General features: G+C 38.0%; 2 protein-coding genes across 4 annotated transcripts; one reads left to right on the forward strand and one right to left on the reverse strand.

Annotated features, from left to right (window-relative positions):
• Positions 1 to 1,508: 1,508 nt before the first annotated feature.
• On the reverse strand, positions 1,509 to 26,773 carry ENKUR (enkurin, TRPC channel interacting protein). Of its 2 annotated transcripts, XM_030322393.1 has the most exons (6): positions 26,486 to 26,543; positions 20,609 to 20,898; positions 18,758 to 18,903; positions 14,239 to 14,462; positions 11,193 to 11,339; positions 1,509 to 2,514 (listed from the first exon to the last, which is right to left on the reverse strand). In XM_030322393.1, exons 3-6 carry the CDS (start codon positions 18,843 to 18,845, stop codon positions 2,341 to 2,343), a joined length of 633 nt encoding a protein of 210 aa, XP_030178253.1. In that variant the 5' UTR covers positions 18,846 to 18,903; positions 20,609 to 20,898; positions 26,486 to 26,543; the 3' UTR covers positions 1,509 to 2,340. The 2 variants fall into 2 exon arrangements, with proteins under 2 accessions (XP_030178253.1, XP_030178252.1); XM_030322392.1 differs by lacking the exon at positions 20,609 to 20,898 and having other exon boundaries at positions 26,486 to 26,773.
• Positions 26,774 to 27,311: 538 nt separating this feature from the next.
• Positions 27,312 to 37,172, forward strand: THNSL1 (threonine synthase like 1). Of its 2 annotated transcripts, XM_030321585.1 has the most exons (3): positions 27,312 to 27,460; positions 33,411 to 33,584; positions 34,823 to 37,172. In XM_030321585.1, exon 3 carries the CDS (start codon positions 34,871 to 34,873, stop codon positions 37,100 to 37,102), a length of 2,232 nt encoding a protein of 743 aa, XP_030177445.1. In that variant the 5' UTR covers positions 27,312 to 27,460; positions 33,411 to 33,584; positions 34,823 to 34,870; the 3' UTR covers positions 37,103 to 37,172. The 2 variants fall into 2 exon arrangements, with proteins under 2 accessions (XP_030177445.1, XP_030177446.1); XM_030321586.1 differs by lacking the exon at positions 33,411 to 33,584.
• The last annotated feature ends 34,917 nt before the right edge of the window (positions 37,173 to 72,089 follow it).

The following is a 72,089-nucleotide window of genomic DNA, read 5'->3' on the forward strand; positions in this document are numbered from 1 at the left end:
TTTCAAGGAACCAATTGGAAGAAATCACAGGCAAGGGGCCAGACCATATCAGATGTTTGTTCTATTCAGAGCTCTTTTGAATAGGAATAGAAACCAAGTCAAACTAGCTGCAGGCATGAAGTTTGACCTTTTAGGCTCGAGTGCCTTCTCCCAAATGCCTGTGGTCTTGTGTCTCTTAATTCACGTTCTCAAGAAAGAGAATCTGATCAGTCACTGACCAAACGTCTGAGTCAGGTGTCTGTCCCTCCCCTGCCTGGGTAGGATGACCCAGGTGTGTGTGTGTGTGTGTGTGTGTGTGTGTGTGTGTGTGTGTTTGGATGTGGATATGGGAAGCTTGCACTGGAGCTTTTCAAGTTTGGGATCCCATGGTAGGGTGGTTTAGGATAATGTCTCAGGAACAACAGATAGGAAGTTTCCCCTAGGAAGCCTGTGAGTGAGAAAGGCAATAAAGTCAATCTAGCACAACATTGTGGGCCTGGGGAAAAGTATGTATTCTTTAGTAGAAATTTACAGAAATCGAGAGAAAAATCATCCATTAGAACCACAGGGATATCACTTAAGGCAACTCTCATTCATGGCCCCAAAACATAACCATGATAAAGCTGAAATAATTCGGGTTTCTTTGCATTGCTACTGACTTTGAATTATTTAAAATTTAGTGTGTATAGGAATCATCTCACAAATAAAATTCTACATCTTATCCTTAAGTGTCACGGAGAAGGATGGCTGTACTGAGCAGAGCCACTAGACGAAAGGAGACTTGAGTCCCTAACTGACTGCATGAAAACAGAGGACATACCCTCCTCATTAACATAGGACAATAATGTAAATGAGAAATTTTTATCAGGCAAATAAGATTTGGAGGTAGTTGGTGCAATTAGTGTAACTGACTTAGAAAATGCAAACAGAAATGGTGTGTATCTTTTCTAGGCTTGGCCTGTCCATGAGTCTCCCAACTCTGGATAGAACAGAGCCTACCCACTCCCTAGGTCTGGGTTCTTGAGCAACTGTGTGCAAAAGAGTTTCTGCTCATTTATTCACAGCACAGTACTGTTATGTGAGCAAGAAATGAGTTTCTATTATGTTATTATTATACATTTGGGGGTTTATTGTTATAGCTATTAGCTTACCCTAAGAGGCAACCACCCATTCTGGATAATTGCTATCTTTAATTTTAGATCTGCTTGAAGGTGATAAAGAAATAAAGAAATGATGTTCATAAAAAGATATGAAAAAAGCCTAAAGTGAGTTTTCAAAAACATTTGTGTATAACCATTTTATTTAAAGTAAGCTTTTGTACCATGCTCTCAAATTCTGTTTGGGAAAAGTCTGAAAAGGTTGCCATATTTTTTTCTATTTTCCATAAGATTAAAATCAGTGTTAGTAGCAGATGTTGTTATTCTCTGATATTTTCTAGTTCATATGTATTACTGAATTTCTCTAAAGTTTCATAAAAAAAATATTTTCCTTTTAGACTTTCCTTATAGCCATAGAGTTGAAGACAGCTCTACTCACATAAATTTATTGCTTAATAAATTAATCTTACAAATAGAAACATTAGAATTCAAAAAATAGATACCTAGGACCAAAAAGAAAAAGCAACATCCCATTTCAGTGCAACACATATAATGAATTATGGAGTAAAGCACTTACAGTGAATAGCAAAGTTTTTAAAAGTTGGTATGCTTGGAAGAAAGTTATTCTCTTTGATTATCCTCAGTGATGCATTTTGTAAATTGTGTTCTTGATTTTATGCTGCCTTCTTCATTTTTCTTCCTTGAAATATAAGCCCTTCGGCATATATAGCATTATAGACATTGAAAATATTTGCAGTTGGGAATGGTTGGAAATGACATAGGCTATCCTAGAATATACACTGCTAAACGTGGGCGGTTCTGGAAAAATATGCCAAGAACACTGGAGAAGCAAGAAAGCATATGCCACTATTTCCAATTCAAAATACTTAAGTTTTTAATGTTGTGTTCTTTGTATCGTGCAGTGTAGAAAAAATCGGAAGTTCCTAGTGCTGGCTTTATTCTTTGGGGCCCGGAAATTAATATTTATGTGAAACAAGTACATAATAATAATGGATTATACTACAAGTTGGAACACGCAACATCAAACTTCATGCTTAGAAAACGTAACGCTGGTAAAAACAGAATTTTCCCTCATGTAAGCAGAATAATTCAATTATCCTTTAAACATTGCCTAAGCATTTCGGTAAAAACTATTTTTATTCTCTTTCAGAGTATTTTCCTTTTTGAAAAGCAAAGTTTCATGTTTATGTTTTCCAGCGGGCTTTTTCCTATGTGAAAATGACTCTATTTTAGAAATCCGTTATTACTTATTGGCAATGTAAATAATTCTGTGCTTTTCAATGACACCGATGTCATGTTCCAGCTGCTTCATTTCTTCTTCCAGCTTCTGCTTGCGAATCTTCTTCGGTATGGAATCGATGAACACAGAGAGGGACTGGAACTCCTTATGTACCTCTTCCCAGTTCTTCTTCAGCCCCTGCAAATGTGATGAACACCGTAAATATTAAAGTAGCTGCAAAAGTAATGTCAATGGTAAAAAAAAAAAAAAGTATACTAGTGAAGAAAAATGCAAATTGATAAAGAAAACAGAGGAAGATAACGTTACAGGATAAGTATTTATCAAGTACTTGGCTAAGTAACAAAACATATTATACAGAGGCCAAGTCCTGTCCTCGATTGTGTGTTCAATTCCCAGAGGGAGTATTTATTTGCTCTGTTTTTAATGTTACTGTACTTGTTTTTACCATCAACTATGAATGTGCAGAGTTACAAGTAGTATGAAACTAAACTCATAGCAAATGTTTTGGTAAAAACAATTTAAAAGTGATATCCACCCCCACCCCCACACCTCCTCACCAGGCAAAACATATTTTTGAATAGGAAATTGTTTATTGTAAAAATTTTAGGTTTTTTTTCTTTAACTTTTTTTAAGCCATTATCTTCATTCATGAAAAGGCTTGATTTGGGCTTGCATGGCATGTTTGCTTATATGTGATTAAATGGAATTGCATAAATGCCAAAACTCAATTTAACAAGAGATGATCTTTTATGTATTTTTTCCATGTATTATAAAGAACTCTTCATATAGTCAAAGGATCTATACTTCCCATTAATGTATACTAGAAATGACTGAGATGTCATTAAATGTAACACACAAGCTAATTCAATAATGTAGTTAATGAGTTAATGCTTTATATTCTCAGTAATCTATGAATTCAAAATTAGGGATCTTTTAGGAGCAATAAAGGTAATTTCATCTCTGCATAGTCCCTTATGACAGTGCACTAGAGATCTCATTGACAAAATGGGCCAAAACCTCTAATCGAATTCGTGCTCTGAAATTTGAAAAATTAACACTTTCTATTATTCACTATTGATGCACAAATCATTTTATTTACACAAAAACAGTCAAACTGAACATAGAAGTTAAAATATTGTCTTGAAAATACAGTCCTTGAAATCCATGGCTATATATTTAGGTTGTGGAAAAGATTAGAGGTGCCTTATAATCACACCTTCATAATAAGCCCTCATAGTACAAATTTAATCTTGTAAAAACTTTTGGGGGATAATAAAATTTCAATGGCTTATTTCTATGCTTAGGTTAAAATGATGATGAGAACTAGAATAGGTTGGCTGGGGGAAAGGGCAACGGATTTTGAACCCTCATTGAGTGAGTCTAGATAAAGGGTTTGAAGAAAAGATAGAGGGAAGATATCCAGGTTAAATTTTAAAAAGAGGGGGATGGGTTAGCGTATAGTCCTTAATAGTGTATGAGATGTATTCCAAAAAGATGACCTCAGAATTCTTTTTTCATAGTCTTTTATTATGAAATGAAAAATATGTTTCCACAGTGCTCCACAGGGGTGTCTACTGCAGAGAGGAAATCCATGCATTTATACACTTTCAAATATCAAAGGTTTTTCTAGCTACTTGAGTGATATTTCCACATTACTTGTGGTCACAGCAGCTACACTTTTTCTCTGTAGCCTTTATCTTTTAAAGGATAGTTTGCTTTATCTTCCAGTGTGTACAAAAATGTTTGGATCAAAGTCAACAGCCAGAGATGGGAACTAGATGTAACTCATATTTCATATTATATTGAAACAGCCTCTTTGCTGTTTTTTTTTTAATTTATTTTTTTTTGGGGGACAGAGAGAGACAGAGCATGAACGGGGGAGGGGCAGAGAGAGAGGGAGACACAGAATCAGAAACAGGCTCCAGGCTCTGAGCCATCAGCCCAGAGCCTGACGCGGGGCTCGAACTCACGGACCGCGAGATTGTGACCTGGCTGAAGTCGGACGCCCAACCGACTGTGCCACCCAGGCGCCCCACCTCTTTGCTGTTTTTAAAACTTACTTTTGTTACTGCATCTAAAACATCTTTTATTCATTGCAGTGATTTTTTTTATTAATTTTTCTTTCTTCATTTTTTTTATCATTAATTTGGGGAAAACTTCAACTAGGAAGAAGCAGTCATAAAATAAATAAGTGGCTCCGGTTCCATGTTTCTTTTGTGCCCACAACACCCCCATCCATTCTCCACCTTCTTGTCCTGCTCTGTGATGAGCGCCATGGTGTTGTGGGGTGGGAGTCAGGGTTCATTCTTGTGGGCGGGCTCCCCACAATACCTCCAGCTCTTTTGCCCTCCAGCCTCTGGAATCAGCACTGGTGGGAGGAGAGAGAGGTTGGGGCATTTCTTCTTCCTCTCCCTTGACTACCTGGACACTAGTTCTGGCTCATCTGTCTGTAATTGCAATCCTGATAGGTGGTCCCTTTTCCAGGCTCCAGATCTTATCATGCTCTGGTAACACTTTCTTGCCTCTGCTGTTAAGCCTAGGGTGGTGATGGATTCCCACTGTTCTCAGTCCTGAGGTGCTTTGGTGTTTTTTGTTTGCTCCCTTAGCCCTGCTTCACTTCTGTAAATAGTTCCTTCATAAATTCAGAATCCTGAATCCTGGCTGAAGGTCCCTTGTATTTCCTGTTGGATCTCCGACTGACAGAGCTTCCTTTTGTTACTTCCTATGTATGTGTGTATGACGTAGTGGGGAAACACCGACCTATGAAGTGGTTGATGTAGGTTTTAGTCCCTTTTTAGCTACTTGATAATTTTGTGACCAAGGGCAAATGTAAACCAAACTCTAAGTTCACTGTCAGTAAAGATTGCAGTTGTCTTGCTCACAATAGTACCCCCTGGCCTGGATACAGTGCCTGGAACGTGGTAGGTGTTCAAATGAATGAATAGATAACAAAACTCAATATATTTGCATTTTATATCCTCATCTGTAAAATGAGAAGTGTGGAATCGTTAGACTAGATGACCCCTTGCAGGTATAGTGAGACTATTATTTTATGAAGAATGAGCAGAATGTGGCTGACTCAAGAACATACAACTATATGAGTCTAGCTACCCTGTCACTGTAGAAAGTTACAAAATGTTTTCTGGTACTGAAGACTTTTAAGATTTACTCTTTTAGCAACTTTCAAACGTGTTACACAATATTACTGACTATAGTCATCATGCTGTACATTACATCCTCATACTTATTTATTTGATAACTGGAAATTTGTATCTCTTGATTCCCTTCACCCATTTCACTCACCCCCAACCGCATTACCTTCTGGCAACCACCACTCTTATGAGTTTTGTTTTGTTTTGTTTTTTAGATTCCACATGTAAGTGAAATCATATAGTATGTCTTTTTCTGTGTGATTTATTTCACTTAGCATAACACACACACACATATGGACAATTAGATTGCTTTTATATCTTGGCTATTGTAAATAATACTGCAGTGAATATAGGGGGGTATATATCTTTTCAACTTAGTGTGTTCAGTTTCTTTGGATAAATACCCAGAAGTGGAATCACTGAATCATTTGATAGTCTTATTTTTAAATTTTGAATAACCTCCCTAATGTTTTCTATAGTAACTGCACCAATTTACATTCCCTCCAACATGGCATGAGGTTTCCCTTTTCTCTACATCATCATGAACACTTTTCATTGTCTTTTTGGTAATAGTCATTCTGACAGATGTGAGGCAATATTTAATTGTGGTTTTTACTTTGCATTTCCCTGATGATTATTGATGTCGGGCATCTTTTCATGTACCAGTTGGCCATTTGCATGTCTTCTTTGGGAAAGTATCCATTCAGATCCTCTTCCCATTTTTTAATTGGATTGTTTGGGTTTTAGTTGTTGTTGTTACTGTTGTTGTTGAGTTCTATGAGTTCTTTATATATTCTGGATATTGACCCCTTACCAGATATACGATTTGCAAATATCTTCTCCCATTCAGGAGGTTGCCTTTTCATTTTGTTGATGATTTCCCTCCCTGTGCAGAAGCTTTCTAGTTTGATATAGTCCCGGCTGCTCATTTCTGCTTTTGTTGCCCTTGCCTTTAGAGTCAGATCCAAAAAATCATTGCCAAGACTGATATCAAGGAAATTACTACCTATATTTTCTCCTAGGAGTTTTATGGCTTCAGGTCTTATGTTCAAATCTTTGATCTTTGTTGAGTTAATTTTGCCATATGGTGAAAGATAATGGTCCAGTTTCATTCTTTTGCATGTGGCTGTCCAGTTTTCCCAACACTCTTTTAAAAGAGATTGTCCTTTTTTCATTGTATATCCTTGCCCCCTTTGTCATAAATTAATTGACCATATATGCATGGACTTATTTCTGGGCTCTCTATTCTGTTCCATTGATCTATGTGTCTGTTTTCATGCCCATACCATACTGTTTTTTACTATATCCTAATAATATGGTTTGAAATCAGGGAGTGTGATTCTTCCAACTTTGTTCTTTGAAATTTTGATAGGGATTGCATTGAATCTCTAGATTGCTTTGAGTAATATAGACATTTTAACAATATTAATTCTTTCAATCCATGAGCGTGAAATACCTTTCAATTTATTTTGTCTTCTTCAATTTCTTTCATCAGTGTCTTACAAGTTCTCAGTGCAAAGATCTTTCATTTCCTTGGTTAAATTTATTCCTAGGTATTGTATTCTTTTTATTGTGATTGTAAATGGAATTATTTTCTTAATTTCTGTTTCTGAAAGTTTGTTGTTAGTATTTAAAAACAAAACAGATCTTGATTTTGTGCTATGCAACTTTACTAAATTCATTTATTAGCTCTAACAGATTTTTGGCGGAAAAATCATGTCATCCATAATTAGTGGGTTTTACTTCTTTTCCAGTTTGGATGGCTTTTATTTCTTTTCCCTGCCTAATCGCTCTGTCTAGGACTTCCAATGCTCTGTTGAATGAAAGTGGTGAGAGCATCCTTGTCTTTTCACTGTTCAGCATGTGGTCTGGTCACACATGGCCTTTATTATGCTGAAGTACATTCCATCTATACCTACTTCATTGAGAATTTTTATAATTAAATTGATGGTGAATTTTGTCAAATACTTTTTTTTTTTAACGTTTATTTTTATTTTTGGGACAGAGAGAGACAGAGCATGAACGGGGGAGGGGCAGAGAGAGAGGGAGACACAGAATCAGAAACAGGCTCCAGGCTCTGAGCCATCAGCCCAGAGCCTGACGCGGGGCTCGAACTCCCGGACCGCGAGATCGTGACCTGGCTGAAGTCGGATGCTTAACCGACTGCGCCACCCAGGCGCCCCTGTGTCAAATACTTTTTATGCATCTTTGAAATAATCATATGGTTTTTATCCTTCATTTTATTAATATGGTCTATCATGTTGATTGATTTGCAGGTATTGAACCAACTTTTCATCCCTGAAATAAATCTCACTTGATCATGGCAAATGATACTTTTGATGTATTATTGAAATTGATTTGCTAATATTTTGTTGAGGTTTCTTGCATCTATGTTCAACAGGGATATTGGTCTATGGTTTGTGACTGTGTGTGGTGTTCTTGTCTGGTTTTGGTATCAGGGTAATGCTGGCCTTATAAAATGAATTTGGGAGCATTCCTTCATCTTTGACGTTTTGGAAGAGTTTGAGGAGGATAGATGTTAAATCTTTGAATGTTTGGTAGAATTCACCAGTGAAGCCATCTGGCCCTGGACTTTTATTTGTTGGGAGTTTTCTGATAACTGATTAAATCTACTTACTAGCACTTGGTCTATGCAGATTGTCTACTTCTTCATGATTCAGTCTTTGAAGACTGTATGTTTTTAGGAATTTATCCATTTCTTCTAGGTTGTCCAAAATGTTGGCATAGAACTGTTCATAGTAGTCTTTTATGATCATTTGTATTTCTGTGGCATCAGTTGTAACTTTTTCTCTTTCATTTCTGATTTTATTTATTTAAGTCCTCTTTTTTTTCTTTTTTAAAAAATTTTTTTTAACGTTTATTTATTTTTGAGACAGAAGGTGACAGAGCATGAACGGGGGAGGGGCAGAGAGAGAGGGAGACACAGAATCGGAAGCAGGCTTCAGGCTCTGAGCCATCAGCCCAGAGCCCGACGCGGGGCTCGAATTCATAGACCGCGAGATCGTGACCTGAGCCGAAGTCGGACGCTTAACCGACTGAGCCACCCAGGCGCCCCAAGTCCTCTTTTTTTCTTAGTGAATCTAACTAAAGGTTAATTTATCTTTTTAGAGAAACTGTGCTTAATTTAATTGATCTTTTCTAGTCTTTTTAGTTTCTATTTCATTTATTTCCACTCTGATCTTTATTATTTCCTTCCTTCTAGAACTTTGGGTTTATTTTGTTCTTCTTTTTCTAGTTTGTTCTTTTCTAGCTTAGGTATAAAGTTAGATGGCTTATTTGAGATTTTAATTGTTATAAAGTTCCCTCTTAGACTGCCATCCCATATATTTTAGTTGTATTTCTATGTTCATTTGTCTGAAAGTATTTTTTATTTCTCCTTTGATTTCTTTATTGATCCATTAGTTGTTCATTAGCATATTATTCAATCTCCATATGTGTGTTATTTTTCTAGTTTTCATCTTGTAATTGATTCTACTTTTATACCATTGTGGTTAGAAAAGATGCTTGATATGATTTCCATCTTCTTAAATTTACTGAAACTTGTTTTATGGCATAAGATATGGTCTATCCTGAAAAATGTTCCATGTGCACTTGAGAAGAATGTATATTCTGGTGCTTTTGGATGGAATGTTCTGTATATATCTGTTAAGTCCATCTGGTCTAATAAGTGTTGTTTAAGGCTAAGGTTTTCCTATTGATTTTCTGTCCAGATGATCTATCTATTGGTGCCTTTTCCTATTTTCCAGCATCGGTTAGATATAAAAACCTGGCTTTCACAAAAGCATGTACTTTCTAAAGATGATAGAATCTGAACTACGGAGAGATGGGGTTGGAGAAGGAGAAAGAGAAAGAGAGAAAAAGAAAGAGAGAGAGAGAATGGACCAAAAACCAGTAGTCTTTGTGAAAATGACATGCAAAGTCCCACCTCCCTGTCTTCCAGTCTTCTTGCCTACCTTCTTCCTTTCTTCTTTCCAGCACACCTGTGTTAAACATCTGTGTTTATACTGAGTACTGAGTAAGGTACTCAACAAAGGCTGTCAACAAAGAGACACTGTCCTTGCCTTTAGACCACTTCTACTGTCTGGAATAGCCTCTTCTTGTGCAGTTGAAGGCCCAGATAAAGACATGTACCTACATACTTCAGTGGATAGATACTCTGTCATGGAACCTAATAAAACTTATGATTTCTACACACACACACACACACACACACACACACACACACATCTACATATATACATATCACCTCTTATTATATTACAACATTATCTATAGTAGAATTTTATCTCATGCCCTTTTTATCATCCATGAGGCTTAGCATGATACTATATGCAAAGCAGGAATTTAGTAAATGTTTACTATTATGACATTGATAAAATGTTAAGAATTTATAACAGCATACAAATCCATTTTCAACAGAAGTTAATGTAGGAAAATTTTTTTAATGTTTTTAAAAGGTCATTAGAAATGGATTTGTAGAAATCTTTCAAAACTAACAAAACAAAGAATAAAGTACTATTTTTATCTCTAGAAGAGATAGCATGACTTTATTTATTTACTTATTTAGTTTAAAATTTTTTTTCATGTTTATTTATTTTTGAGAGAGAGAGAGAGAGAGAGAGAGAGAGAGCATGAACAGGGGAGGAGCAGAGAGAGAGAGGGAGACACAGAATTCGAAGCAGGCTCCAGGCTCTGAGCTGTCATTACAGAGCCTGACGCAGGTCTCAAACTCACAAACCACAAGATCATGACCTGAGCCGAAGTCAGACGCTTAACTGACTGACCTACCCAGGTGCCCCAAGATAGCATGACTTTAGAAGAGAACAATTAGGTGCTTAATAAATAATCTCCTAAGATATGGAGCAACCCTGCTCACATCTCTCAATATTTTAAATGCTTCTTGCACTAAACACATAAGGTCATATATCTTTATGTCTATTGTATTCAAAATAAGGAAAATGTATTAAAAACCTCACAGCTGGTTATTTTAAAATTTGGACATTTGGCTTACAGGAAAGAAAAAAAATTTGGTCTAGGAACTGTTTCAATTATTCTAGAGCTCCATCTAGTGAAAAATATCTATTTTATGGATATTATTTTTGAAAAACTCAGGGACATGAGAATGAAAATAAAAATGCTTTTTTGCCTTACTTCTGCATGTTCATTGAAGGAGAAGGTGGGCTTCCTTACGACACTAACTATCCCAGGAAAAAACAACAGATCACAAAATTGTAAACAAAACATTATTCAATAATTCTTATATTACAACTTTTGCTCTCCCCAAAGAACCCAGTGTGCCGCACGTAGTTGTCACCATAACCAAATGAAAGTGTTCTGATTTTAGAGTCAAGGGGCAGGCTTTAAGAATCATCGAGGGGCGCCTGGGTGGCGCAGTCGGTTAAGCGTCCGACTTCAGCCAGGTCACGATCTCGCGGTCCGTGAGTTCGAGCCCCGCGTCGGGCTCTGGGCTGATGGCTTGGAGCCTGTTTCCGATTCTGTGTTTCCCTCTCTCTCTGCCCCTCCCCCGTTTATGCTCTGTCTCTCTCTGTCCCAAAAATAAATAAACGTTGAAAAAAAAAATAAAAAAAAAAAAATAAAAAAAAAAAGAATCATCGACAATGGACCTTTCTTTCAGAGATGTTCTAAAGTGTTACATATGAATATAAATTACGGGATACTTACCTGAAGAACTGCCTCCCTTTCTTCATCAGAAATCCTTTTCATAGCTGCTTTCCTAAGGTTTTCCTGGATATAGTTATCATATTCTTCTTGGGCTTTCTTTACTTCCTCATTTCGCTTACATATATACTCAGGTGTGACACCGTAATCCTTATAAGGATTTTTCAGAAAAAAAAATCAATATCCTGAATGCAACTTACATATGTATACATACCAACTAGTGATCGGGAGAAAAAGAAATGTTACAGATTTAAAGCCTTTGCTCAGAACATGGAAAATTGACAAAATTCAATTTTATTTTCTCTTTTCTCATTGGGAACTTGTTGATTCTCATCTTTGAAACCCGAGAAGCAGAGCTGCCAACTCTCAGTGGACATGGAGTGTAAGCAAACAATAAAATTTAGTTGGTTTTTAGCTGCTGAAATTGGGGATTGTCTGTCATCAAAGCATAACTTAACCCACCCTGGCTAAAAAAAAAAGGGGGTAGAAATCCTAGCTATAAATGTGTTCTGGAAAGTTGCAAAACACTATACAAATAAATTCTAAGACCATAGCATTCTGGTAAATTAGTGCAGTGGTAAACAGTCCAATTCGTTTCCGGAAACACTTAGGGCAACACCTCATTAAAGCTCGGTACAGATCCTGATGTTCATAATAATGATTCTGAGTCATCACAACATTATTTTTGGCATGTTCTGTTTAATAAAGGGAATAAAGGTAAGACATTTTGGGAAAAAGAGTTATCTCACAGATGGGTAAAAGCTTCAGTGATCTGAAATGCTCCTGTGTGCTGGGTCACTGAGGGCTAATGCATACCATTAATGTTAATAATTAATAATACCCATTCTCTATTGAACTTTTATTAGGTGCCAGATATTGTGTCAAGTGCTTGACAGGTTTTATATCATTTAACCCTCACTACAATCCTGGGATAAATCTAATGACTTCTTAAAGATCACAGAGGGAGAACTGGAAACACTGTCTTACTATTATTGCTGTATACCTCGGTTTGTTTTCACAAATGGTTTCTCATGGCATGAATGGGCATATAACATTTCATTTGGACCTAAAACATGAGATTCACTCACTTTTTAAAAACTGGCATTGCCCAGGGCGCCTGGGTGGCTCATTCGGTTAAGCGTCTGACTCTTGGTTTCCTCTCAGGTCATGATCTCCTGGTTTGTGAGTTCGGGCCCTGCATTGGGCTCTGTGCTGACAGTGTGGAGCCTGCATGGGATTCTCTCTCTCTCCTCCTCTCTTCCCCTCCCTGCCTCTCTCTCTCTCTCTCTCTCTCAAAATAAATAAATAAACTTTAAAAAATGGCATTTCCCTTCAAAAGGCTTACTATCTCACTTATCATTCACAGATTTTTAAAACTGAACTCTGATCAGTGGGAAGTAAGTTGAGAAGTCCTTCATGAGCCCTGAAGGCTTGGCCAGCAACACCATTGGTGCAGAGCATTTACATGGCTTGGTAAACAAGCACAGGTAGATTAACTTCACATTTTTCTGTCTCCATGTGGAATACTCTCAATTTTCCGTTCAGGGAAGAAGATGCATTGAACTGGACAGCTGGGGCAGAAGGCAGTCAGAAGAGGGGCACAAAGTGGTCACTGGTGGCATAACCAGCAAAGGAGAAGGGTTTTTATGTCATCGTGGAGAAATAATGGCTTGGAAATGGCTCTGAAGAGTCAGCCAGGAGACTGAAATTTCTGCTTGTCCACACCCCATGGGACAAGGAATATGAGCAGCCTCCAGGACACAGAAGGAGGAAGTACTCAAAGAAGTCTGACAGAACTTTATGAGCATGTGCTGCCAACCCCTCGATACCTGCTGAGGTCTTCCAGAAGTGTCTTAGTTTATGGAGTGGTAAGAGTTTCTCAGAGAATAGGTGGTGTGCTCTGACGACAGGCTCGAAGTTCCTGTTTCAGCTTTGAACAGGCATTGGATTTATCATGGTAGATCATTGGACTACCTCAGTGCAAGCCCTTCATACAATTTCTTTGCAATTTCATTGCAATTTCTTTTCTATTTTTCCTCTTCCTTCCTTTCTTCCTTCTGTCCTTCCTTTTTTTTTTTTTTTTTTTGCCATGACTCATTATTACATATTACTATTCTTTAGGATTGTGCACTCATATTTTCCTGTGTGTTCTAAGCAATGTTGTACTCTGTGAGTATACAAAGTGAAATAGGTTTTGTATAAGGTATTTTTGTACGCTTTTCAAATTTTAAAGGTCTTCTATATTTAAATGAACTCAGGCTCCTATAATTTTCACCAATGAAATTGTATGCCTCTACAATGAGCACCTTTTCAGATAGAGATGAAGGTCCCCAAAGGACTAGATTATTGTATAGTACTTTCAAGGTCTCCTTTACTCCAAGCACATTCAAGCTGAAATTGTACACTGATAGGAGAGATGGCTCTAAAATTATTTTCCTCTTCATTTTTCCTCATTCTGCTACCAAGATCCTGCAGCCTAATGACTAAATCTTAGGACTTTATTTTTTTTTTAAGTTTATTTACTTATTTTGAGAGAGTGAGAGAAAGAGTACAAGCAGGGGAGGGGCAGAAAGGGAAAGAAAGAATCCCAAGAGAGTTCATGAACTCAGGAGCCATGAGATCATGACCTGAGCCAAATTCGAGAGTCAGATGCTTAGCCAACTGAACCACCCAGGTGTCCCTTAGGACTTTCTGAAAAGCTATTTCTTAGTAATGATTCATAGTAATGACTATGCTTTTCATGAAATTTCTACCTCACTAAAAATTAACATCTTTCAGAGACTGTTAGAATTGGTAAATATATTAATAATTGAAATTAAGGGAACAACCTGAGTTTTCCTCTGCTAGGCAACATGGTGTTATTCTTTCCAAATTCTTCATAATTTCATCACATGTAATTTGGATCAAGCACAGACTTCAGAGGAATGATAATTGGCAATCTAGATAATTTTCCCAGTGAGAGCACTGTTAGTGATAATATAGTTGATCATTATGAACATCATTCTTAAATTATTTGAATTTTAGGTCCAGTAATGTATTATAAGTTTACCTTTTTATTGATGTATTTTGGAAATAGTCCTGAAGTTTCAAGATCATGCTTATCTCCAGATTTTTTGTCAACATAAATTGGTTTAGGCTTCTTAGTCACTCCCAGAATGACATTGGCTGCATTTGTGTTTATAAAATTTTTTTCGCTTCGTATTCCCATGACTGGATGATCAGTTCTCAGTGGCACAGGAGGCTTTCTGGGCTCATTCCGATCAAACTTTTTTTCTGTTAAATATAACATACCCTTGTTAATATTAAATTATAAACATTGCTATTCAATACTGTTTATAATATCTAGATATTTTACCATGAGGATATTAGAGTTTTATTAATAATATATTCAAATATTTTGGGTAAAAAATCAGTAATCATAAATGCAAAATATTAAGTGCAACATAATCAATTAACATGCTGAAGAACAATATACTAACCTAAGGAAAGGAGATAAGCCCCCCAAATCATATGCTAGCTAACCCATATATTTTTACTAGTTATTGTGAAAATATTTTCTAATAAAGATGTCAATAACAAATGTTCAGCTTTCTCACTGGAAAAAATTCAAAGAAACATTAAAACTCTTTTCTGAGTACTACCAATATTGCTAATAATTGCTTATTCAAAGGAAAGTTATTGCAAAATCACCAATACATCAAACTTGATGAAAATCCAAGACTGTATGGATTTTTTTTTCACCAGAACTCTTGTTACTATAAGGTATGAAGATCATGTAATAACTATGTACCCAACATGCAGCTTAACAAAAATTACCAACACAGTTGAACTTTCCTATTCGCTCCTCCCTGATTGCATCTCACTTCCTAAAATTACTACTATACAGAATTCATCTTATTTATTTCTCTCTACCACATTCTCTTCATTAGCAACAGATGAAATTGGCCATTTTTACACAGCCTCTTCAACTTGACCATTCCAACTCATCTATTTTGATACAGCCACATCAAAATGGTTTGTCAGAAAAGAATGTAAAATAATTACAATTTATTTCCAAGAACTGAAGGCAACAGACGTCTTGACAAAACCTTATTCAAATCTTAACTCCACACAATTACTAGGTACTTTGGCTTTATTCATTTCTGCACTGTTTGAACTTTTTTTTATGAGTTTATGTGACTTGTATTAGCAGGAAAAAAGATATTATTAGAAAGTCTAAGGACTGGATTAACCTCTCATGATGGGCTGAATTGTGTCCCTCCCAATATTCATATGTTGAAGCCCTAACACCAGTACCAGAGGTAAAACCCTTTGGACACAGGGTTTTAAAGAGGTACCTAAGTTAAAATGAGGTCACTCTAGAGTGGGTCCTAACCCAATGTAATGGACGTCCTTAGAAGAGGAAGAAATTTGGACACAGACACACACAGAAGGAAGACCATATGAAAAGAAATGAAAACACAGCCATCTGCAAGCCAAGAACAGAGGCCTCAGAAGAAACCAACTCGGACAACACCCTGATCTTGGACTCTGGCACTCAGAATTGTGACCAAATACATTTCTGTTCAAGCTCCTCAATCTGTGATTCTTTGTTATGGCAGCTCCAGCAAACTAATACTTCTGATATAGTTCTACACACCTAGAAATATTATAAAGGAGTTTTTGGAAAATTTGTTTATTCATGAATTCGTGCAGCATATTTTTGTTGAGCAAATACCATGTCCCCAGTTAATGACCTGGGAACTGTAGATACAGTAGTAAACAAAAGAGACAAAGTTCTTATGGAGAGAACTCTCATGTTCTGTTCTCATGGAGTTTATAGTGGGGAAAGAAAAATTAAATTTAATATGTAGAATATAATATATATATTTGCTTGAACCATATGTGAAAGTTGTTTACTGTTTCTGATCTACTAAAATAGTATCTTCCTATGTAATACATTACTGAGATGTTGTGAGCATTGTTAGAGATTTCATTTGGAGTTCCTATAAAGCCTGGAGCAGAGAATAAGGACTCATTGTTACAACCCAAAGAGTTTCTTTCTGCTAGAGACACTTAACCAAATCAGATTTGCATAATGTTTGTCTAAAAAATCAGAGGTATCTCTCCTCTAGATGTTCACACTGAAATTATTCATTGGCCAAATTTAATTATGAGTTGAAAGTGCATGCAAATGGCTCCTGTAGCTATAAGGGAATATGTAGTTTTATAAATGTATATAAGAGGTAAACTAAATTCTTAGAACGTGAGGAAACAGTTCAGAAAGACTGATAATTAATTCTTAGGTGAGGAAGTAGAGCAAATGACAACCATTGGTTGGTTATGATTGTCAAGTGGATGGAGCCTAACACTGGCCACCTTCTTTCCCTTAACCTACCTAAACATCATCTTTTCTCTCATCCCAGGAGGAGGGGTTGGCAATGGGGTGAGGCAATGGGGATGAGGATGTCTTTTCACAAATTTTTTGGCAGTTGGGATAATAAATCTGAAAAACAAATGGTTTGGCTTTTTAACCTTATGTCAAAATGCAATGTCAACACAGCCTTGTAGTCATGTCAATGTTCTATCAATTGAATTTAGAGAAATGTTCATGTATCTGTTTTCAGTGTGTCTAAAAAATTGCTGGCATCAAAACTATTGTGTTTGAAATGGCAGAATATTCAAAAAGAGACTAGCAGCAGCCTTGGCATGCATATATATATATATATATATATATATATATATATATATAACCTTTATTTAACTCATTGTATTGAACTCTTGCAACACCCCAGCTTTCTTGATTATTCATAAGCCAGATAAAATTTTGTGTTTGTGTTGTCCTGTTTTAATGGGAGAGATAGACTTCTTCCCTTTTTTCCTTATTTGATGTTTAGGATTTATATAGTTTGGCAGTGTATTGTATAATGTGCTTAACCCTACAGAGGATACATGAGAACCCAACTAATATCATTGACATAAACTAATTTCATTTTACAATTTTCCAGTGTTCACAAGTGGTTGTGAGTCACAAAATACCAAGACTCCTCTTGAGAAAGACACAAAATAGACTTTTGAAGACATGAACTTATGCGTGGATGTTTAGATGTGCTTTTTTCCCTCTTTCCTGATAATGTCCTCATCCTTTGTCATGGCACATGGGTTTTGAAGAGGATTGTGGGATAGCAAATATTGCCATAGGGAGAAATAGTTCCACTTTTGTCAAAAGATCCACCCTAGCTGGACTTCAGATGTTGAATTATTTTCTTGATGCCAGGTGACAAAAAAAGGCTAACTTTTTTTTTTTTTTTTTAATTTTTTTTTTCAACGTTTATTTATTTTTGGGACAGAGAGAGACAGAGCATGAACGGGGGAGGGGCAGAGAGAGAGGGAGACACAGAATCGGAAACAGGCTCCAGGCTCCGAGCCATCGGCCCAGAGCCCGACGCGGGGCTCGAACTCACGGACCGCGAGATCGTGACCTGGCTGAAGTCGGACGCTTAACCGACCGCGCCACCCAGGCGCCCCAAAAGGCTAACTTTTTAAAAGAGAGAGACTAATTTCTCTCTCCTCTCTATTGTCTTAAAACATCAGGAAAGATACACCCAGGATGGGAAGAAGCTTCTTCCATGCATACGTCCATTTTCCAGATAGCCTTCTTCCTAAAATCTATATGCTCGATGACCATTATTAATTACACAATTTTCAATGCCTAGTACAAAATGACAACATGGGGCACCTTGATCAAACATCAAGAATTTCAAGACAGCAAAAGCAAAGCATTAAACCAAGCTCCTCAGCATGTGGCCCTCTCCATGCGAATGCCCGAGAAGCTGGCTCTTTCTACCACTCATTCACGAAGGGTCCTCCATTACACCTGACTTATTTGCTGTCCTAATGGTCTTAGAGATCTGGGACAGTTAAAGCCCATGCCTGATAGTTGCTTCAGCTGGTATAACAGTTGTGATTCTCATCTCTTGCAGGGAAGACCAGACAGGGTTTAGATGCTAGGCCATCTTCTCATTGGGGCTTAGGACTCTTCTTATAATTGTCATTTGTTACTGAAGTCATACGGCTAGGGACTAGGGTGGTGAGGCATGTGGTGTTAGCGGTAGGGCTTCATTAAATAGTCCAAGATGTCATTCAGATGTATGCACCATGACAGGGAAAGGCTATTTGGGGTATAACTCAGCATTCTCCACCTTCTTTTTCCACTGAATTCTCTACTTCTACTTTCTCCTAGCCTCTCAGTTTCTGTTAAATATGAGGTAAACCAATCACCTATGAACATTTAATATTCATAAGCAGTAAGATAATTCTAGTTAAATTATCTGTTAGCACTTTTTTTCAAGTTTATTTATTTATTTTGAGAGAGAGAAAGGGCAAGTGGGGGAGGGGCAGAAAGGGAGGGAGGGAGGGAGAGAGAATCCCAAGCAGGCTCCATTCTGTCAGCATGGAGCCAGGTGTGGGGCTCCAGCTCACAAACCGTGAGATCATGACCTGAGCCAAAGTCAACTGCTTAACTGACTGAGCCACCTAGGCACCCCGCTGTTAGCACTGTTAATATTAAAAAGAGTGATGAAACCTACTGGGTGGTAGAGTTTTTTCCATTGAATGTTTCTTCAGGAAATTCTTTGGAGAAGGTAGTTCGACTTTTGGTGGCCCCATAGTCTTCATTGCAGCTTTACATTTTTGCGTGTTATCTTTAATAGAGGCCTTAAAAATGGATACGTACCTAAAAGTAAAAAAAAAAAATTGTAGCGTTTATATTTCTAGTAAAAATTGCTTACAGTTTAAGAAAGGATATACATTTTAATGTATATAAGTCTATATTCATTCAGAGATAGACATAAAACATAATTATCTGAGCCCTGTCTATCAGGTACCCTAGATGGAAGTTTGGCCCTGAGAGGTGCCAGTGTAAATATTATAGTATTTCTTTGTTATCATGTGAATGTGTGTAGCATCAATGGTGATGTCTCCTCTCCCATTCCTGATATTGGTGAACTGTGTCCTTTCTCTCCCCACTATAAATTCCATGAGAACAGAACATGATCATATCAGGGTGCCTGGGTGCTCAAGTGGTTAAACATCTGACTCTAGGTTTCAGCTCAGGTCATGATTTCTTGGTTCATGAGATCGAGCCCTGTATCAGATTCTGTGCTGATGGTGTGGAGCCTGCTTGGGATTCTCTCTCTCTCTCCCTTTCCCTCTCTCTTCCCCTCTCCTACTTGTGCTCTCTCTCTCTCTTTCTCACTCTCTCACAAATAAAAACATTTGAAAATAAAAATAAATAAAATTATCACATCTTCTTGAACTACTTCATCATTATAAAGTGTTCTTTATCCCCTTTAAAACTCTGTACTCAAAAATCTACTCTATGTCATATTAATAAAACTATTTCAGCACTCCTTTGATTTGTGGCAGCACAGTGTTTTCTGTTCTTTGACTTTTTACTTATTTTGTGACTTTATTTTTAAAGGAGTTTTCTTATGGAAAGCATAGAAACTTTAACCTTTCTAAAAATCTCCTTTATTTGGTGTTCAGACCATTCATATCTGATGTAATTTTAAAAATACATTTGCGGGGGACTGAGTGGCTCAGTCAGTTAATCCTCTGACTCTTGATTTTGGCTTAGGTCATAGTCTCACAGTCGTGAGATTGAGCCTGGAGTCAGGCTCTATGCTGGACGTGGAGCCTGCTTAAGATTTTCTCTCTCCAAGGGTGCCCGGGTGGCTCAGTTGGTGAAGTGTCCAACTTCAGCTCAGGTCATGATTTCACGGTCCGTGAGTTTGAGCTCCATGTCAGGCTTTGAGCTGTCAGCACAGAGCCTGGAGCCTGCTTTGGATTCTGTGTCTCCCTCTGTCTCTGCCCCTCCCCTGCTCACATTCTGTCTCTCTCTCTCTCTCTCTCTCTCTCTCTCTCAAAAATAAAAATAAGCATTAAAAAAAACGTTTTTAAAGATTTTCTCTTTCCTTTTCCCTCTGCCCCTCCCCCCTCAAAAAGAGAAAAAAAGAAAATATAAATTAAACAAAAAATTTAAAAAGTAAAAATAAAAAATGAATAAAACTCCATCTGTGTTTAAATTTTCCATCTTGCTATTTGTTTTCTACATACCACTTTGTTCATTCTTCTTCTTTTTATTTTGCCTTATTTTTATTTTTTGACTTTGTTTTGTTTTATGTAAGTTCTGAAGTTTATAATATACATGTTTAACTTATAGTCTACCTTCAAGTAACAATATACCATTTCATATAGAGTGTAAAAACCTTAACAAAAGAATACTTGCATTCACCCATCATCCCACCTTTGTCCTAGTGTTGTAATATATTTTACTTCCATGTGCTATAAAACCCATAATTCATTGTGATTTTTCCCCTTAAAAAGCCAACTATATTTTAAAGAAACTTAAAGAGAAAAAAATAATTTCTAATATTTACCCATGTATTTGCCATTTCCAGTGTTCTTTATTTCATTATGCAGATCCAAATTTCCAACTTGTATCCTTTCTTGTGCATTAAGGACTTTTTAACATCTGGATTCCATTGTTTCTGATGAGATATTTGCTATCTTCTTTGCATTTAACGTTTCTTTTATCTTTGGCTGTTTTTAAGACTTTTCCCTTTATTACTGGTTTTAAGAAATTTGATTGTAATGTCCCTTGGTATGGTCTTCTTCCCCTCCTCCTGCTCCTTCTTTTTCTTCTTTCTGCTTGGCGTTCATTGTGGTTCTTGGATTTGTGTATTTAGAAATTTCATTAAATTTGTCAAAATTTTGGACATTACTCAAATATTTTTTCTGTTTATCCATCTCTCTTCTCTTCTTATGTAATTCTAATTATACTTATGTTAGGCTGCTTGATGTTGTCTACAATTCACTGATTCACTGTTTTCCTTTTCAGTTTTTTTTCCTGTTTCATTTTGTATTGTTCTATTACTGTGTGTTCAAAGTCAACAATATTTTCTTCAGTGTTTTAGCTACTGTTAATCCCAACTAGTAGACTATTTTCATTTTAGGCATGGCATCCTTTATGTCTAGAAGGGAACTGCTGAGTTTTGTTTAAATTCCTCTTACTTGAGCTTTGGCCTGGAAACTCTCTAGGGAGAATGTTGGGGCAATTGTAGGGCTTGTTTCTCCTTTCTTAGGGGTGACTGCTCTGTGCTGTCTATTGGCCAGTGTATGAAAAACTATTGTTTTACACTCTGTTTTCAGATGTTTTAGTTGTTTAAGGTGAGACGATAAATTTCATCCTTGATTGGGAGCAGAAGTTTAGCTATGCCACTTTTAACAACTTGTATTCTCTCTCTCTTTTTTTAAGGTCTATTTATTTTTGAAAGAGAGAGAGAGTTCAAGCAGGGGAGGGATGGAGAGAGGAGCACAGAGGATCTGAAGAAGGCTCTGTGCTGACAGTAGTGAGATTGATGTGGGGATTGAACTCACGAACTGTGAGATCATGACCTCAGCTGAAGTCTGATGTTCAACCGACTGAGCCACCCAGGCACCCACTTGTATTATTTTCTTATGTATGCTGATAAGTTTGCTTGGAAAAACATTAAATTGTTTCTTGCTTTTAGAGGACTTTCCTCAATCTTGAATTCAATGGTTGGGGATTAATTATGGTCTAAAAAGAATGAGTTTATTAGATACCTTTATAAAATAATGTTCAATCTAAATTTGTGCCTTAAGTTTCCTACAGAAGTTGGAATTGGCAGATATCTCTTGATTAATAAAATAACTTCCCCTGTGGTAAGAAAAGAGTGTATATGCTCTCACTTCTTTTTAATTTGCTATCTTGTGATTCAATACATTATTTTGTGAGCTGAAAGCTTACCCATTTGTTATACAAAACAATATATTTTATACTTTATGAATAATTTTTTATTTTTCCAAATTACAAAAATAAAAAATGATGAAACTATCATAATGCTATATACTAATTATATATCAATTTTAAAAATGAATAAAAATCTAGTTTTACTCTATCTCCTCAATCCATTTTCCAAACAAATTTAGTTTTCTATGTTTCTATTTATGTATGAAACATACCTTGTTTTTTAAAACTTAATATAATGTGATTTCTTTCCATATTAGTACATGCAAAGTTTCTTTTCTTTACAAGAGATGAAGAAAAATGTTATTATTGTGGAAGTTTGCAGAGACTGGACAGCTATATTAAAATCTGAATAACAATTTCTAACACTAATCATAAAACTCTGAGACCACATATGGCAGCAATGAGAATTTTAACATAAAATTTCATTATTCTATAAACAAGGACTTTGGAATATTCCTGGCTTTCTTTGAATATAAGTTCATTTAAAAGGACTACTGCTTTCCCCAGTTGAATTATTGGATACAAATTGTCAGCAAAGTAAATAAGAACCTCAGGAGAAAATAAGTATGTTATCTAAGATTTCATAATAGTCAAGACTACTTAGCAAAGTCAGATACATAACTAGACTTTAAACCAAGAGATGTTATAAAACCTCAGAAAATATAGATATAGTAGTATGGAAAATAAAGAAAATGAAAGATAATCCAAGAAAAATGAAAAGCTGTGAAAATGAAATTCAGACTCCATGTCACAGTTGATGCCAGTGAAAACCAGAAAGCTTTAAAAAAAAACCAAACAGCCAACTAGTGAGTGCTTAGACATTAAATATTCCCACATTAAATAAGCATGCATCCAGAAACTCCATGCTGGTGAATCTGATGTAAATTTTAGAGAGCATCTAAAAACCTGTAGAGAAGCAACGATTAAATGAGCCATTTGGAGTTTCAATTCCCTGAAATGAATATCATTTTTTAAAAAAGATTACTTGACTCATAAATCAGGCAACTACCTTAGACATAATATACACCTTTATGTTAGCAGAGCCTCTTATCCTTACTGATAAGAGAGATATGAATTGATTAATGTATGCACATGGATGACTGACTGAACCCTCCTAACATTGAATGGCTGTCAGCCTAGAAAGAAGTGTCCTTTAGTCTACTAAGCAAAATATTTGCCCTATTCAATGACAGACGGAGATATACTAGACATACTTATTAGATTTACAAATAACACAAAGCTGGGAGGGATGGTTGAGACAGTGTATGAAAGATTTAAAGTGCAAAACTATCTCCGTAGATCAATGATGAGTTTAGATTTTTAAAAAATCAGTTACATTAATTATAGGATGAGAGAGACTGATCTTAGCTATAAGTCATGTGGGCATTTCAATGTGAGGCAATGGTGGGACATGAGTGTCAAAATGCTAATGAATTCATTAATGGAAGTATTGTGCTAAAGATAATGGCTCCATAAACTGTTTGGTACATATCTGGAATATTACCTTAAACAAAAGGGAAAGAGAGAATGGTTGGAGATTTTAAGTAACTGGAGCCATCAACAGAAGGGTGACAAATTTGGTGAACATCTTGGAAACCATCTCATGTGTCATGAGCAATTGAAATTTTGAAAACTGATTCATGGCTTCCCATTGACTTTAACATTGTTAGATCTTAAATCCCAGCTCATTAAGTTCAACTGCAAGAGGATGGCCTTCACCCCACTTTCACTGCACAGATCCATTTTCTAAGTTCTCATTAGTTATCTGCATCTCTCATTGGAATATGGTTTTATTGTTAATCAACATTTTAATGTTTGTATTTTAGTTTCCCAAGGAGACTGTAACCTGTGAGGCATGAGAGATCACAATGCAGTCAGTTGTTGAGAAATCCACCACTTTGTGAAAGCTGGACAGTAATCTTGCTAGTCTTGCAAAGAGCCACAGTCAGCTTTCTTGAAGCTGGGTTTATAACTCAGTAATGCAAATAGATTTCTTTCTTTCTTTTTCTTCCTTCCTTCCTTCCTTCCTTCCTTCCTTCCTTCCTTCCTTCCTTCCTTTCTTTCTTTTCTTTCTTTCTTTCTTTCTTTCTTTCTTTCTTTCTTTCTTTCTTTCTTTCTTTCTTTCTTTCTCTTTCCTTCCTGCCTCCCTGCCTCCCTGCCTTTCCTTCCTTCGAGAGAGAGAGAGAGAGAGAGACAAAAAGAGCACAAGACGGGGAGGGGCAGAGAGAAAGGGAGAGAGGGAGAATCCCAAGCAGACTCCTCATGGTCAGTGTGCAGAGCCCAGCGCAGGGCTGGAACCCACAAAACCGTGAGATAATGACCTGAGCCAAAATCAGGAGTCAGAGACTTAACTAACTGAGCCACCCAGGTGCTATATTTCCTTCTTATGATTAATTCTTACCACTGTTGGGAAAATGAATAAAGTTTTACACCATAAGATGGTCGCGAGGACTAAAACAAGCTCTGGTCTCTGGCTTAGAAACCCCTCTTCCAGGTTCTTCTTGCCCTGTTTGCCATGCACGCAACCCCCCTCCCCCCCCCCCAAATATGGAGGCAGACAACTATAAATTACGCTTCCTGCTTGCATTCAGGGCTCAGATCTTTGGAGAAATGGTCTCCCTGAGCCCACTGGTGTTAAGTATATCTCCGATCCACCAAGATCTCTGAATGCCGGTTGGTTTTTCCGCCAGTGTTCCAGCCTGGTTCCGTAACACCACTAACAGGGGTTTTGGGTCAGGGCAAGTTAGTGTCAGTGTGGTGAGGAATTTGTTAAATGTGTTATTATGCTCTGTTTTTACATATTAGTGGTTTGCCTGTATGGCATCTTTATCAAAGTAAAACCTCCCCAGGTTGTTGCAGACAGTGTAGGATGTTGTGGAAAGTCTCACCCTAACAGAGAGTTCTCTGGCACCACAATTGATGCCTTCTATTTCCTTCACCCTAAGTTCCTTTTTCTTACTTATTCCTTCAGAGTCAACCAAGGAGTTTGTGCTACCACTTCCAACATTTCCCAAGAACATTCTCCAAAGGCAATGTTATACACATAAATAGGGGCTCAGTTATTGCTCGTCAAATGAACAGACTAGACTGTTCCTATAATATTTCTTGAAAAAAATTACTTATATGCAGTAAAGATGCCTCTTTTTAATTTATCAATGAATAGAACACCTATCTAATAAAATATCTTAACTTTCAAATTCAGTACTCTCTAGAAAATACAGCCTACCACTGGGTTTCAGAGAAGAGGAACTTTATCTTGTACAACATACCGGATTTTTTGACCAAAAGTTCATTCAGCAATAGTTAATTTGAACATTCGTCATAAATTCTACAAGTCCATCACATCTTACTTTACATTCCTCTTTCCATTCTCTGCTAGATTCTGAGAAACTAGTGGAAAATAATATAGGTACTACTCCTTATTGAAACCAGATTCTTGGGCTTACAATGGAAGGGTTTGCCCACTTGTTGATGTTATATACCCCAAGGAATTACTAGTATAAATAATTGACCATTAGATCTGAAAGGAACCTTAAAGATGATCCGGATCATTTAGTTTGTCTTACAGATAAGAAAATAAATGAAAATTTATTCATGATTCCCAAACCAGTTAGTTGCAGAGTCTTTTTTTTTTTAAGCCCATCGCACTTTCAATGTGGTTTTGACGTGCATCAGGAAAAGAAGAAAGGTAAAGAACAGCAAATATTTCGAATTCTAGGAGGAATAAGATCTTCTGCACTAGTTACCTTCTTTTCTCCCCATAGATTTACATAAGTTCTAAGTTTATACACAGGAGACTAACTGAGATATTTACTTCAGGGTTACCTTGTTGAAATGTGGGGGAACTTAAGGGGTCCTAACACCCATGTAAAATTTTTAACTCAATTATATATTTTTGGGTCTCTACCCATCTATTCTTCTTTCTATCCAACTATCAGATCTGAAAAAGACTTTAGAAACGAATCTATTTTGTCTTACCAGTCAAAAGACTGAGCCTCAGAAACAAACAGGAATGTATATTTGACAACAATCTCAGAAATTACTATCCCTTTAGAGAGGGAGCAGTAGTGTAGTCAGAAATAAAACAACGAACCCCTGAAACCAAGTAGGAAGTATCCTAACACAGGACAATAAAACTGTGATTTTCTTTTTTCAGTAACAAGAAATTTCACGCTATTTTGTATGCCACATCATGTACGAACAATTAAATTACAAAACAATTACATACTATATTAACAGGTGGCTAACAATAAAATGGCCCTCTCACAGCACTGGACCGTCCTCTCCGTGAATTGTGAGATAGATGTTAAATACCCAGGTTTTGCAGCCACTTCCTTAAAAAGCTGGCATCCAAGTCTACTTCATTAAGACAAAAATATATGTAATTTCTTTTTAAAAGTCGTATGCTGCTTAGTTAATCTTGAAATGGCATCGTTATTCCTTATTCTTGCTTCAAGTGATAATCTTTTGTTTACCCACATACCTAGGAGGCTGGGGAGGCTCCTTCCGGTCACTGGGTATGAGGTTATAAATGCTCTCAGAAAAGCAAGTTGTATCCATGGCCACCAAAATGACTCCTTAAATATGGTCAACTTTTTTCTCACTATACCAGTATGTCTGTCCCTTTCTTCACTGATTCCCGTTTCCTTTCCTACTCTTGACTTCTCACGGAACTAAGGTTTCTCTCTTTCACCTAATTCCCCTTTGACCTGTTAGCAGTCCTCTCTTGGGAAGAAAATAAAATAGCCCTTCTAATTCTCTAGGGGTTGCTTAGCGTTGTTGACGGCGTGGTTGCCTGGGAAACAGTTGCTAGGCTACGTGGACGTAGAAGGCAGCCCTGTAAACTAGGTTTTCTTCCCTCTGCAGTTCTTCTGCTTGAGAAGTTCAATATGGAAACCACTGTTTATATGTGCCTTTGGGAATAATGAGTTGAATGGCGTCCCCTTACTTAAACACACTGCTCGTTTCTGTCTGCATATTTGGAGAGGAAGACACACTCCACTGCAGACCATAGGGAAGCGTAGCTCCTGCGCAGGCGTCACACAATAAGGCTCTCGTGCGCAGGTGCCAATCTCGGCGGCGGTGGGGCGAGCCGCTGAGGCCAGGCTGACGTAGGGCCTTTGCCGAGAGCTGGACGGGGTGGGGAGGAGCCTGAGGAGCAGCGAGGATTCACATAGGTGGAGCGCGGACTGCTAGTCACGTGTTCGGCGTGAGGTTGCCTGGGGCGTGGGTGGGGCGCGCCGGCGCGCAGGCCCTCCCTGACTGACGCAGGCGCAGAGACCGCAGCGCGGGGCTGGGGGCGGATCAGGCCTAGCGAGGGCCTCGCGCCTGGGCCGTGGGCGAGCCGTGGAGAGGCCCCGAGGTGTGGGAGTCCGTCCCCAGGCGGCAGTGGCGGCTCCTGGACGCTCCTTCCCATTTTCTTTCCTTTCCCCCCAGTCTTCTCAGTGTGATTTTCTTGGTGAGTGATTTGAGGAGAAAGAAAGGGAAACTGTAGAAACCGGTCCGTTCCCATCGCATGCCTTTCCCCTTTTCGTTTCTTCCCCTTTCCGCTACTCCGTTGTGATCTCAACTGTGTCTGCGCGCATTTTCCCCGCTGCTTCTGCCTGGGCTGCCCGGAGCTCGCTCGGCTGCTCTGCTCGCCACCTGCGGGAGTGCGCGCCCACGTCCCGCCTTACGCCCATCCACCTGTCGCGCTACGGTCCTCCCCGGCCTCCCTCTTTCTCCTGCGCCTCGCTGCTTCTCTGTTCCCCCAGTTTACCTCTTAGTCGGGTCCCTCCTCTTAGGTATTACTCCACCGACGTGTGGACTGGCTGTTTTTAAAAAGAGCAGCCTAAACCAGAAGGAGAAGCTTTTTTAAATGGGCCCTTGAATTTTTGCTTATTTTGTTTGTTTGATTGGTTGCTGTCCCTTTTTTGATATTGTCTTCTCAGAAAAGGTTTTATTCCGTTTTGAACCGCCTGGTCTTCTATAAGCCTATTCACGTAAGATTGCTGAAAAAATTCATATAGAAGCCTTTGCCACCCCGAGTCTCTAAAAGGCATTTTGGCAAGATTTGGGAAATAAATTATTTGGTTTGAACCAAACTTACAGAGGCCACTGCCCACAGGGAATAAAGACGGTCAGAGATAAAAGACAACACCAGTGTGGGTTGGCTCACTGCCAGGGTGCTCGGTGGAGAGAGAAAAACAGCACGATTGCTTCATTAATCTTTTAATTCCTACTTAAAAGGCTATGCAGAATATGTAGGTGCTGATCATTTGGGACTTTTAGTGAATTTCATTAGCTAAGAATACATTTAGTTTTTTTTTATCCAGTTAATCAGATTTTTATCTTTATCCCGTGTGTTTAACATTTTATTTCAGATGGGTGACACGTTGGAAATGATGCTCCTGTTCACATCAGATTTTCTACTTTTTAAAACTTTTTTTTCTGTGTCTATATACCACTTTGTCCTTTTCCTTTCCCCTTTATGTTTTTTTTTTTTTTTTTGGGGGGGGGTGTTCTTTTTGCTTAGCATGTATAAAGAGAAAAATTCTTTTTCTAAAGAATACATACTAAACTTTGAACTAAGGACTCCTAATGATAACACCATTAGCCAATGGATGGTCATTGGCCTAGAGCTTATAAATATTCTAATGAAGAAACACTTTGGGATGTTTTATATTATTCAGTTCCTAAAAGAGCCAGTAAGCGTAAAGCCTGTTACCTCCAGTTAGTACCAACCGACCTTAGCTACAGTCCTGACTCTTTGGTGTTACCAAATACAGTAATTTCACTGATGACAATGTATTTACTGTGGTTTTAAAAATACCAATTTATGATCTCACTATAGTATATTTAGTTTACAGTCTTGATGAAATTGTTAAATCATTTAGAAAGGAACTTTTTTCCCTTAGATCCTTGGTCTATAATTCTGTTTGCCTTTTGAAAACATATTTACAAAGAATATATTTCTATTTTTTATAATTCCCTCAAAATAGCAATACTGTTAAAGAAAATATCTGTGTCCAATATGCCCTCCAGGAATTAGTATTGATATATTGTCAGAGGTCATGAACCTTTTCCATAAAGGGCTATGTAATATTTTAGGCCTTTGCATGCTGAATGGTTTTGGTCAAAACTGCTCAACTCCACTGTTGTAGCTCAAAAACAGCCAAAGACAATACTAAACAGGTGAACAAATAAATAAGCAAAGTTGTGTTCCCATAAAACTTAATTTACAAAAAAGGGTGATTACCCAGGTTTTGCACAGATTTGGCCTGTGGGTTATGGTTTGCACAGACCCCTGCTATAAATGCTTGTACATACAAATTTGAGTTTTTTTGCTAAAGATTAATCTAATTTACTTAGATGAATAAAATGGGCATAGGTGGGAATATAAATAAGACAAGGAGGAGGAAAATAAATCCTGTGTAAGAGATACTCTTTGTAATATTTCTAAGTTACAGAGTTTAAAAGGATACTTAGGAAGTCTTGAATTAAATACTCAAGACCATTAAGAGGATATCCAACAGCAAAAGAGCAGCCACAGGAAAGGCTTAATCAGCTTTGATGCTAAATAGGGGCAAGGATAAGGGTTGAACTTGTAAATTCTACTTTTGATTATAAGAGCCCTGTGATTACAACAGGGCACTGGAGTGTATGTTCCTCCACCCTTTCCACCTTGCTGTTTCTAGGTAAGTTAGGAGCTGACTGACACAAAGGCTTGTTATGAGAAGATTTTTGCTCAGTGTTCCAGAGCGGAATTTTACCCCCTGTGATTAGTTTATGTCTCAGTATATTTGCATTTTTTAAATTATGTATTGGGAAACGATTTATTGCTGTAAAAATGCAGTCATTTTTAAGAATTTTAAAAAATCAGGATGTCTTCTTTTTTTTTTTTTTAAATTTTTTTTTTTTCAACGTTTATTTATTTTTGGGACAGAGAGAGACAGAGCATGAATGGGGGAGGGGCAGAGAGAGAGGGAGATACAGAATCGGAAACAGGCTCCAGGCTCTGAGCCATCAGCCCAGAGCCCGACGCGGGGCTCGAAGAGAGGGAGATACAGAATCGGAAACAGGCTCCAGGCTCTGAGCCATCAGCCCAGAGCCCGACGCGGGGCTCGAACTCACGGACCGCGAGATCGTGACTTGGCTGAAGTCGGACGCTTAACCGACTGCGCCACCCAGGCGCCCCTAGGATGTCTTACTTCTTAAGACAATGGACTGGATTAGTCATTCTTCTGAGAAATTTAGATTGCATTAACATAGGGTGACAAGCATACTCAAGACATGAATATTTTCAGAAGTTTATTGAACTATAGCCAGTTCTCATCATAAAATAATTTTTAAAGTGCTGTGTCTTATGTTTTATTTTGGAATAGTATGTTTTAAATGAGTGAGAAATGCTAAATCATCCTGACTAAATAGGATTTTGATGATATCCCAGAGGAATTGGAAACTAGGTAATTTTATAATGGAATTGAAAAATTATTCTCAACCATTCTGGAAGTAAAAATTGATAATGGGTATGATTTTAATTGATGAGCAGTCATCTAGTGTGACCTTAGGAAAACTTCACTGTACATAGGTTGCTGAAAATTAATATGGTTTTTGGTTTAAAAAATGTAAGCTTATTAGCATTTATGGGAAATAATTTGAAAGTGATTTAAAAAGTGATTTCTCTACTTTTTTTCCCTTGAATTCTTTATTCAGTTTTGATCAGCTTGCCACAGTAAAATTGTTAAATTTTGTGTCTTGAGATCAAAGAGTACGTGAATCATTATGTCCATGTGGACATTGTGTTTTTGTATTTTAAAGTTCTTGCTGTGACACTGACACATTACTGCCTTTTCATTTGTCTGTTTGAATGGCAGGTGTCTATTATGTCTAGAAAGTAGCCAATGGAATTAGTGGATCAAAAAGCCCCACTCTAAGTGATTAGTAGGAAAACCTACTTAAAAAGTATTACTGTATAATGTGCTGGTCTTCCATCCTCTGAGGAGTTAGTAGGACTAAAATATTTTCATGAGGAACGTGGCTCTGCAAAAAATACTTCAGGATATTGGGATAGTAAAACCTGAGTACTTTATAGCCAAGTGATTTGGTCTAAATACCGCTTTTGTTTTCTGACTCTTGTAGTTGACTTCCATTTAATTGGAAGTTGTTTTGTCTGTTGGCTAAAGGTAAATTGCCTTTTCAGTGTCACAACATGGCTTTGACTCATAAAGGAGGATGATATGCAGTTGATCCTCACTCTTCACAGGTTCGACATTTGTGAATTCTGCTCGCTAGAATTTATTTATAACCCCAAGGTAATTCCCTGCAGAACCTGTGCATTTGTTCATGGACACACGCACTGTGGCGAAAGATAGGAGTCTCCTGATGCGCATGCTCCAAGCTGAGGTCAAGCAAGGTGATGCTGTCTGCCTTCTGGTTTCAGCTCAAATACGGCCAACAAGTGTCCTTCTCCCATTCTATTTAGTGCCACATTTTTCACATTTCTGTGCCTCTAGTTAGTGATTTTGATGTTTACCATGGCCCCCAGAGGGCTGAAGTGTGCTTAGTGTTCCTAAGGCAATAAGGCTATGATGCACCTACAGATAAAATGTGCGTTAGATAGGCTTCATTCAGGCATAAGTTAGAGTACTATTGGCTGTTCAATGGTATTGAATCAAGCATATATATGTACAAATTACATATTAAAAATATAAAAAATATATAAAATGTCAAAAAATATATAAAATGTCTTTAAACAGAGACATAAAACAAGGTTATATATTGATCAGTTGGCAAAAAGGTGACTAGAGGCTCACAGGAACCTAACCCTGTATTTCCCCTAGGAGCAATGAGAATATTCAATATTCACTAATTTAGTACTCACGGTGACTTTATAGAATATAACTACCATGAATAACAAGAATTGACTATATTACTCTTAAGTAAACCTAATTTCCAGATGGAAGTTACATAGTGTGGGTATTATTCATCTTGTCTTTTGGTTTGCTTACAATGGATGTTGAAGCCCTAAAATTAATTTGAGGCTAAAATGTTAAAAAACAAAATTCAGTATGTTACTTAAAATAGAATTCATCTTCTTTATTTTTCTTTAACAGTAATACTATTTGTTTACATATTATAGCCCTTAACAACTCCCTTCTGCTATTTCTCAGGAAGCTTTTTATTGGTAAATAATACTGATACAGAATTAAATTGAACTGTCATAATTTTCTATTTTTAATTCACATAAAGTAAAGGAAAACTCAGGTTACAAAAGATAAGGTGAATGCTGCATAATGTTTGTGTTACAGTCTTCTACTTTTAATAGTTGATGGTGAGCATTGTAGTAACCAACACTAAGTGGAGAAGATCAGTTAAAAGATTTAATGTTCATAAAAACAAACCAGCTACTTAGGTAATATTAGAATGATTGCTAATACGGACATCAGAAAATTACACATTGGGAAGTAAAAAAAAAGAACACACACTGTGATGTTATAAGCCAAAGCCTCCTGAATAGGAGGTTAATCAGTTTATTTTATAAAGTGCCTTCAAAATACCTAGTGTTCTCTCCTCCAGGAAAAATTACTAGTGTTAAAGTACTTTACTAGAATACAGTTCAATAAAAGAGATTGCTGGAATGGCTCAAGTGTACCGTTCTCTGGTCCTTGGTTTACTACAGGAAGAGAATTAGACTGCATAGCAAAACAGTTCTTGATTCATGGATAAGTACCATTATTTTCTCTGAAGGTTTATAAACTAACCAGACCGTAAAAAAAATATACTTAGCCTTGAGTCTAGGTATTCTGATTCAAATTAAATGATTTTGGTCCACTGTTTCTGCATGACAGTAATTAATATTACCATATATGAGAATATTCTTATGTGCCAGCCACTGTGATATGTGCTTTGAATTTATTATAAGCTCAGTTAAGTAGCCAAGAGATACCTGTATGTAGCCGACACTGTATTTGCACTTTTTACCGTAGGTTATCATTACGTACAAATCATGTAGTGATTCAGATGGATAAAACAACCTACAAGAGAAATTCAAACACTCATTTTATAGCTTTAGGCCACAGATTTAAATTTTTCTGTCATCACTAAACAGTTAAAAAATGAAAATTTTAGGTGTCATTGTGAAAGGTTGTACATTTGTTATTATTTGGTAATATTACTCTTTCATATTGCTTGGTGGAAAAAATTCCTTCAGTACGGTTTAATAAAATTTCTTTTGTAAGACACAGATATTGAAAAAAAGTATCTTAATCTTTTAATAATAGATTTGGGGAAACAGGAAAGGGGTCAATTGATTATTTGTCTATACTTTAAAATTTTTAGGTAGATATTTTAATAATAGACCAGTCTATGTGTGGAATTTTATAACATTATATGCAGTGATGATTAACTTGAAAATTTTTCTATTATAGACTCCGTTTTTTTGCTAAGATTGACTTTGCCTCAGCATCAACAAACTCTTCATCTAAGATTGGTTCCTGTGTGTCATATATTTACAAGTCAGTGGAAATTACAAGTCAGCACATACAAGCTGAAAAGCCAAATAAAGAAATGTAATCCTTCTCTTGACAGTTCTAATTTAACTTGTAAGTTAAATTTGGTGTTAGTTTAAAGTGGTTTAAATGTGTAATTACAGAACACAGTATTACAGATAATCAGAGTAGTAAATGATTGAAAGTTTTCAGAACATATTTAAACATACCACCTAATATTTAATATGGCTTAGTTGTGGAACGTGTGAAAAGCCCCACTACATGTCTGTAGAACTCCTGTAGTGAATGTACATGAACATTGCAGCAGTTCCTAAATTGCATTTTGCACACGACTAAGAATTTGACTTGTATGGCTTACATTCATGTTTTAATGGTGAGTATATTTCCAAAGACAAGGATCTGACTAGCGTGGGGAATTGCAGAGCTGCTCTGCATGCCAGAATAATTATTTTCTCTCATCACTGGAAGCATTCCTGAGGCTTTTTTTTTTTTTTTTTTTTGCTATCACTAGAGTCTGGAATTTGAGTTAAGTCTCTCCACTGATCATGTTTAGAGGACAGAAACAAAAGTGACAGTTTCATGCAGATAAGGTTATAGATACGTAGCCTTTGAGTTTGCTGTTAATTATCAATTTATTCTTAACTATTTGCATAATATTATACCTTTCATTTTAGCTTTTTAAAAGTCTTCAATATGAAAAGTATGTAAGAATGATCTTTTACAATATGCATATAAAAGACACATAAGACAAAAAAATGTCATACCTTTGCCCTATCATTTGGGAAGTTATTTAAGTGTTTTGTAAGCAAATATTTTAGCCTGCTTTCCTGTTGTGAGTTTTATAAGAAACTTATAAGTCTGTCTGCATGTTCATACAACTAAAAGGAAATATGAAGAATATTACTCAGCTTTTGTGAATTGCAAGTAAATAGCATTCCAAATAATCCTTGTTTATATGGGTTATAAACCAAGAAACAATTTTCATTACAGGAAAAGAACTACTACTCTGATTTTGTGTGTGTGTGTGTGTGTGTGTGTGTGTTTGTGTGTGTGTTTTAAAGCCTCTATGATAAGGCATTTTCTGAATAAAGTGTTGCTTATAGTTACAAATTTCTAAAGTTTTGATGATTCAGTCTTGAGATCGAAAAGATTAAGAGGATATCTGTAATATTTGAGAATTTGGGTTTAAGTACTTTTTAAATGTCCCATACATTTGAAAGATTTCTAAACAGTTTATGTACAGTGGACATGGTTATTTTCAGTCCTGTTGGGACTTTAAGTCCGTTGAAATTAGTAACCAAATGTCTTTTTTGTTTTTATGTTTTGAAAAGGGCTAAAGCCAGTTTTTAGGTTGACTTGGGCAGAAAAGTGAAAAGAGAATGCTCCACTTTAACCGGTGTCCGCATCTGAAACAAATAGCCCAGAAATGTTTTCCTAGTGTACATGTTAGAACGGATAAACATGTGCAGCTGTTTCTTTCAAGAACCTTTGCACTTGCAGAATTCAGGAAGTCATGGCACTCAACCCACTCTCTTGTCGGAGACAAAAATATTATCCTGATGGGACCTCCTGGTGCTGGGAAAACAACAGTAGGCAGAATAATAGGTCAGAAACTAGGTTGTTGTGTCATAGATGTGGATGATGATATCCTTGAAAAAACCTGGAATATGAGTGTGTCTGAAAAATTACAGGATGTTGGTAATGAGCAATTTTTAGAAGAGGAAGGAAAAGCTGTGTTAAACTTCTCTGCATCTGGAAGTGTGATTTCCCTTACTGGGTCCAATCCAATGCATGATGCTAGCATGTGGCATCTGAAGAAAAATGGGATAATTGTATACCTGGACGTACCTCTAATAGATCTAGTCAGTTGTTTAAAATTCATGAAAGTAGATAGGATTGTAGGTCAGAATGCTGGCACATCTATGAAAGACTTACTTACATTTAGAAGACAGTATTATAAGAAATGGTACGATACCCGTGTTTTTTGTGAAAGTGGGGCTTCCCCAGAGGAGGTAGCTGACAAAGTGCTTAATGCAGTTAAAAGATACCAAGATGTGGACTCAGAAACGTTCATTTCAACAAGACACAATTGGCCTGAAGACTGCGAGCAGAAGGTCTCAACAAAATTCTTTAGTGAAGCAGTGATTGAGGGGTTAGCTTCTGATGGTGGACTCTTCGTTCCTGAGAAGGAGTTTCCAAAATTAAACTGTAGGGAGTGGAAAAGCCTAGTAGGAGCAACCTACATAGAAAGAGCACAAATACTATTGGAAAAGTGTATACATCCTGCTGACATACCTGCTGCCAGATTGGGAGAAATGATTGAAACTGCTTATGGGGAAAACTTTGCCTGCTCAAAAATCGCCCCTGTCAGGCACCTTTCAGGCAACCAGTTCATCCTGGAGCTGTTCCATGGACCAACAGGATCATTTAAAGATTTGTCTTTACAGCTTCTGCCTCATCTGTTTGCACACTGTATTCCACCAAGCTGCAATTATATGATACTTGTAGCTACGTCAGGAGACACGGGCAGCGCAGTCTTAAATGGTTTTAGTCGTATTAATAAGAATCACAAGCAAAGAATAGCCGTGGCCACATTTTTCCCTGAAAATGGAGTAAGTGATTTTCAAAAAGCACAAATAATTGGCAGCCAGAAAGAAAATGGGTGGGCAGTGGGTGTCAAGTCAGATTTTGATTTTTGCCAGACAGCTATAAAAAGAATTTTTAAAGATTCTGACTTTACTGGCTTTCTTATTATGGAACATGGAACTATCTTAAGTTCAGCTAATTCCATCAACTGGGGCCGACTGCTTCCCCAAGTAGTTTATCATGCTTCTGCATATCTTGATCTTGTTAGCCAAGGATTTATTTCTTTTGGAAGCCCAGTGGATGTCTGTATTCCCACAGGAAACTTTGGTAACATTTTAGCAGCAGTGTATGCCAAAATGATGGGAATCCCTATTCGAAAATTTATTTGTGCCTCTAATCAGAACCATGTTCTGACTGATTTTATAAAAACAGGACATTATGATCTGAGGGAAAGAAAAATAACTCCTACCTTTTCACCCTCAATAGATATTCTTAAAGCTTCAAACCTGGAACGACATTTACACATGATGGCTAATAAAGATGGAGGGTTAATGACAAAATTATTTAATCAACTAGAAGAGCAGCAGCACTTCCAGATAGACAAGATGCTAGTCGAGAAACTTCAGCAGGATTTTGTAGCCGACTGGTGCTCTGAGAGAGAGTGCCTTGCAGCTATTCATTCCACCTACAGTACTTCAGGGTATATTCTGGATCCACACACTGCGGTTGCAAAAGTGGTTGCGGACAGAATGCAAGACAAAACTTGCCCAGTGATTGTCGCATCTACAGCTCATTACTCAAAGTTTGCACCTGCTATCATGCAGGCTTTAAAGATTAAAGAAATCAACCATACTTCATCAAGTCAGCTTTATTTACTGAGTTCATACAACGCATTACCTCCACCTCATGAAGCTTTGTTAGAAAGAATGAAGCAGCAAGAGAAGATGGAGTACCAGGTCTGTGCAGCTGATGTGGACGTCCTAAAGAATCATGTGGAAAAACTAATACAAAATCAATTCATATAAAAATGTTTTGAGTAAAATATTTTTTTCTGGCGATAAGCATGCGATAATAAATCACAAACATTGATTTGGAGTACGATAGTATTTTCATTTTTTTTTGTAAATACATCTATACGTAGGCCTGTTACCTTTTGGAATTTCAATAACCTAATCTCGGTGACTGAACATTGTACCTGCACATGCTGCTTGGAACCTTATCATCTAGAAGTGACAAAAGGGTAGCATAGTGCATGGACGTTTGCGCCGTTGTGCAGTGCTTTGCACTCGTTAGGGATATGTCAATTTCCACTCCCTCATCCCACTTTTAAGTGGACCAAAATGTCTGCTATTCACCCTGGCAATGAAAATACTTAAACAGTCGTTTTGTAATACATCTGTAACCATTACTAGGTTTGTATTGACTAGAAAGAGAATTTATCATTCAAATTGCAAACTTGTATGGAAGAAGTAGTAAGCCCATCTCTTAAGATAGGGCCAGTGTTTTTAACTCTCCTCAAACTCCACATTTTGGACTACAGTTAATGGTATGTATCCTACATGATCCAAATTAGATAAGTGCTTTGTCCTTCACATCCCTTTGGATAGCTATAGTTAGGGTGATGCAGTTTGAAAATCAAGACACATGATTAAAATCTAGGGTGTAATTATCAACGGAACTACTTAGTGGTGGATATAGAAGTAAAATTACTTCTCTCTTTCATGAGAAAAGTTTTCCCAAAATTCAGAGTATTTGAATCGTCTTAATAGAAGTATGCTTATAGTTATAGGTGGCAGTTTTTCTGTATTATTTGGAATCCATTCCTATATAATTTGCCTATTATTTCTCTTTATAATGAACATTGTCTCTTTTGGCAACTGAAATCACACACAATCATACACACACATTTAGCTTTCTTTTCTTGGTAGTAACTATAATTTTAACCATGATTTATATTTGTGAATTTCCTGGATATTTTATTTCTGAATTAAAGATTGCCACTAAAAGGATCTATAGTGTAATGGACTACTCTCAGCCACAAGATGGCATTCCTAACATAATTTGTCTTTGCTGATAACGTTCTGCTTCATTTCCTAAGAGACCTACTCTATGAAGAAGCATCTTAAAAGTTGTAAAAAAAAAAAAATTAGCTGAACGAGCAGAAACAATTTGTTTAAAAAATATAAAAATTCAAACCAGTTTTATGTTAACATTAGATCTCTGGCTTGTTTCTACAAAGCTCTAAAACCAAAAATTGAAAATCAGAAGCAGTGACAAAATAATGGAGGACTCAAAGTTCACTCATTCATGTGTTCTTACTTTGTTTACTTATTTTTTTGCATATCTTATTTTTTTTAAGAATATCTGTTTTAAGTAGATAGCATATTTAGAAAATGCAGCTAAATGTTTGCTGTGTGTATAAGAATGCACTATTTCTAAAAGGAGGACAAAAGTTTGTTGTTGTTGTTTTTTTTTAAGACATGATTTATGTCCTTGAGAACCGCAGTTAGGGAGGCAAAAAAATCATGTACGACACAAAGGAGTTACTGCAAGATAGTTGATGAGTAAGTAAAATATTAGTGATACAGCTAAGTGTTGTAAGGATTAAAAGAGGCAAGGGTTGCCATGGAATAGTCAGAAAACGTTTGACCCAGGACGTAGAATCTGAGGTGAGTCTTGAAGGATGGGAAGATTTTCTAGGTGAAAAGGAAGGGGAAATACACTCTAGGCAGAGGGAAGGGAAACGAATTAAGGTGAAATGCGCAAGAGAACGCTGACATTTATTTATCTGTAGTCCGTTTGTTCTCACTGCCCCAACCTGTTACTCATGCCTTCACTTCTCAAAGCCAGCTCTGTCCTTTCCCTCTCAGCTGATAACCTTGCCTCATTCAAGAGGAGCAAGCTACCATATATGATGGACTTGGGTTTACAGCGACTGTATGAATCTGTGCCTGTTTCTATCCTTCCTTACTGCCCTTTGGCTGAATTAGTCGTGCTCCCCCTCAGTTCAGAGTCGAACCTCTTCAAGTGTGCCTTGCCTAATTAGTCATCCCTGCTGTTTCTCCACCCTCTCCCCTTTGATGGAAATGTTCTGTCATTCAGATGTTCTCCATATCTTAGCACAAGAGCAAAACAAAATCTCTGTAAACATTCGTATTTCTTCCTATCTACTCTTTTATTTCTTCATACTCAAGATGAATGCTCTTCAAAAAGAGTTGTCTACATGTACAGTCACCATTTTCTTGCCTCCCATTTTCTCCACTTTGTCAAGTATATGCACAGTTTAAGAATGAATAATAAAACAAATACCCATGTACTCACCACCTTGCTTTGAAAGTAGAACATTACTCACATCTCTGATAGCCACCCTGTCTTCTCTTTGATCACATGCACTTCTCTCCCCCAGAGGTAACTATATCCTAAATTTTCTATTCATCATTCCCTGGTTTGTTTTTATAGCTTTTCACTGTTTAGTTTTTCCTCTTTTTGAATTTTATGTAAATACACTCACACTGCATGTATTTTTACATGACTTTCTCTTGCTCAAAAACTTTAAAATTCATCCATGCAGATGAATGGAGCCACAGTAATTAATTTTTATTACTGTATAATAGTCCATTGTATGAATACCACCGTCTATCCATTACCAGTTAGTGGACATCTAGATTGTTTAAGTTTTATCTGTTCTTATATGCAGTAGGTACACTTTTGTAAAATTTGTGTTGAAGTTAGTGAATATGAACTTTCAAACGTTTGTGCTTCTTTCTAATAACATGTAAAAATCGATATCATATCGGGGCGCCTGGGTGGCTCAGTCGGTTAAGCGACCGACTTCAGCTCAGGTCACGATCTCGCGGTCTGTGAGTTCGAGCCCCGCGTCAGGCTCTGAGCTGATGGCTCAGAGCCTGGAGCCTGCTTCCGATTCTGTGTCTCCCTCTCTCTCTGCCCCTCCCCCATTCATGCTCTGTCTCTCTCTGTCCCCAAAATAAATAAACATTAAAAAAAAATTAAAAAAAATCGATATCATATCTTGGCATTATTAAAATAAAAATGCTTTGGGGCGCCTGGGTGGCGCAGTCGGTTAAGCGTCCGACTTCAGCCAGGTCACGATCTCGCGGTCCGTGAGTTCGAGCCCCGCGTCGGACTCTGGGCTGATGGCTCAGAGCCTGGAGCCTGTTTCCGATTCTGTGTCTCCCTCTCTCTCTGCCCCTCCCCCGTTCATGCTCTGTCTCTCTCTGTCCCAAAAATAAATAAAAAACGTTGAAAAAAATAAAATAAAATAAAAATGCTTTATGAAATGAAAATTTATTATCAAACTTCTGGCTATGATTATAATTTCTAGCTTTAACTATCTTTGAAATTATTTTATAATGCCATAACTATAATGAAAATAATATTTATGAGGAAAAAATTATTACATATTAATAGAAAATCATAAAATATGTTTCCATCAAAATAGAGTTTAGAAGGCAATAAATTATTTTGTTTGAGGTTTTTGTCAGATTGGAATAGCAAATCACTTTTAAAAAGAATCACTTATGCAAATACTGTTTCACTCCTTTAAATAATTTATAAACCTTATGTAATTCACACTACTTAATGTTAGTTTTTTTTTAAAGGCCGTTTTCATGTGAACCTCAAACCCATGAAAACATAAATAGTATAGCTTTTGCCCCTGTCCAGGAACATGAATAAAATCTACATATGAAATATTTATTTGCGTGGACCCTGAGTGTGTGCTCCAACCATTAAAATCAGTAGTTTCATCTCTTCAAACTTTAAAACAAATAGTCTCTTTCAAAATCAAAGTTAGCATAAGCTCCTCTGAGTCAAAACAGCAGAGCCAAGAAAGTTTCCAGTGTCATACAAAAGTGACCTGTCAAAGACAGGAAACCGAATCAGCATGTCTAACAATACTCTGATCCATTGGCATTTTTTTCACCAGAGCTCTACATCAAAAAGTTGAATTTGCTTCCAATAGAAGGCTGCATTAGTCAATCTAGCTATTTTTCTTTTAAAACTCCTTTTTTTCTGAGTTCTTATGACTTTCTTCTTCCAAGTGGTGATAACAATCGTCTTGAGGAGTCACTGCACTGAAGTTACATGTGCAGATGTGTCACTAATTACGTTACCATAATAGACTTTATTGAGAGTTTAGTGGCCTATAATATGCAGAGTTAAAATGGCAGGTTAAATTTCATTTATTAATAATAGGAGAGCTTATAATTTAACTTACTTAAATCCATAATGAATTGTTTTAAATAAATTTTCATATTTGGTGAATGAGTTCTAAAATTAGTCAATTTAATATCATCTCATAGCAAGTGTAATGGTATCCTTACAAGGCTTTTTGAACAAATGCTTTGTTGTTGTTTTTTCAAAATGGAAACTTTGAGATCTGTTCTCCAGAGTTCATGGGAAATGCTAAAATAAGAGAAACCTCCAGAAGCCATTTGAACAGTTTGAAGTTAATGAAGTTAATACCTTTTGACGAAAAGGCATCTTCTTGGCACTCTATGACACAAATATTAACACATGTTGATTTTTAATTGTTTAATTGTATTTCAGATTAAACTAGGCTTATTTGTACTCATAGTAATATTAAAATTTAATTATGTGCTCAACAATGGGTTTCTTTCAAAGCCATGTAAAAAATACTGTTTTGGGTACACTTGGCAACATGTGCCCCAGGGTGGTAATCCATGTGATAGTACATCTTTTTCTTTAAAATTGGAGGACTTCTGTGTTTCAAAGTGTTTTGTGTACAGCATTCATTGTCTCTTGTTCTTATTGAAAAACTAGTATTTTGGAAAACAAATTCTTGGGTAAGATTTAAAGTTTTAATTTTAGCACTTTGAAGAAAGAACTTGAATGTTCTCACCTGTTACCTAAGATATCTTCTCTTTGGCCAAATAAAATGGCGACTCATCTGGTAGGACCTGAAGTTGATATAAGGTTTTATTTTGATTTGGGTTCCAAAAACATAATTCGTCAAGGATTCCTGTTTTCCCTTCATGGGTCTCAGAATTGGATTGACATTTCTTTTACCTATTTTTAATGACTGCCAGTCTCTGGTAAAATAATATTGATTATAAACATTGATAAACTGCATAATATTTTAAAATTGGGTCTATAAATTAGGAATTGTGGAAAGAGAGGGCTAAATAAGCTGCCCTTGGGCTCAGAGGTGGAGGTGTGTTGCAGGGTGAGATTAGCTGGCAAGAGGAAGTTTCTCATCTCCATAGGTTAGGGGGTTAGTCAGTACTGATAGATGAACTCTTGGGGGAGAGGGAAATTCATCTTTAAATTTCTACTGTAGTAAACGCAATGTAGTGATTACTAAATGTTTACCAAAAGATACTGTGTCTTACTTAGATTTGGTCTTTTCTGGACAATTGATCTCCTTTTACCTCAGTTTCTCTATGTGTTATAGATGGATAATACTTATAATTTGCCCCACTCTTTGAAGAACAATGTCACTGAGATTAGTAAATAACTAAGCGCATGCTCTTTGGAGTTAAACTGCTATATAAATAATTTCTATATAAATGTTCTATAGTGACTTGAGAATTAATTCCTCAACTGGGAGTATATGCCCTTGATCAGGAATGCTCTAATGAATTACTGAAAATGGTAGTCTAATATATTCGGAACGTAGGTGGTTTATTCCCAGGGCAGTAGATTTCAAACTATAATGCACATCAGAATGAACTTGGGTATGAAAGACACTTGTTGGGGTGAGCACTGGGTGTTATACACAGGGGATGAATCACTGGAGTCTATTCCTGAAATCATTATTGCACTATATGCTAATTTGGGTGTAAATTAAAAATAAATAAGTAAATAAAAAAATTAAAAAATATGTAATAAAAAAAAAAGAATTAACTTGGGTCCTTGTTAAAAATACTGATTCCTTAGGTTCAGGCTTAGGTTCTGGCCCATCAAGTCAGGAGTAAGACCTAGAAACTCGTATTATATGTTTATTATTTATTTATTTATTTATTTATTTATTAAAAAAAATTTTTTTAACGTTTATTTATTTTTGAGAGACAGAGACAGAGCGTGAAAGGGGGAGAGGCAGAGAGAGAGGGAGACACAGAATCCGAGGCAGGCTCTGGGCTCTGAGCTGCCAGCACAGAGCCCGACGTGGGGCTCGAACCCACAAACTGTGAGATCAAACTGTGAGCTGAAGTCAGACGCTTAACTGACTGAGCCACCCAGGTGCCCCTGGAAACTCGTATTTCAAAAAATTATTTATAATTATGGGAACATGTGGATAACAAACTTACCACATTAACCTTTTTTAAGTGTACATCTCTGTTTTTAAGTGTACAGGACTGTTAGGTATATTCACTTGTTGTGCAACCAATCTCCAGAACTCTTTTCATCTTGCAAAACTGAAACTCTATACACATTAAACACCTCCCCATTTCCCTCTCCTGCCAGGCCCTGGCAACCACCATTCTACTTTCTCTTCCTATGATTTGACTACTCTAGTTATCTCATATAAATGGAATCATACAGTATTTGTCCTTTTGTGACTGCTTACCTCACTTAGGACAATGTCCTCAAGTTTCCATCCACATACCACATTTTGTCTGTCTGTTCATCCACTGACGGTCACTTACATTGCTTGTACATTTTGGCTATTGTAGCTACGGCTGCTATAAACATGGGTACAAATATCTCTCCAAAACACCACTTTCAAGTTTCTTGAATGTATTTCCAGAAATGGAGTTGCTAGATGGTGTAATTATACTTATATAATTTGGGGGGGGAAATGCCATATTGTTTTTCATAGCAGCTACACCATTTCCTATTCCCACCAATGGGAGCTTGTATTAGTTTTAAATTGTGCTTTTAAAAACAGAGTTATACATATACTTAATTTTAAAAGTCAAACAGTTTTGAAAAGCTGAGGAGATGGCAGACTATTGTCCCCAAAAAAACATCTCCACTATCCTGAGATTTGAGCTTTTTTTTTTTTTTTTAATGTTTGTTAATTTATTTTGAGAGAGAGGGAGAGTGAGCAGGGGAGGGGCAGAAAGAGAGGAAGAGAGAGAATCCAAGCAGACCACTCTGTCAGGGCAGAGCCCAACGCAGAGCTGGATCCCACAAACTGAGAGATCATGACCTGAGCCACAATCAATGTCGGACCCCCAACTGACTAAGCCACCCAGACGCCGTCCCAATCCTGTTTTATGTTAGGAAGAAAAGGAAGGAGGAGGGAGTTGAAGTCAAAAGGTGACTGATATCTGTAGACTTTGAAGAAGGTTGAGTAACTTCTTTGTCCTTAGTCAGTTGATCTTTGCATACAGGAATCTGTTCATGTCATTCCTGTAAATCTTAAACATAGCATAGTCATTTCTGTATGTACTTCTCTCCTCAGGTGAAGTAGATTTGGGGTAAAAAGCACTTTTTGCAAATCCTAGCTGTAACATGCCTACTTGCAGGGCTAAGCAGAAGTTTCTAAAGTATAGATCGCAGCAGCAAGGGAAATAGATGCAACATGGAGTCAGACATGCTAAATTCCTTCCTGGTACACATATTGGCACATTATTCCTGCTTTAAGGAAACCTGTTTCAACTATGTTTAACCCTTCCTTCTCAAATTTATTTGTCAATTGAAAGGAAAATTATAAATATTTTGCAGGACATACTTCAAAAAGTGTTAGAATAGGGAAATAAAGGCTGAGGACTTTGAAGAAGTTTCATGGATCTTAAAGTAGTGCCTCTACATCATTTTTTTTAAGTAAGGAAACAATTTAATCCAACCTATTTGAAAATAAAATGAAAACTAGACAATAATGAGTACAACATAAAATTTATAGGGATGCAGTTACAGTGGAAGTCAGACATGTAAGGCTTGCAATGCATTTAATATGTATGTACATGTATGCATATATGTGTGTATATGTATATATATGCTGGAAAAAGAACTTATAACTCCCCACAAAAGACTTGAGAATTAAGGAAACTACCAACCAACACTCATGACTGAATTACCTGCCTTCATTAATCATAAGCATAGACTGGCTATGGATATAAGAGTTAGACAAAAATTAACTAAAGCATTCTGTGAAAATCGGTCATATATAATTACAGAAAAGAATATTATATATTTTATTATTGTTTATAATTTTGCTATACATCATTTACTCGGTAAAGGTATAACAAACACCCACTTTTTTTCAGAGAGCCTTTTACTACTACTGCACTGATTATATGGCAAACATATAATATCACTTTTCTAAAATCTGAAGAAGTTTTAATTCCAAAACACATTTACCCTATGGGTTTTGGATAAGGGATTATGAACCTGCTCATTTTAGCACAGTTCTCTAATAGAGCAGAAAATATATGCAAGAAAATAGCATTTCTACTGGGCCGAGTGGTTTAAATAAATGATTTAATATCCTGATTTGACAAAATTTAAGATTATTCGTATTTGTTTTGAGTTTTACAAGGCTCAAGTCAAGTAGCAGTTTTCAAAAAACAGTTTTACTTGCCCTCGATAGTACTTTCTTCCTCTCCAATTTCCAAGCAGATTATCTCTCCAATCTGGTTGAGATTTTAAATATAATTGGTTGACATAATATTTAAACAACTGCCAAATCAATCTGGGTCATTACCAGAAAATACATCATTTCTTGTAAATTCCACATCTGTGTAGTTTCTTGTCTAATAAAGCAATGTAACTTAATCCTAAAAGATCCTAATAGCTTGTTTTTTCACAGTATTTTGTATATTTTCCAGATGAAGAGTCATCAGGTCAATAGGTACCCCTTTTTCTTTTCAATGTGGTAGTCTAGTATGAAGAAATACAGATCGTCTTGCTCCTGAGAAAAGTTGAATATAACAATATTTTACTGGCAGTGGAAAGAAGGAAAATATTAGTTTAAATCAGGTCAAGAGCATAAAATTTCTACTGGGCAAAAGTAGTACCAAAATGAAATAAAATTTTAGGGAAAAAATAACCAAAGTTAAAATATCCTTTGACATATGTAGGCCATTCTTGTCGAAGAGGAAAAAAATACATGTAGGAACTTTATAATTTTCAAAATGGTTACACACATATTATTTTATTTGATTTACCCCAAACCTCAGATAGGTTGATGTGGTCAGCAGAATGAGAGGTTCAGAAATTATGATTTGTCCACATACACACAGTCAATCAGATTTAGAGATCTTATATTCTACTAATCACACTTTTAGGAGAATAATGTATAAACTAGAATGCAAATTTATTGACTGATAATGGTAGATATGTTTTTCTAGGGACCATAGATTTGGTTTTCTCCATCCAGGACCCTCCATCCCTTATATGAAAGTAGGAAATAGGCAGTCAGTAGTTTACTTGGTAAACATGAGGTCAAACCAAAGAAAGTATAGTTTTAAGGGATATTTTCCCTCACAATCTTCTGTGTCTATCCCATGAAAAGAAAGTCTCTTTAGTGAACATAGTATTCTTACCTGCTTGACTCAAGGTCATTCTTCTCTGGACAGTCCTGCTGTCTGGACCCACTGCTAAATTCTGATCTTTGGGTGTCAGTTCACTATACTTCAAGATCGCACATTTGGGTGAACGTGTTCCTTTTACGGACTTGTTACAAAACAAAAAAGTCATAGTCTCAGCACTTGGGAAACTTATGGAGAACTTCGATCAGTCATTTAACTTATTACAAGATCATGTGATAACTATTACGAGCAGGACCAGAGAGAAACATGATGTGTTCTGAGAAAGCTAATTAGGTCTTTATTTTCCCTTGAAACTGATGTTCCTTAAGTATCTGACCCACTTTTCTTTTGGAAAGAAACCAGAGTTTTGCACAGACCACCACACCACAAGCACAGTGCAGGGAAGGTGTTTGTTGGCAGAGGATGCCCTCTCCTATATTGTTCCAAACAGCTTTGCTCTGACTCCAAACCTGCACACCCTAACCAGCAAAATAAAAACATGGGGACTAACCAAATGCTCCCTCTTTGAGAGGCAGTTTAGAAATCGTTTATTGCTATTCAAGCATATTCTTGGGTCTTCTCAGGCTTCTGATTTCCTAGAAGCCTATCAAAGTAATCCTTTTAACCACGTATAGTATTGATAAACACAAATTTTCTCTCTCAGCAGTCTTCCTGATTAAGGTTAAGTCTTCTTGAAGATTGGTGTACTGAACAATTGCCTGGCTAACGCTTCCCTAACCCACTTCAAGCCATGATCATGTTTCAGACCTGAAACTATGCGTCGGGAACCAAGAAGAGAGACAGACTTGAGAGTGAGGGACTAAAGAAGGTATTCTGGAGGAGATGACCACATATGAGTCAAAGATTAAAAGTCAAGGGGTGCCTGGGTGGCTCAGTCAGTTAAGTGTCTGACTCTTAATCTCAGCTCAGGTTGGGATCTCATGGTTTGTGGGTTCGAGCCCTGTGTTGGGCTCTGCATTGGCAGTGTGGAGCCTGCTTGGTATTCTCTCTTTCTCCTTCTCTCTTTGCCCCTCCCCTGCTTGCATTCTGTCACTCAAAATAAATAAATAAAAACAAAAAAAAATTTAATTAAAAATAAAAGTTAAGTGACATTTACATAGGTAAATTGGTGGGCAGTGGGAAACAACATGTCCTGAAGTACAGTATGTATTGTTCAGTTCGCCTGGAACAAACTGTGTAAATGTGAGGTTATAAAGATGAAGCTAGAAAAGCAGGCAGGATCCATGAGTTTATAATTTTTGAAGCTATGATGTGTCGCTGAGGGATCTTAAGCAGAATACCATAATCAACTCTTTGTTTTAGAACTATCAGGCTAGTATGATCATGCTGGAAAGATCATGCTAGCTGGGGATGGGGAGCGGGAGGGGTGGAGGGAAGGGCCTCCAGGGCCTCCAATTAGGAGTCCAGAGTATGGACTGAGGAGGTGGAAAGCGAGCAGTTTCAAGAAAAATTGGGAAGTCACTTTATAGGATTTGGTGACAGATTCAATGAGAAGGGCATAGGGAGGGATTCTGGTTTATAAACTGGATGGATGGTTTTACCATTCACAAAGATCAAGAATATAGAAGGACGTGCAGATTTGATGATGCGTGAGTAGGGAGCAGATGTGGACTGTTTCACATGCCCAACTCACTGAACATTTAATTTGCACTTTTATTTCCCACTGCATCTTCAAATAGTCTCCAAACCCTCTTCAAAGAAGAGAAGGAAAATACCTCAGTCATTAATGAAAGCATACAGGAATTTTCAAAAGTTTTACCTCCAAATAAATGCAATTTCTATGTTTCCCCTAACTTCCAAACCTTTCTTGCTCTTCTTTCCTCCTTATATTGTTTTACTAGAAATGACTTCATAAACCCTGCCCATCTATTTATCAACATTTTCAGGATTTACTTCATTTCATTGTTCCCCCAGCATCCACCATGCCTGCTCTTTTTAGCTTTGTTAGTTATATGCTGTTTCTAATTCCTAGAGTTAACTTGCTAACCTCCCAGATATCTTTCTTATAAATACTTATCATTTTTACAATTTATATATAACTCTCTTTAGAAGTCTAAATTTTTTGGTACCTGCCACAGTATCAGTATGTTAATAAATTTTTAGTTAATTGACTTCTTGATAGACTTCATTCTGATAACTGGCAATAAAATGTAACCCACACTCAATTATTGGGCAGTTTTCTTATGTAATGGAACATTTTAACTTGCAGTCATTTCCAAGGTACAAAATATTATAGGACACTTCAGATTCTCTGTGGGTGCCATTTTGTCCAATATCTGTCTTTGTTTTGTTTGTTTATTTATTTAATCTAGGGTAAGGTATCATAGAAAATGATAGTTTCCCTCATAAAATGAGCTGTTTTTTAAATTTTTTTTGGTTATCTGGAAAAATGACAGAAGTTTGATAGCTGTCTCAAAGATTCTCATGAAATTTATGCTTTCAATAGACATGGAGCGGGGTGGTGTCCCCATTTCCCTATCTGAGTTATGGTGCTACCTGTATATAAATTTTGTGACATTCATTGATAATAATACATGAGTTAGGCAATTAACTCTTAGAGAACTTAGGTGTATGATTTAAAAGATACTCTTTTTACAGCAACAGTGAGCACCTTTCTCATATGCAAAGGCCTCTGTTTCTTAATCTATACAATTGATACACATCTGTTATGGGGCTCTAATAAAATAATGTGTGTGAGGAGATTTTTACAAGAATATGTGACATTATTCTTATGGGTGCTGTTACTATTACTGTCTTAAATTTTGAAAGAGCTTATCTTAGAAAATCAGAGATTTCTTTAGTAGTCATTTTAAAATCACTTTTGGAATGATTTTAACATATTCAAGAAGAATCTTTCTAATACTGTTATTAGGTTGATATCTGAAATGAATGCCGATTATTGATACTGGAATAGAATGGATGAATATGATTTCAAATGCACACTTTTGTTTCAAATTGTGTTTTATTAAATAGCTTTTGAATCGTATCTATTTTCCAAATGTCAACTATATAGAATGACCTAGACCTACACTGCTTGCGTAGTATTTGGATTGAGAAAGGTTCCATAGTTGTCAAAGGTAGCACGACTTATTTAAATAAGAATGTGTATACTGAGAAACATTGACATCCCTTTGGCAATTTGTTTGCATAGCAGGTGTCTCTAAATTAATTCAAAGCTTTCAATGCCAGGAATTTTGATAGTCATTTTAGCAGAACATTGCTTTAAATTATTTACCCTGGTGCTGTGAATTTTCAAATATACCTTTGTGAAATGAATTTAATGCTACATAACAATTCTAAATGCCAGAATCAAAAGCTTGAAAAATGTTTTTTATAATCGGATCTTGGTGAGTGATGCCTACTTAGAAAGCAAATTCATCAAGCTTTGCTTGAATACCCAAATTTTCTCTTTTTAATAGGGACTGTTTTGCTCTGGCATGTTCACTCAAAATGGTCACCATGTTATGTTCCTGACATTTTCTTATTCTCTAGCTGTAAGCAATATTTAAGTCTGTGTTGAGATTTTTTTTAATGTTTTTATTTATTTATTTTGAGAGAGAGCATGAGCGAGGAAGGGGCAGATAGAGAGAGAAGGAGAGAGAGAATCCCAAGCAGGCTCTACACCATCAGCACAGAACCTGACGCAGGGCTCAATCTCAGGAACCATGAGCTCATGACTTGAGCTGAAATCAAGAGTCTGTAGCTTAGCCAACTGAGCCACCTGGGCACCCTTAAGTTGATGTGGAGATTTGTAACTGAGTGGTATTGTTTCAGTTACCTATGCATGACGAGGGAGTGCCACAACCACCCTTTGCTACCTATCCTGTGGATTAGGAGCTCAGGTAACACTCAGTGGAAATGGCTCATCCTTGTTTCATGTGGTATGAGCTGGGACAATGTCACTAGACCTCCAGGATCCCAAAAAACTTTACTTCCAATTCTGGGCATTGGGGCTGACTATTAGATGTGGTGCCTCCATTCGCCTCGGTCTTCTATCCCTCTGGGCCTCCCTCCTCATGTGATTCCTCTTCCCAGTAAGATAGCCTTTACATGGCTGCCCATTCCAAAAGCAGAAGCAGAAGCTAGCAGGGTACCTAAGATATAGGCTCCAAAACCCAAAAGCACCACTTCCTCTACATTCTGTTGGTCAAAGCAAGCCACATGGCTAGTTTGATTCAGGAGAAGTGTGTGCCTCCTCTCAATGGGAAGAATAGCAAAGTGACATGGGAAGGGGGTGTGGACCTGGGGAGGCACGGTTCATCGAGGACCCTTTTAAACCATGTACCACAGTTATATTAAATGTTTCTCTTAAAATTAAAGTTCCTCTTTTTTTTAAAAGTTTATTTATATTTGAGAGAGAGAGAGCACGTGAGTGGAGGAGGGGCAGAGACAGAGGGAGACACAGAACCAAAAGCAGGCTCCAGGCTCTGAGCTGTCAGCACAGAGCCCAATGTCGCGGGGCTCAAACTCACAAAGCGTGAGATCATGACCTGAGCCAAAGACAGATGCTTAACCGACTGAGCCACCCAGGTGACCCTGAAGTTCCTCTTTTTAAGAGGAACTCATGTAAATCAGGAAGACATAGCTTCTTGGTCATGATTTGAGAATTTTAACACTAAGATAAAATAATGTTGAAAATAATAATAATATTTGAAACCAACGGCAGTTTAACCTTTTGTTCTTTCTTCCTTAGACAAAGTTGTGATACTGTCTTCCTTACTTTGGTGAGAACTTGTGTACGTAAGTTCGGAAAATATGCCATGCATACCTTTTAAATAGCTTGATTTCCAAATTTGACAAGATGGTAGATACCTGCCCATGTCAATAAGCCTATGAATAGAATTTTAAATGACTGCATAGAACTGTATAAAGATGTACAATTATATATTTAATCCCTTTTTTGAAGTATTTATCAATTATTTATTAATGTATTTACTTACTTACTTATATAGTTTTTGCTGTTTTAAGCAATACCAGAATGAGCATTTTAGGTGTTTTTTGATCACTTATTTATACCAAATTACTAGGGGTGTAATTTTGAGATGAGGGTTATAAACACTAACAATTCTGAGGCTGTCCTTCAGAAAAGAAGCTATTCTGCTGTCTTATGATTTCCATGGTTTTAATGAGAAACTGCAGTAATTTGGATCATTGTTTCTCCTGATGTGATCTATCCTTTTCCTTTAGCTGTTTTCAGGGCTTTTCTGTGTTTTTTATTTCTAGCAGATTAGATTATGGTAGGTCTAGCCAAAGCTTTCTTTGAATTTATTCTGTTTAGAGTTTGCTAAACTTCTTGAATCAATAAACCTATGCCTTTCACCAGATAAGGGAAGCATTTGGCTATTATTTTGTCAATATTTTTTTCTGTCCCAACATCCCTCTTCTTGGTCTAGGACTCCATTGTCATGTATGTTATACGTTTTCATGATGTCACATAGGTTCCTGAAGCTCTGTCACTATTTTCTCTGTTCTTTTCTGCAGTGTTTTTTTCCCCTCTATTCTTCACATTTGATCATTTTTATTGATCTGCCATCAAGTTCACTGACATTTTCCTCTGCACCTCCATTATTTTCATGAGTTCCTCCAGTGATTTTCTTATATCAGTTATTATATTCCAAGTCTTCCGTTTGGTTCTTTTCATTGTTTTCATTTCTCTGCTGATGTTTCCCATTTTTTGGAGGGAAATCTACAAGATAGCTTCTGTACTGTTCAAAAATTCCCAGGGGTGCCTGGATGAGTCAGTTGGTTAAGTATCCGACCCTTGGTTTTAGCTCAGGTCTTGCTCTCACAGTTCCTGAGTTTGAACCCAGAGTTGGGCTCCTGCATGGAATCCTCTCTCCCTCTCTATCTGCCCCTTCCCAGCTCATGCATTCTCTCTCTCTCTCTCTCTCTCTCTCTCTCTTCCCCTCTCCCTCTCAAAATAAACTTTAAAAAATAAATAAATAAAAGTTTCAAGATTGTGAAAGATAAAAAGATTATAGAACTGTCCCAGGTTAAAGGACACTAAACAGATGTAACAGCTAAATGCAACCTGTGATCTTGGGTTGGATCCTGGACCAGACATCATTTTTTCTTTTGATAAAAAGAACATTTGTGGGTTAGTTGACAAAATTTGAATGTGGGTTAGATAAAAGTATTATATCAATGTTAATTTTCTGAGTTTAATAATTGTGCCTTGGTATCATAAGGAAAAGTCCTTGTTAATAGGAAATTCATACTGATGTTTTTTAGAAGTAAGGAGTGATCATCGCTGCATTTTTGTCTGCAATACTTTGGAAAAAAGAAATAAAGAAAATGTGTTAAAATGGTTAAGATTTGAAGAATCTGAATGCAAAGCATATAGGAATTCCTGTACTCTTTGAAAGTTTTCTGTTAGTCTAAAATTAGTTCAGCATATAAAGTATAAAAAACTTCAAGGTCATGAAAATTAAAGAATCATCTAAAAACTGTTCAAGATTGAAGAGTACAAGGAGATAAAAATGCAATGCAGGATCTGGACTTAATTGTAGATCTATAAATGGCATTCTTAGAACAATCAGCAAAATTTGAGAGAAATGTTTGGATTATATGGTGGTAGCATATCAGTATTAAGTTCCTGATTTTGAGGGTTGTGCTATTGTTATGTATGAGAGTGTCATTGTGTTTCAGAAATACATACTGAAATATTAAGGAAGAATAGGCCATTGGTATAAAACTTGGAAATTTGAGAAGAGAAAAATAATCACTTATAATCCCACCACCTTAATGTAATGATCATTACCACCTTTACTTTTCTGTGTATTTCAAAATAATTTAAAGTATATGTTACATGTAGCAATATTTTTTTTACTCCATTTTGTATCATTTTGACCTTATATGTTCCTTTTTGATATTAAAAAAAAGGAAACAGCACTACTTCCAGTCGCTTTTAGTCAATTATAAACCTTTTTGCTCCAGAATATCCCAAAACCACTGAAATTAAATAATAATAAATGTAGTGGAATTAGTTTGAAATATCATCAGTTATGTTTTCATATCAATAGAATTGTGTGAAAGCCTATTTATGTTCTAATTAAAATAAATTTTTAATTTGTTCAATTTCTAATTAAAATCAGTTATCATTCATACATTTTCCCATCCTTGTTCCTCCTTATGTAACATCTTTTTGCCTGTATACAATATTTTTTTACAATGGCTGCATTGGTTTTTAGGGTCTTAATCCTTTACTTCCATGGTGTCTAACCTGCTGTTAATAACATCTAATATACTTTTAATTTCAGATGTTATATTTTGGGGTTCCATTTGATCCTTTTTCATACTTCCCATTTTTCTCCTAAAAGTCCCCATCTCTTTGCATTATGATTATATTTTTCAGTAAATTTTAAGACATATTTATCAGAGTTATTTTAAAGTCTTTGCTAATTTCAACATCTGGGTCATCTGTGGGACTGTTTGTATTGGTTGATATTTCTCTTAATTATGGGTCACATTTTCCTATTTCTTCTCATGTCTACTAAGTGTTTATTACATACCAGATATATTGGATAAATTACTGTAAAGATCCTGAATTCTATTATCTTCCTTTGAAGAATGTCAAGTTTTTTTTTTGTAGCAGGCAGGTAAATTGCTTGCCAGTCATCTTGAACTTGTAGAAGTTTGGTTCTAGGCTTTATTAGTGTAGGTCTATTTTAGTTTTTTCTCCGAGTTCCAAGGCAAATCCTTTCGAACTGGGATTTGAATTCCACGTTGACAGTGTGGCTCTTCTGGCTTTTCATTGAAATGTTCTGAGTGTTTTTCAAGCTCCTTTAACATTTCTGATCTTTAATCCCCTTTGTCTTCTCTGTAGCAGACAGCTGCGAAAATCTCTGCTCTTTGCAGTGTCCAGCCACTGTTTTTCCTCAGGCATCCTTGGAGCCATGCCTTGCACATGCTCTATTCCGGGGTCAACCAAGTATTTAAAGGTAGGGTATGCTTAGATTTGAGGGCTTATCTCTGTCATAGGTTCCCCTTTTACCTGGAATCTGCTTCCCCCATTTCTAACCACTCTAGTAGCTCCTAATTCCATCTCTGACTTCTTAGGCTAATAAAATGGCTACTTCTTGATTGAGTTGTGTCCATTCATGCCTTACAGTCTGAAGAATGCTCTCAGGGAAAAGTTGAATAAATATGGATTATAGACAGTACAGTTCTCTTATTTCGAGAATTTAATACCCTCGAGTTTATGCCTATTTGCTCTTCATTGCCTTTAAATGGCTGTTGTATTTGTATGTTACCTAAATTTATAATTCATATTCCTAGGTGAGGTGGTCTGATATTAGCCACTTAGCCATATCAGAAGCTAGTGGAAATAGTAGTGTGAGACTAGGACCTATTGGTTTCCTCCAGTGTATTTTTACTACATGACTCATCTTGCCCTGGAGCTTTCCTTTCTTTATTTTTTTTTAAGTTTATTTATTTTTTAGTAATCTCCACACCCAGCGTGGGGCTCGAACCCATAACCCCAAGACTAAGAGTCTCATGCTCCTCTGACTGAGCTAGCCAGCGCCCCTGGAGCATTTCTTTTGAGAGCTAGATTTCTATTCCTTCTCATTTTGTGGGAAAATAATATGAGAATAAGAACATAATGATGTTGAAAATATAAGTTGTAATAGTGAGGAAAATGAGTTTCATTTCAGCTTTAAATATTTCTAAAATATAGTATATTAGCATAAAAAGTATAAACATATCACAAATAGAACTCTTATCAATGAAAATGATTTTATAAATCAAACATTATTTCCAGAAATTGTTTAAATCAGTCTTTGGTTTGCTTTAGCATTGATTAAAGCCTTGGTCATTTTCTCAGTACTTTTTTTGTGTGAGCATCTAAAGGATTGGAGGAAAAAACTAAGAGGATGTGGAGGCAATGCTCAAAAAATTTTATGTAAGAGATTTTTGTTAATTATTATAACTCAATCTGGCTATTTTCTCTTCCACAGGGAAATGGAATATCTCCCGGTGGAACAATCAAAATGATCCTAAAGGCCATGTCTTTGCAAAGCCAAAATGATCCGCAAAAAGCTTAAGCATATTGTCTCAAGTCCAGAATCAATCTCTCTGAAAAAAAAGAGGAATTCGTGATCAGTAGTGTCTATGAGCTTTTGATGAGAGCATTCTACCAATCATTAGAACTATCACCTTTATTTTTATGTGGGTGGTAAGCTCTAATTCCATAATTTAAATGTTTTCTTATATCTTGCAAACTTTGTAATATGTTAGAGGGGAAAAACTTTTCCCCTATGCTTAATAGAGACAGTTCTGAGGCTAAGCCACCTGCAGGCAGGTCCTGGACTCATCACCACCTTTAAGACTCTAGGAAAGGAGGGGCACCTGGGTGGCTTGGTCAGTTAAGCATCTGACTTTGGCTTAGGTCATGATCTCATGGTTTGTGGGTTTGAGCCCTGCGTTGGGCACTGGAGTCTGCTTTGGATTCTGTGTCTCTCTCTCTCTCTGCCCTTCCCCTGCTCATGCTCTGTCTCTCTCTCTCTCAAAAAAAGGAAACATTAAGAACTTTTAAATTAAAAAAAAGACGATGGGAAAGTTACTATTTCTACCTTCTATAACCTATGGATAAAAATACCTGCCTTATTGGGCTGTGAGGATGAAATGAGAGTTCATGTAAAGCACTACAATCCTTTGCTTCCATAGGATGAACCTAAAGTAATTTTTTCCATAAAATACAGAAATCTCGCTATAACTTTCCTTAAACAGATGGACTTTTTACCAGACTCTGCTCTGTTGTATTCTAGCCAAAAGTGCCCCCAGGCCTTTGTTAAGTGGTTACAGTATTTAAAGGTAAGTTCTATATGTTGGTTTCAATCTCCTAGAAATACACAATGTCTAAGTGGAGCTATTTTATTTTGATGGAAAAAAATGAGAATTTGTCATTTGCAAGTTAATTTGAGGTTTGGGCCAAACCAGTAGACTCTCACTTTGCTTTTCACCAAATAAAATTAGTTTTTGGCAACAAGGTTTAAGGTAATTGACTCTGAAGCTGCTGGCACTTTAAGTATTGTCTGCCCAAATTTTTATAGTTCGGAGAGCAGAAAAACCCAATTTTTCCTTTTATGAATTTAATCCAATGTAAACACAAACTTTCAAGGTTTGTTCAGGGATGCTAATTACTTTCTTCTTCAATTTTTCCACGATGAAGCTTTTCTTGGCTGTCAGCAAGAAGGATTAAACCTCAGGAGCATGTGAGGCCACTGGAAAATGTTCCATTGTCTTTCAGTCTTTCTGGGTCACTCAGTATTTGATTATCCAGACTAATTGTAGGAAGGGAAAGCATGAATAATTAAATTGTACAGACAAGCTCTTGTACCTTATTTTGGCTGAAGACTTCATCCTTATTCTCAAACTATTTTCCAGAAGAGCTAACAAGTAAAGTAAAATGGTTTGTTTCCTGTCTTTGCTCCATTTCCTCTGTTCTTGCAAAGAAGTATTGACAAATGACAAAATGTCTCCCTCCTAAGTACTCCACTTCCTCTACCATGAAAGAGTGGTATCAACAACGAGGAAACAAGCAGAGATGGAGGTAATAATTCCCTGAAAAGGTAGACTTGCCTATTCTAGAACTTTCTGGTTATAAAAAGATGGACAGAACTTGAGGCTGAATTTGGCTCCTGGCTTTTCCTTTTCTTGATCATCTTCCAATGATCTTAAAAAGCTATTTTCCTCTTTCTTTCCTTCACAGGCTTTTCTGGCTCCTCCGAAGTAACAATGGAAATAAACATTTAACAGATGGTCCCAGCAGGTTCTCGGACACACACACACGCGCGCGCGCGCACACACACACACACACACACACACACACACAGTACAACAGAAAGGCATACAGAATGGAGTCGATTAGATCTTATTTTAATTTATGTTATTTCCCACCGAATAATTTCTGGTCACAATTTGTTTGTTTGCTTCTGCCTTTATTTCTGTGGCCTCTTTCATACAGTTTCTGGAGTTTTCTGGAATATTCTTCAAGGTCAGACCTGGCAAGCCTCCATTATCCCCACCTCTACACCACATCATACTGTTAGCGTAAATGGCTTTGTCACACCTCCTCTGCAGAAGTTCTCGGGGAAAAATGAGGAAGGTTTCTCACATGCGCATCTGGTTCTCTCATGAAACCAGCGATCACAGGGTGGAGATAAGCTGAGAAATATGAGCAAGAAGAGGAAGAAAGGAAAGAGTTGAGGGAAACACTAAGGGCTGTTCTTTAATAAGTGGGAAAACGAGCAAAACTTAGGGTAAACAAGTCAGCCTCAGGTTGTAGGGAAGCCCCAGAGGTATATTAAATGACCAAAATTGAGAGCCTAACTTGTCCACATGGCCTGGAGATGACATATGGGTTCAAGGCCAGGATGTTCACAAACATAAATAGGGCACATAATCTTATTATAAAAAGCAAGGCCAACTTCTGAATCTGAGCATTCCAAGGCAAGAAAGGACAAGCAATGGGTCACCAGGATAAGGCCTGCATGAGGAAGAACAATCAGGCAGAAGGAAAGCCACACCCAGGCCCCAGTCAGGGAATTCACAGCAAGCAGCAGATGCTGATGAGAAGCAGAATCCCATACAGGCCCTGCCCAGATCAGCAGCATGAGTCCCATACAGGCCCTGGCCCAGATCAGCAGCATAACCAAATGAGATCCAGGAGCAAAGTCTGAGAAGGCTGTTCTCAGCCCTGCTTTTATAACTCATCAAAGGGTGTGAGCAGGTCAGAGTTGTGCAACATGCTGGGGACCTATGAGAGGCAAGGGATTCTCACAAAGCCATTCTCAGGCACTGGACTGCCTGTGGTCTTGGTGGCCCCTGTGATTTGGGTAAGGGTAAAACTTCAAGCTCTTATCTTAAAAGCAAATACATATTGACATGGAAATATCCAGTGTTATATAAGAAAGGGAGGAAATGGAAATGAGTATAGGAAGGGAGGAGGAGAAAGAACTCCAGCACCTTCTAAGAGGTCATATATTGAGAAAGGAAATTAAGAAGCCTGGCTTCCCTGGGGACACCTGGGTGACTCAGCTGATGAAGCCTCCAACTCTTGATTCAGGCTCAGGTCATGATCTCAGGGTCATGAGATCGAGCCCCACATCTGGCTGAGCATGGAGGCTGCTTAAGACTCATTCTCTCTCCCTCTACCCTCTGTCCCTTACCCCCTCACCTCCTCTCCCCAGATCATGCGTGCACGCTCTCTCTCTCTCAAATTAAAAAATAAAAAATAAAAAATAAAAAAATAAAAAGAAGCCTGGCTTCCCAAGGTGATGGATACATTAGGTGAAATTATCGTGATGATCATTTTGTGATATGTACCATCTGGCAAGTCGTTATGTTACACACCTGAAACTTTAACAGTGTTAAGTGTCAACTACAGCTCAGTAAAGTTGGGGGAAGAAAAAAAGAGAAGGCCAGCTTTGGAGTCACAGTAACTATATCGAAGTCCTGTCTCAACCATTTGCTAGCTGAGTAACAAGGTCAAGTTGTTGAACGTCTTTACTTCCTACCTATAAAGTGAGGTAAGAGAATATCCTTCCTCGGAAGGTTGTTGGGAGGATTCACTGTAAATTGCTTAGAAGAATACCTTCCACAGGGGCGCCTGGGTGGCTCAGTCTGCTAAGCATCCAACTCTTGATTTGGACTGAAATCATGATCAGCTGAAACCATGATCTCACGGTTTGTGAGATTGAGCCCCGAGTTGGACTCTGCACTGACAGCACAGAGCCTGCTTGGGATTCCCTCTCTCTCCTCTCTCTGTCCCTCCCCATTCATGCTCCCTCACCCTCTATCAAAAATAAATAAACCTTTTTTTTATTTTTTAAAGAAGAGTACCTCACACTAAGTGGGTCTCAATACATTTTTGTTGCTATTTCGCTCGTAGGTATATTCTCAGCAGATAGTTATCGATCATCAACAATTGATCACTCTAGGCTCCTTGCCAGGTACTGGAGAAACTGTGGTAAACAAAATACACATAATCCTCATGATCTTAAGAAGTAATGAGTGAACAGGATTTGGAAATCTAGGTTAAGGGTCTATAAATCAAACATTATGGAAGCGAGAAAATGTTGACTTGAGCGGCATGAGATGTCAAGAGATCGTTTTTCCACCAGTTAAACCGTGGAAATAGAAAAGAGCAAGGGTGCCTTGGAGCAAGCAGTAAGAGAATCTGTGCCATCATGAGAACCATGTTATAGCAATGACAAGAAGCAGGTAGCGATCGGAATGTGCCCAGCAGACAGTAAAACCCAAGGTTACATACTTGGGTTTTGTAGAGCACTTTTTGAAATGATGCAAAGGTGTCAAAAAGAACAAATGAATTTCTCCTGTGAAACCAAACCTCCCTCTGAGAGCTGGACAAAGTATTACTAATCTGTTAGATCGGAGAGTTATCGTGACGGTGAGGATTTGCTGAGCCAAGATCCAAAAGCGAAGGGGCCCCCAGAGAGCTCAGACTATGGTGCCATATTTCCCCTCTCAGGCTCTGCTGATTGTGGAAGACGGAGCTGAGAGGCTGGAAAAGCTGAGCAAAGTGTTTATTGGATTCGTGGGGCAGGGAAAGAAAAAAAGGGAAAAAAACAAATCCGTGGGGGTAAAGTTTAGGGCCCCAAAGGGGACAATCTCTGGTAAATACCCCAAAATTTCCCTGGGACTTTCAAGGTAGGTTTAGCTATTAAATTTCAGAGTGAGTCTGTTGACTTCCTTAAAAAAAATCCTGTCAGAATTTGAATTCCATTAATAGATTACTCTGGGGAAGAATTAATGTCTTTATAATAACAAGTTGCCCTTGCTTAGAACATGGAATGTGTTTCTGTTTATTCCGATCATCTTTTATGTCGTGGAGTTTTACAAACTTCTCCTTAGAGATCTTATATATTATTGGTTAAATTAATCTCTAGATATCTATATTTTTGTTGTCATTGTGAATGGTAACTTGGATACAATTAGCTATATAGTTGGATAGGATTGACATAAAGACATAGCATAGTTTATTGTAATTTGATCCTGTATCCAGCAACCTTGCTAAATTTTCTTATTATGTCCATTTCTCTAGGTAGGTGATCAGCTGTAGATGATGACTTTTTTATCCTTTGTCTCTATTTCTCTTTCTTTCCTTGTAATGTTGGCTACGACCTCCAGTACTGAGTGAGACAGGATCAGTGATAGAAGGTACTTTGCGATCTTCAAGGGAAGCATCTATTTTTCTCCATTAAATATAAAATTTGCCCTAAAATTTTTAGTAAGTAATGTTTTACCCACTTGTGTAGAATGCCTCATTCCCCGAGGAGGCCAGGTTGAAGAGATAGAACTAATACCAATAATTACACTAATTATCCTCCTCTTTCCTTTCTCATCTTTACTAAAGTATATTGAATTACTCAAAATTTTCTTATTTAATATTTTCCTTGAGTACTTGAGAACGAATACTTCAGTTCTTGTGCTTTAGAACAATATAACCAATAGCCTTGAGCAACATAGAAACTACCAAGGTAATCATTGTGAATAATTCCAATCACAAATTCTTTTTTTGTTTCTATGTAGGCTGTTAGTAAAGTCTCAAAGTTGAATCTTAGGTAGCAAACAGCTGAGCAGTCTTTTTCAAGTTCTAGGCGGTAATTAGTGAACAGCGCTGTTTTGTGATCCAGCCTCAGACTTTACATTCTTGCAGTTCCCATGAAAGGGCTGGTTGACTGGAGTGTATAATCAAAATCACTAAACTCCATTTTTCTCTCATTTTTCCCCTTACAAATTGTCTGTCTTTTTTGGAAGAAATTACATCTACACCTAATCAGTATCATCTGTACCTATAGCCTCACCCACATCTATGACTTTATTTTTTTTTAGAGCATTTTAAAAATCTTTATTTATTTGGGGGCAGAAAGAGAAGAAGAGAGAATCCCAAGTAGGCTCCACACTGTCAGTGCAGAGCCCGACGTGGGGCTCGATCTCCCGAACTATGAGATCATGACCTGAGCTGAAAGAGATCATGACCTGAGCCAAAATCAGGAGTTGGACGCTTAACCAACGGAGCCACCCAGGCGCTGCCACATCTATAACTTTAAAATTTATTCATGAAATTTATAGTTAAGATTTTAAAGATCACGTGAGATTAAAAATCTTGAATTCACAACTTTGTAAAGTACAAGTGATAATCATCTGGTTTTGAAGTTAGATCAGTTGGCAGTTCTATTAGTTTATTGCTGCACTGACTGCACGTGAACTACAGGGAACTGAGGGCCATATTTGTGTTCGGGAGCTCAGGGCGGAGGGTTAGCTGCGCTATATGGGTTTGGAGCTCGCCTACTTTTGCCTCTCTTTTTCAACAGGTAAGACAAGAACATAGACGTTTATTGCAGAATAAAGCTAATATGTGGAGTCGAGTCAAAGGATCCAACTGTATATACGTATCTCACTTGAGTTTCAAAAAGGATGAAGGACATTTTATGATAAAAGGGGGTTGCTTTATTAAAAGTAAGATAAGGGGTAAATGTGGTATAATTACATCGTTTCCACTTCAACTCACATTTCATACTTATGTTTTACTGATGATTTACATTCCTATATGTGCCTTAGAGGTACAGACTTTGGAAACTAGACATTTTCTTTATACACTGAATTTACAAGCTTATTTACACTAAGTTTCTACACTACAACATTATACAAGGCTACAAAAACGGAAGTATGAAACTGAATGTAATGGCAAGTCTTGCCTGAAGGATGAACGATTGAAAGGTGTCAAATCCCTTTTCTGCCCTGAAACACGCCTCCTCTTGCTTCTGGTTTATTAACAGAGAACAGACATTTCAACAATTTGAGATAAATGCAAATAGTCCAGAGTGATAAGTACATATGTTCATCTTCCCATAAAGCTCCGTTGGGAAGCTTTCTTGGAAACTCAGAAGAGATCACCAAGCTGTTGAAGTGAAAGGGGCTGAAGGGCCTGAACACAAACCCAGCTCACCCTCCTGCGTAACTCTCTGTTATGACACCTAGTGGCCGGTAGCCGTAACTGTACCACATACACTTACAAAACAATGTTCGGTTTGATTGTTTTATATGGAAAAAGTTTATAGGGGGCTGCAAAATCATAATTTAATCACCCGAGAACAGAGCAGAAAGCCAGTTGTCTTGTATCATTGGTTTGAAAGCTACATTCCTTAGAATTCTTGGATAGGGTGTGCAAAAGGGGAAGGACGGAAGTAATCAAATCCTTGGTAAGGTCCGTTACTACATACTATCCATTGTAGAGCCTAATGAAAGAAGTGAGCAATGGTTCCCTTATCTGAACGATCTGATAAGAGAAAGGAAACAAAAATTCCACTGAAATCAAGCCTCCTCGTCTGGAAAGTCGAGAGGCAAGTGTGCTAAAGTCTTGTCTCGTAGATGGTGGTAGGGGGCCTGATTTCAGCCTTTCACATTTTGCCTTCTTCGTATCTCCTTGCTCAAGAACTAAATGCTTTTATCTGTTGTAGAAAGATGATGTACAGTGATAACTGAACATTTCTATATCCTCAGGAATACTCACTTTGTAAACACATTTATACTCATTATGGGCTGAATAAAGTTCTGGAGAAAATAAAATGGGGGGAATCAAACCTTCAGTTAGGCACCAATTTACTATCCTCTTCCACTCTGCCCAGGGAAAATGATGCTCTGATCTAGGCGGCTTCAGATTCAGAGGACAATCAGAGTAATATTCACAGTATCATTTGGCTTTTTTTTTACTGTGCCATATTTAACCGATTTTCTCTTGTCTCACACTTAGTCTAAAATATTTTGACGACAGCAAATAGCTCTGTAATGGGCATCTTTGCCCATCCACCTTTCTATCCTATACTGATAGTTTGTTTTAAATATTGTAACGTGGGGCCCCTGGGTGGCTCAGTTGGTTGAGCGTCCCACTCTTGATTTCAGCTCAGGTCATGATCTCATGGTTCTTAGGTTCAAGCCCCCATTGGACTCCATGCTGGCAGTGTGGGGCATGCTTGGGATTTTCTCTCTCTCCCTCTCTCTCTGTCCCTCCCCTGCTCATGCTCTGTCAAAATAAATAAATACACTTAAAATATAATAAATATTGTAATGAAATATTTAAGACATACGAAAGAGCACAAATCATAATTTACAAATACTTGTGTACCCACCACTCAGCTTGAGAATTCTTTACTGATACAATTGGGACCCCTCTTGCATACTTCTCAACCCTGTCCCCATTCCTGTCTCAGTGGCGACCTCCTCCCATCTGTGTGTATCATTCCTCTGCATTCCTTTATACTCTAAGGCACATATAGATTAACCACTTAATATTATTTTCTCAGTATAGTTTTATACCATGTACAGGTATCTGTGCGCTATAAGGAAAAGTTGACATAGCAAATATCATGGCAGCTTTCAACCCCTCCATGAGGTAGGAGCCTCATCTGTTTTGTTCCCTGCCTCAGCCTCATTGCCTAGACCAGGGCTTGGCTCATATCTCTTGGCAAAATAAATGTCAATGAACACTTGCCGCATGAAGCCACATTTCAGTGTAAATAGAAGGAAATGCTAGCTAGTGTTGACAGAAGAAGAGACAACGAATTCAGATGAATTGGGCCTGTTTCACCATTTTGCCTAGGGCAGACTTGTGTAAGTTCTGTGGGGCTGGAAGTGATAAAAAGCTGTTACCAATACCTGGTTGTCCCAGGTGAGTGGGCGTCTAATGTAGGCAACCCTTTTATCTGCCGGGGCCTCTCTGCTTCCTGAAGGCGGGGTGCCCCGGGAGCCTGGGAAACAAACCTGTCTGTACAAGGAGAAGCCGAGGCACCCGACTGCTGTTGAGTGCAGTCCAAAGCGATACCAAGAAGAGAACCTAGGATGATTCAGAGTCGAAAACTGCATTGTGCAAATAGACTGGGTGCCCGGCTCCCGGGTGATTTGGCTGCCCTGGAAAAGGGTCTGGGTAAGGAATGCTGGTCCCCATTCCCCACACATGCTCCAACAAGGAGCCCAAGTACACCTCAGCCAGAAATTGGTCAAGTCTGCTCTAATTTCTCAAATAGATCATCAGCAGAAACAAGTAAGGTCTCTTGAGGAAAACTAACACCTCAAAGCACTCAATGAAGAAACGTTACGCCCTCCCCGTGCATTCGCTACATGTGCACACTCACCACACCAAAAAAGGGGCGTTTTCCCGAAAGCAATTTTTCCAGTTTTTGTGGTCTTAAGTCATAAAGCTTGAACAGTGGTTGGGTCTGAACTGACTGGCAGGGAGTTCATTCCCCTGGCAGAGTAAACAGCATCCCAGCGGTGCCTAGGACATAAGGGAATGAGGATGTCAAACCCTCCTGAGACAAGAGAGTCTCTCGGGACCCCTTGGGCTGGCTGCACGGATGCAAAACTCTTTGAGCTCAGGAATGTCCGTGTTACCTGGGGAGCCACCTCCAGCCACCTGCTGTCTCCATGCTCCGTGGCGACCAAATGGCATGGGAAGCCCGCAGGTGCCAGAAATGTGCCGGAGCCCCTGAGCTCTGAAATCCACCCTTGTTTGTAGCTGTGTGGCTGCCTACTGCCACACGTGTCCAGGTGAAGGAAATAAGACTTAACCCAGGGCCAGCACCGAGGGCGACTTCCAGACTCCTCACTGTGCACCCTACCTGCAACCCTCACCTTCCTTTGCTTCCTCCATACTTGGGCTCTCCAATGAGAAGGAGCAGGGCAGCAGACAGCAAGGTAGAACCCTCCCGGCAGGAATTGGTTCTCTGTTCCCCTTTCCCTTCCTCTCTGTCAGACTGAGATTAGTTTCTATTTTCTAGTTTCACAGAGGGAAGAGATGAAAAAGGTTTAATGTCATACGAGCTTGGGGAGAACTTCCTTGGGATAGTACGACCAGAATGGCTGCTCTTGTCCCAAGTCCTGGCTACAGCTAAGAAGAGAATCACACACAAAGCTAAAAATCTAAAGTTTCTCCTCAGATTCTCCAACAACCCCTTTCTTCTCCTCTTTCCTACCTGTAGGCTTCCCTTCTCTCCACACCCAGGTACCGGTGACTTCTGACTGCCAGCACCGCTGTCTACACACTCTTCTCTCCCTTCCTTCCTGTCTCTGCATATGAGAAAGTTGGTATAAGGCATAGGTAAGTGAATTCACACCACTGGATTATAAACTAGCTCTTCACGGTGATGTTTCCAGTATCGACAGAGTAACATCTGGCATACGGTAGCCGCTCAACAAATATCTGCTGAGTGCAAGACAGAAAAAGTGTGAATTTCTAAGAGATTTGTCTACTCTTCAGGGTATTCACATAGAGGAATAACATAACTACCACCAGTTACTTGCAGCTTAGAAGTCACTTTTACACATTCAAAGGACAGGATCTGTGCATTTTCCAACAGCTCCGTGGTCTAGCTGACGTGTTATTGTACAGAAGAAACCTCACAAACGACACCATTTGGGAAACTTTTTCCCGGCTTACACATGAACTTAATCCTGCATACCCAATCATTCTCTCTTGCAAATAGGCCCTTTTGCTCTTTCTTCACATTCCCACTGAAGTTCTTCATGAAGGACAAGAAAAAGTAGGCCTTTCTTTTTCTTTTCTTCTCTTCTCCTTTCTTTTCCTTTCCTTTCATTTCTTTTCCTTTCTTTTCTTTTCCATTTTTTTTCTTTTCTTTTCTTTTCTTTCTTCCTTCCTTTCTTTTCTTTCTTTCTTTCTTCTTTCTTTCTTTCTTTCTTTCTTTCTTTCTTCTTTCTTTCTCAATAGACTGTTCTGGAATGTTTGCGGAAAATCTTGGCTTTACACAGCCACTCCCTGTCTGGGAAGTCTCAGGCCAGCCTCTTGCAATTTCTTTCCTCCTATTTTTCCGCTTCGTGTGTCCCTCCTGAGCATGATGTCCTGTTTCCTGAGGGAGGAACCTGTCTGCGGGCAAGGTTGGAGAGTTGATGGCACTCTGGAGCCAGCTTTGTGGCAGCTGGTGACACAGTGGGCCTGACCTCATCTATTACTAATTGTTGAAACTTGTGTATGAAGGAACATGTTAGTAACAGCACTCACCTCCATCAGGCCACTCTCAGGCCTGGGCAGAGAAGACAGGCAGTGACTCACATCATGGCGAGAGAGAGCCCGGTCACCTCTGGGCTACGTGAAAATGACATGAAAGGAGGAATCAGGAGAGGAAGCCCCCTCCTCACCCCTCCCAGCTCCCCACCATCTGCACAGTCCTCCCCACCCTGGTCTTCCCTATAGCCTACCTCCTTGAAGCCAGCTCCCCTCTTCCCACCTCATCATGTAGTTCCAGCCACATGGGAGACGTGTGCTTCTCGATATGTAATCTGCTTCTCACCTCTCTGCGCTTTTGCGCGTCATTCCCTCTGCCTCTAATGCTCTTCCTTCGAGTCTGTATTGGTTTCGTCTCACTCTCGCTTCAAAGCCCAATTCAAATGTTTTCTGACCTTTGCAACTCCCCCCCCCCCCCGAGCCCCTTTGTGACTAGAGAGCCCTTTGTGCAAAGCCACAGTCTGAAAGGCACTTATTATTCTGTGTCACAGTCACTCTCATGTATCTCACTTTCTAGTAGATTTGGGCTGCTTGAAGGCGGGGGCTATACCTGGTTCATCTCTAGATCCACTTTACCTACCAAGGGGCTGGCATGAGCAAACATTCACTAAATGTTCATGGTCTGATTGTGGAATGAAACAGACATACTGTGCAAAGGACACATGATGCTGGTCCAATAGGCAGATGTGTGCAGACGATTTGAGTCCAAAGTCTGTAATTCTGAAGAGTTCGCTATCCTTAGGCCCCTGGAAATCGTTCCAATAGCAGAGTAACAGATTTCCTCGGCTACCATGCCTCTACCGTGTCAAGAATGTATAAACTATCTACTCAGTGCTCAGCTTTACAATCAATGGAATGGAGGGTTCGAAAGAGCTAGAAGATACCATCTCTACCCCTATGGACCAGGAAGCCTAGTCTGAAAGGCAGTGTGACCGAAATGAGAACATACAAACCAAGATCAACCCGTCTGCAGTTGCTTGGGAGAATCATTTAATGTTCTTCAATAAAGAAACTCCTGCTTCTAATTTCCCTGGATCTTTCTATACAAAGTTATTTGTGTTAGGAACAGCTTGGTTGAAAATCAGGGCTTGGAGTTAAGGGCACCTGCTCTTGAATTTCAGATGGAGGTGTTGATTCACCAGGCAAGGTGGCATCACAGACAGAAACTCTGGTTCGGGCAGTGTGGGAAGGATGAGATGGAGGCAGGGAATGGGTAGAGATTCTTGGAATAGTTCAGGCAGGAGGTCAGAGAGGCGAGGCTAGGCTGCCACCATGAGAACAGAAATAGAAGGTGTGGCCAACGTCGCTGTTCCCAACCTCTCCTGAGACTACATACAGCTCTTGAAAGAGAAGTCTGAAATTGTGCCAGGAAAAAGAGAGGGTGTCCAAAGAGATGGAATCCCAAATCAAGAAGGGATTTTCTATCACTGAGGCTGTCACTGTGTTTGAAAGTATTATGCGCTCAGCTTGTGTTTAGACTCCCTTAAGCAAGATTCAGTTTGTTGAATGCAAAACCCTGTCCATGTATTGCCCGTGTTTCATGGCATTGGTGATTATCTCAAGGCATCCAAAGAAGCCTAGAGCCCGCTTATCTCCCAGAGTTATTTAATCTGGTCTTACCAGGCCCACACCTAACGAAAATGATGGGTTGTATTTCTAAATAAGAATTTGTATCTACAAATGTTGTGATTGCTTTTTTGGAAAGCAGTCATAATGTTTGTTGTAGAAAACAGACTATCCATATAAAGATATGTATAAAATACAACATACCAAGATTACCTATAAATTCACAACCCAAAAGTAATTTACTAGGAACATTTTATTGTCCTTTTCAGTGTTGTCTTACTGTTTATATGTGTGTGTTTTATTTTTTCTTTTTTGTATAAGCATTTTTTGTCTTCAAATAAGCATCTTTGAATGCTGACTCTCTTTGCCTAGGGTTGGGAGGTGACGAGGGGATAACAAACTCCACAGGAAAACTGCACTCCACTCTCCAAGTAGCCCCCCAGGTCTCAAATACCCCAACTGCTCATCTCTGTCTTCTTAGTCCTGGAGGAAATTTGACCCCTAGGCCTGCCTCCTGTTTCCTGCCCTTCCTGCCCCTCAGTCCCAGCCCCCAGTCCCCAATCTAGGGGCTTCTTAAGGAAGCGAGCAGGCTTGGGGCGCCTGGGTGGCGCAGTCGGTTAAGCGTCCGACTTCAGCCAGGTCACGATCTCGCGGTCCGGGAGTTCGAGCCCCGCGTCGGGCTCTGGGCTGATGGCTCAGAGCCTGGAGCTTGTTTCCGATTCTGTGTCTCCCTCTCTCTCTGCCCCTCCCCCGTTCATGCTCTGTCTCTCTCTGTCCCAAAAAATAAATAAAAACGTTGAGAAAGAAAAAAAAATTAAAAAAAAAAAGGAAGCGAGCAGGCTTGATGGGCACGTGTTACTGAACTCAATGTTCTTAGAATTGATTCCCTGTAGAGACCTGAAGTCTCTCCAGACAACCTCTGACCCTCCTGTGAGGAGATGAATTCTCTGTGACTCCTGGAGATTCTCCAGCAGTCTCCTTCTCTGGAGTCATAAGGGTGTCTGTAAATGGAAGCTCATGGACTCAAGAGCTGTAAGGCCCATGCATAGGTCATCGTGTCCAATCTCCCATCCAGTATAGGAACCCCCTCCCTGGCATTCCTGCTGGGTAGCCCCCAACCTCAGCCAAACATTACTAGGAATAAAGAAATGAGGGCTGTTCGTGTTGCTGTAAGACACCTCAGAGGCCGGACAATTCTGGTTTTATTTTCAGCGAAAATCTGATTTGAAATGAGGTGAAATGATGGAAAGTTTATTTACTTTGTTGATATTTTCGCCCTCAGAGATCATTCTAGTTTAAGCTGCTCTGAAAGACTCTAGTCTTTTAGGAACGGGGAAGATCCATGGTCCTCCTGAAAGTATACACAAAATCATGTGAGTATGTGCAGATGTGCTCCCTCATTTGCGAGGGAGGGCTGGGGCCTGAGCTGTTAAGAGATTCTGTAAGCCTAGGAATCCCACGTGGTTCCTGAAGTGCTGCATTGAGTTGAGGGCATCACACACAAAAGGAATACATACCGGATCTCCTTCAGATCTTGCTCGGAGAGAGGCACACTGCCATCCTGCCTGTCAGCTTGTCCCGGGGGATGCCAGGGCTTTGTCTTTAGCCCAGAATAAGTCCCCTTCTCCCAAGCAGCGCCCAGCCAATGTGCCATCTGTCTCCAGGCCAGCCACGTGGAAACATGACGCCATCCGGAGCCTTTGTTTCAGATACTGCTCTCATTTCTCAGTGTCAGCCTGTCTGTGCCTTGACTTCTCCACGTCAGCACCGCCCAACTGTGGAAAAGGCATGAGGGATAATGGCTGTGTTTATGGAGCCAGAGCGTGTCACGAGGCTTTTCAGACAAAGGGGTGCAGAGGCTCGCACATTCCTAACTCATCATCTGCACACCCATTCAGGAAAAGGAAATGACTGGGGCCACCTCACTCCTAGCGTGTCTCCACTCGTCCTTGCGGCAACTGCCTCAAACACACACACACACCCACACAAAGGGACACTTTTCTCTCTTGTTTTTACTAGTAAGCTCTCATCTGGCGGTTACGTCGTCTCTGCGTTGATTTGCTTTAAAATATTATCTGTCTAATCTGCGTAGTGAGGAGGCACCTGAAGTGTCCTAGTCAGGCACGGATTAACCCAACTAAATGGGTTAGTTACCATTTGAAAAACCCTAATGAGGGATCAACACTTCTGAGGGAGTTACTTAGCACTTCAGATCCTACCACTGAAATCTATGTTAGTTAGCAGAGGGGACGTTAGGTGCAAAATGATCACTGGAGGAATGGGAGGTATTCAAGTCATGCCAATTGGTAACACCACGTCTCAAATAAAATAAAAGATGAACTAAAGCCTTCACATATAAATATACTCAAGTTTTTCTTGTCCTCGGTAGGATCTTTCAAGAGTTTATCATAGCTGTGGAATTAAATTGAAAATATTTAACTTAGCGATTCCGCATTGCTCAGCTGTAGACTCCTTATACACAACAGCCACGCTCCCTGCCGCACATGCTGGTTTTGGGTCAGATACACAGTCCCACCTCCGGGCTCACACAGGTCAGACTATTACCCCTTTTAAGACCTGCTCATATGCTGTTTTCTTGGCCAGAAACACTCTCCTGGATAGAGCTCTCCTATTTGCTGTATACCTTGCTTAAGGCACTGACCAGTTCTAAGCCTTCATTGCCTCATCTATGAAACGAGAAAAAAAAAAAAATCATTCTCTACTATATTACTAAAGACTAATGAGATTATGTTTGTAAAGGGTTCAGCTCAGTGCCTGGCACATGGCAAATGGGATCACTGTTTTCATTATTAGTCACTTAGAGGTTAACTCCAACTTGGTCACCAAAACTTCTTTCAAGTGTCTTCTTTTCTAGAGGGTTTCTCTGGTCACCCTCCCACACCCAAACCCAGATAACATGTTCCTGCTCTAAGCTCTCACAAAGTCTAGCCAACCTCTATGTAAGTGTATACCACACTCTATAGTGACTTTTCTTTTTGTGTGTTTATCTCTTCCTAAAAACCATAAGCTTCTTGAAGGCAGGAGCTATATCTTAAAAAAAGAAAAAGTTCCCCAGTGCCCAGTATATAATAGATACTCAATAAATATTGAATAAATTAATGAACAAATGCATGAACTAGTTAAGAATGTATGGCTCCCTAAAGAAACACTTGGGAGAAGGCTTTGAGAATAACCATCCAATGGTAGAATGGTAACCTGGAAAAAGAGTCAAGGAAGTTGATTTGGAAATTACAGGTAGAATTCAGTGTAATATATGGAAGCACTTCTATGACTGTCCAAAAATTGGTATTTCCTTCCCCAAATTTATTTCGACAGACACCAGAAAGATTGATTGGATTTACCCATAGCATAAGAGATTGGTCTATAAAAGGCTGTTTAACATTTTGTGACATTCTGTGACAGTTCCATATGAGAAAAAAAGTTTTATGAAACATTCTGAAATAAATATTCATGCTTTATTGTATATTGATTATCTATCTTAAGAAACGTAACTCTTCTCCTAAGTATACTTTTTAGTTTTCAAATGATCTGTTTACCTTTTTGATCAAAAAGATTTGTTTACCTTTTTATTACATATATATATATATATATATATATATACCTATCCTATATGTAGCTAATATCAAAGATAGTTTTACTGATAATATATTTCGTGAGACTTTTGCTTGGCTGTTGGAGGCAGGGCTCTAAATTATTTGCATCAAATTGTTGAATTTTAGGTCCACTTACTGAAAGCACAGGGATGGCTGAGGAGGCCATTTTGACTTTAAAACCAGAATGATTTTATGTTATTATTTTTATTAAAAATTTTTTTAATGTTTTAGTTCTTTAATTTGAGGGAGGAAAAGAGGGAAAGCATGAGTGGTGGAGAGAAAGAATCCCAAGCAGGCTCCGTCCTTTCGGCAT

The sequence above is a fragment of the Lynx canadensis genome, chromosome B4 (assembly GCF_007474595.2).
Source record: "Lynx canadensis isolate LIC74 chromosome B4, mLynCan4.pri.v2, whole genome shotgun sequence".
In the NCBI taxonomy this organism is placed as follows: domain Eukaryota; kingdom Metazoa; phylum Chordata; class Mammalia; order Carnivora; family Felidae; genus Lynx; species Lynx canadensis.

Coding starts and splice junctions, on each gene's coding strand:
- THNSL1 (XM_030321585.1), top strand. CDS start 34,871: ATGCTCCACTTTAACCGGTGTCCGCATCTGAAACAAATAGCCCAGAAA.
- ENKUR (XM_030322392.1), bottom strand. CDS start 26,562: ATGGATACAACTTGCTTTTCTGAGAGCATTTATAACCTCATACCCAGT. Junction 18,904..26,485: donor GAGCCTCCCCAGCCTCCTAG/GTATGTGGGTAA, acceptor TTTTACTTTTAG/GTACGTATCCATTTTTAAGG. Junction 14,463..18,757: donor GGAAAAAACTCTACCACCCA/GTAGGTTTCATC, acceptor TATATTTAACAG/AAAAAAAGTTTGATCGGAAT.